The sequence below is a fragment of the Camelus ferus genome, chromosome 28, assembly GCF_009834535.1.
Source record: "Camelus ferus isolate YT-003-E chromosome 28, BCGSAC_Cfer_1.0, whole genome shotgun sequence".
Lineage (NCBI taxonomy): Eukaryota > Metazoa > Chordata > Mammalia > Artiodactyla > Camelidae > Camelus > Camelus ferus.
The window spans coordinates 260,646-331,344 of record NC_045723.1 but is presented as its reverse complement, the minus strand read 5'-3'; the positions used below and the strand labels follow the sequence as shown (position 1 = coordinate 331,344).

Sequence of the window (70,699 nt, the reverse complement as noted above, 5' to 3'; positions counted from 1 at the left end):
CTATAAACATCACAACATAAAAACTTCCCCAAATAATCCCCAAATCGAACTCTGTGTTCCCGAAACCCTTTCTGGAGAAAGAAGGGTGTGCAAGGCAGTGTCGTGAGTGAGGATGCGGTCATCCTTCCTGCCCAAGCCTGGGCCTGAGACCTGAGCCAATGTGATGGGCAGGGAGTGGGACCCGCCAGGCGGATGATGATGAAAATGATGAGTTACCAGGAACTGGGGTGGGGGTGGGGTGAGGGGCAGGCAATGAGCCACCGTTGGGGAGGAGGGCTGGAACCTTGGCTGGATGGCTCAGCTGAGACGCTGGGACCATGGCAGCTCAGGGAGGTGAAGGAATGACGTTGCTCCCGGTGCACGTGCTCCAGTGACTTTGGCTGAAAGACCGAGGACTTGGAAACACACAAAAGGCGTCTGTGGGCACCTATCAGAGAACTGGCCATTCTATCTCCTTGAAGACCTTCCAGGTGTGGGTTGAGGTTTGGGAACCTGAGATCCCTCGGTGCTGGAAGGAGGTCTTTGGTCTTGGAAATTGAGAGACTGGATATACAAATGGACAATGGCCAAACAAACAATAACCCCTGAAACAATTGGTCCCAGATGGCCAGAACTTGATTAATAACTGACGAACGCCCTAATTTCTGTCCTTGCTTCCAACTTAGGACCATCCAGAGAAAGCCAACTACACGTCCCTGACCAGTCACACAAGGTGCCCAGCTTCGAGTTAGCCAGCAACAGGCTCGTCAGGGCATCCCTGGGGCCTTCTGTTTCCCATGATACAGCATTCCCACTCCTCCACCTGCCTTTGGGTCTCTGCCAAGACCAAGTGATGGTGGCTCACTCCCTTGCCACAGCCAGCTCTGCATACATTGCCTTTGCTGGTTCTCATTTGAGTGGCCTTTGTTTATTTCCACAAAAGCATGGCTCTGACCTATGATGAAACCTAAAACAAAGAGGGCAGGGTCCGCTCAGAGGGCTCCTGGCTCAGAGATCCTCCCAATTCCTGAAACTCCTGGGGTTGGAGCCAGATTGGGGGTGGGGGGGACAAGAGGCTTGGGGGACAGTTTTAGTGGCTCCTTCCTGGGGCCTGATGCCAGGGAGACAGGAGGAGGTGTTGCAAGAGTGGGGGTCCTGACTGCTGCTTTAGGCTCCCGGGAACTTTGGAAAGCTGGGAACCCCTGAGAGCCAGCTGCTGAGTCAGGGGTCCCCTGAACCTCACAAACAGAACTTCGTGGCTGCCGGCAGTGAGGTGGCCCTGGGTATGTGCAGAAGGTCCAGGACTGGAGAAGGAGACCCAGGCCCACGAGCAGGTCAGATAACCAGCCAGGTGTTGGCGGTGTGACAGGTGTTGAGTTTTAACTTAAAAAAATTATTGGACATAATTTTCCATTCAGGGAAAGGTGGCAAGAATATTAAAAAGAATTTCCAAATCATTCACCCAGATTCCCCAAATGCTAACATTTTGTTATGTTTATTTTGTCTTTCACTGTCTCCCCTGTGTGTGTGTGTGTGTGTGTGTGTGTGTGTGTGTGTGTTTGTATTATTTAATCACTTAGGTTGAAGGCACATCTCTTTATTCCTAAATGCTTCGGGGTGTATCTCCTGGAAGCAAAGAATTCTCTTACGTAACCACAGCATGGTGATCAAAACCAAGCCCTTCACAAGGACACTGTCATCTAATTACAGACCTTACACAGATTGTCCCGTTCGTCCCCATGCTGCCCATTGGAGCTGAAGGTCATTGTGGCATTTGCTTGTTCTCAGTCCAGTCCCCAGCCATCGGGACCAAGTCACCATCTTTCCCTGTGTTTTACAATGCTGACACTTCAGGAGGGTGTGGGTGGGGGGTTCTGGTGCCGCTTTGATGAGACCCAGGTTTGTCTGTTCGGCAAGACCGCGGGGACCAGCTGACCTCCTCTCAGCCTCAGGTAAACTGACTTTGAAGCCATGTGGGCGTCTACACGGGGCTTTGTATGTGGTTCTGAGATGAAGCTGTGCCCCAGGGGCCGCAGGCCAGGGGTCAGCGGGCCGTCTAGTAAAGAGCCCGGACGCCAGAGGAGACGTCCTGCCATCTCTGTCGCAATCGATGGGCTTTTGGGGGCTGATACCAGTGACCTGCTGATGTGCGTGATGTGGCTGAGCCCTGGGTCCTCACGGCTGAGATGAGAGGCCCGTGTTGTGGAAAACATTCTCTACCCTGAGTAACTGGGACGTCAGGACTTTCCTCAGGGACAGTGCCCTGCTCATCCTGCCTCCAGCCCAGGTCACAGGTGGACTCCAGTGGCCTGATGCTGGCTTGGCTTTGGCTCGAATGGATGTTCCATGCCAGGTGTGGTCCGGAGCCCTCTGGAACTTTCTGGAACCTACGTATTGGGTGATGAACATTTTTTGTCCTCACTTGCTAATAAATCAGTTTATTCTGTATGTGTCTAAGGCAAAGGCTGGCTTTAGACTTGCTTTCACTGGAACCTGGTGGCCAGTGTGGTTGTGGAGCAGCCGGCGTCACCGTCTTCAGAGTCTCCTGTCATCCGCCAGCTCAGTCCTGCCACCGGACGGGCTTTCGCAGGCATCAGTTCTCTATCTCCTTTCATGGGAACCGGGGTGCACGATGGGGCTGAATGTGAGTCATCAGAAAAAGGGGTCCGTGGGGCCACCCTGCCTCTGCAAGGCCCCGTCCCCCAAGGCCAGGCCAGGCCCCAGGATCACTCTGGCAGGTGCGTGGGGATATCTGCGGAAAGGCAAACGGGCCCAAGTCACCAACTCTGACTTCCCGCCTGTTTCCCATCCCCCTCGCCTCCCGCTGAGGTCACGGCCTTTGGAACACCTGGACCGGTTTCCTGGCCTCTCTGCCTCTCCTCCCCAGATGCCTGTGCGCAGCCAGGAAGCAGCTCCCGCAGGTCCCAGCCTGAGCAGGGAGAGGGGCCTGGAAGGAACCGGGTCGGAGGCCTGGCAGGGCTGACTTGACCCTGAGCCAGTCGCCTGGGGCTCCATAAATCCCCTCCAACCGTGGGAGGCTGGTCCCAGCCCCTGGGGGGTGGGGTGCTGTGCACCTGGGCGAGGCCCAGGGCCCTGGCGGCCAAGGCTGGGAGCAGGCAGGCCCCTCCTCCAGCGGGGAGACGCAGCGCTGTTTGCAGGGGTCTCACCTCCCACCGGCCGTGTCTCCTGACACCTCGCGTCGCCCCACCTCAGGCTGGTTCCTCGTGTCCCGTGCGCCTGTGAGTCGCGGTTGGTTTTGGTGTCGTTGCCGACATTTACCAAGTTCTTTCATCTTGCCCAGCGCTCTTCCAGGTGCCCGTTTAATCCTAAAACAACCCTGGGAATTGTTACTGTCCCGATGGACGGGGGAGGAAGCAGGCACAGAGAGCTCGGGAGTCGTGCCCGGGGCCACTGCCTGGTGGGGACTTGTGGTCACCTCTGCCTTCAGCGCGTTGACCTCCGGGGGCGCTTCGGGAACGTCCATCAGGCTGGGTGGACCCAGTGACCGCCGCTGCGCCAGGGCTCCCCTCGGGAGCCTGCATCTGGGGGCTGCTCAGTGTCAGTGCGCAGACGCCACTCCCAGGGCCCGGCGGGCTGCGCGTCGCCTGGTGCCCGCCACCCGGGGTCGCGGTGAGCGGGGGCCGTGCTGCGCGGAGCCTGGGACCCGACACCGATGCGACACCGACCCTGGGGGGCAGCGATCAGGCCAGACGGGGGCTGTTTGGGAAGGGCCTCTCGCCTACCTGACCTCGGAAGGCGTTTTGCCTTTGGCCCCTTTCCACCTGGCAAGAGCCTCAAAGAAATTGGCTTCTTGGTGGAATGTGATCGCTGGGCTGTCAGAGTGATGCATGGGCTGGAACAACAACACGGTAAACAAACCCACCCCATGTCTGCGGGGCACACACTGTTCCGTACTGATCGGCTCTGCTGCTACATGCCGGGCGTTAGGGGACGGCTTCGGTCTTGTCGGAGATGGCTGCCATCCTTCTGGCTGGATTTTAATCTCCTGAGAAGGTGGATGCTCACCTGATCCGTGCTGTCCGTCCCCTCTCTGGGTGAACGTCTCAGCTGCCCCCTCCACCCTCAGCCCTCCAGAGTTATGCAGTGTCCTGGCGCTGAGCGGGCCTCTGTCCTCACAGCTGCCCCCAGCGGTGGGGATAAGGAGCATGGGCTCTGGACCCAGAGGGCCCAGGGGGACGCTGTGCTCCAGCCCGGGCTGCTGCTCCTGGGTGGCTGAGGGCAGCAGTAGTGAGCTGACTCACCATTCTGGGGGCTGGACATCGCAGTTCAAGTAGTCCGCAGGCCCAGGCTCCCTCCGGTGGCTCCAGGGGAGGACCCTGCTTTGCCTCTCCTGGTGTCACCAGCCATCCTCGGTGTCCTTTGACTTGTGGCTGTCTCTCCTCATACAGCTGTCTTCTCCTTTGAGTGTCTGTCTGTGTCCAAATTTCTCCTTTTCATAAAGATGCCAATCATATTGGTTTAGAGCCCACCCTAAGGACCTTGCTTTGACTTGGTTGCCTCAGTCAAGACCCGATTTCCACCAAAGGTCACGTTCTGAGGTTTCAGAGGGTTGGGACTCCAACATGTCTTTTTGGAAAAGGACAGTTCAACCCGTGTTACTTTCGACAAGTGACTTGACGTCTGCATAGCTTGGTTACTTTACCTGCAGAATGGGGCTGTGACTACACTGTAATGCTCACTGCGAAGGGCCGTTGGGACGATGAAATAAGTGGCGATGGAAACCAAGTGCTTGGAACAGAGTCAGTGTCCTGGGAGTGAGAGCAGCTCCCGCCGTGACCCCCTTTTCCCAGCTGCAGAGATGCGGGGGGTTCAATGTCTGCCGAGGGTGTGAGGTTGGATTAGGAACCCAAGTTGGGCTGGACCCAGAGGTGGCTCTGGGAGAGGCTGCTGGCTGAGACCAGCAGCGCCCTGTGTGGCTCACCGCAGCCAGAGAGGACAGAGCCTGGTCTGGAAAATGATTTTCTCCTTTTGCTTTTTCGAAGAAGTGTTCCAAAGCCGGCAAGGCTCGAAAACTCATCGGTGAGCAGGGGAGGGCTTCAGCCCTCAGTCTTTAAGCGGGTGAAGTCCCACCACCCACGGCTCCCTCCTCTACAAAGGGCCGGGGTGCCCTGGGGTGGTCCCGAGCCTCTTCCTACTCCGACACCCTGTGGGTCTGCGGTCTCCAAGCACGAAAACAAAACCCACAGTGCTCTGACCAAACAAGCCCCAGCTAACCGTTTGCTTAGTTCCACTAAAATTTGGCCCAAGATGGCCAAAAAGCTTGGACGACTCCTTGGGGCTTGTCAGAGGGGGCCTAGCTGGCTCTTTCTGTCTTTCAGGATCCGGAGGAGCCAGAGCTTGGGGCTGGGGAGCCTCACACATTCTGAGATCCCCAGAGGGTTAATAGCTGGTTGGCTGGATCCTGTGATCCTGGCTGGTTCCTCCCCACCCCTCGTCTGGGGCTGTGATGAAGTCTGGAGGTGGATTCCTCAGGACCCCTTCCTGGGGCTGACTCCTCTGGGTGCACAACTGGAGGGCATGTCTGCCCACGTGTGACCCGAACTGTGTCTTCCTGGTCACTGGGAGAGCGACCGGGATGAGCGCCAGTCATTATCCTCTTGAGCCAGTGATGTGGGGAGGGCGCTTCCTTGGAGTGTTAGGGAGGGGCTCTCGCTTCTGCATCCCGATGCTGGAAAGACAGGCAGGAGACCATTTACCGGCCTGTTTGCATCTCAGTCATTGTTTTGAGAAGCCGATCAGCTTGAAGTCGAGGGGAAATGCATCTCCTTAAAGCCTTTGGAAGTCTGTCAAGTACACTCTGGAAACGGAGCCAGGCTAACACAATGTACTGAATAGAGAAATAATTATGATTTGCTGTCGACACATCCTCATGTTATGGTATGTGACTATTTTTCCTAAGTATGGAATGTGTACCAAAAAAAATTTTGTTTGTCCATTTTTCACTTAGCAACCCTTTTTGATACAGAAGGAATCAGAAGAAATCGCACCCTAGTCCTGCTTCAAGTGTCAACACTTTTGATACCTCTGCTTTTACTGGGTTAGTGGAGCCAACCCAAGCCCGAGACGTCCCAATGTGAGGACCGCAGGCTCCCTGGGTGGGAACAGATGGGTGCCGACTGCCCGACCAAATCCAGCGAGAACTGACGTTTGAGCGTCTCCGTGGTGTGGAGGGAACTGACCTGAGCAGAGGACCCTAGCATCCATTACTGGTCAGCCAGCATCTCGCCTGTTATGTACATTGACAGTCATTTATTTGTCTTGATTTTTGTCATTTTCCTCCACCAGTGAGATCTCAGGGCCAAGAACAATGCTGGGCTTGGGGCAGGTGCTCAAAAACGTGTTAGAGAAATGAACACGAGGGAATGGGGGCGCGGACCTGACCTCGGTCTTTTCTCAGCATGCTGGCTGTGGGTTGGAGTCTGCTTTCCTGATGGACCTAATTAGATGCTGGGCATTAGATCTGGATGCTCAGCTGCCTGTGAGGCCCTTCCTGCTGAAGCCTGGCAGCCTCAGCCTGGCCTCTGTCTCCTAGGAGCCGTCCTCTGAGAGTCAGCCTAGGAACTTTCTTGCTCGTTTGCTGTTTCTCCCTGCAGGAGCCAAAGACGGGGCTGTGGAGGATGTGAGTCCTCAGGCAGCGGCTCTCAGCGCTGTCGGGCAGCTCAGAGACCACGGGGCAGCTCAGGGCACTGCCTGGTCCAGCCCCACCCACTCAGGTCTCCATGTGTAAGAGTGGGCCTGGCATCCGTGTCATGGGCAGTCGGGGGTGAGGACCACCACAAGAGCTTCTCTCAGATTTTGTCCACATCAGAGTCATCTGGGGGGGCTCGCAAAACCCCGTTGTTTGGCCCCTACTCTCGTTTCTGACTCAGTGCTCTGAGGTGGGGGCTCAGAGTCTGTGTTCCTAACAAGTTCCCAGGATGGGCTGCTCTGGTCCAGGCCACTTTGAGAACTGTGGCCCCGGGGCGGGGTCATGGCTGGCCCTAGTCCTCCCCAACCGGCATCCTCTGTTCCCTGCCCTGCTGCCCGTGGACCGTTTCTCCAGCCAGGGAATTGGTTTTCCTGTTGTACTGGTCTGCCCCTTGCCCAGCTCTGGGAGAGGCTGGTCGGGATGGGATAAAAAAAAAAAAAAGATTTTTATCTTCTTTTCTCAACCCAAAGGAGGTAAGAATGCTTCCAAAGGTGTTCTGTCTGAGGAGGGATGGACCCCCCAAGTGGGGAACTAGACACGTGGACACATTTGGGGGTGGCTGGGGCGTGGGCTCTGGGCTGCTTTGTATTTTGAGAGGCACGCTTGCAGGCGAGTCTTTTGGTGTCTCTAGGAACCGGCTAGCCCTTGGAGGGGCCCAAGGGGGCCCCAGATGGCAAAGCTAGAACACAGACCTGGTTAATGAAAGACTTGGTTAATCCAGGGTGGTTTGCAGAGAAATGGGGAGTTGTTGGCACTGAGCTGTGGATTAAGGTCTCTTTCCTAAAAGCACCATCCAGTCCACAAACTGCGTGTTGGTGTGTAACTGCCTCCGTCCTCCAAGCTCAGCTAGTGTCTCCCAGACCAGGTTAGGGGTGACCGGCCCCTTCCTCTTCCTCTCTGGGGGTCCACTGCTCACGGATCGTGGACCAGGGCTGGTGGCAGCAGCATGTGGTCAGTGACCCCCCATAAGCCCCAGGGGCAAATATACTAATGCTGACAGTGCCGGGCGAGGTGGGGTGACCGGGTGAACACACGGAGCGGCATCTCCTGTGAAAGGGCGATGAGGAACAGCGATCTTCTTTGAGACTCACTTTGCCTGAGGCCCTCCTTCCCGCTGCCAAGCCCGCTCAGCCCGCCTGTGACCGCCTGCCCTGGGGCCCTGAGTGTCTGGAAGACGACAAGTCAGAGTTGGGCCCAGCATTCAGTTTGCACACCTGTCGGGAGAGCTGGCGGGTGACCATGCCAGACGGGGTTTCTGGGCGGCTTATGTAACCTGACAGGCGGATGAGAAGGCCGCGGGTGCGTCTGGGCCCTGCAGGAAGATTCAGGCACCATCACCGCTTCCCAGAAGCGCGGCGCTCAGATGTCAGCGGCGCAGAACGTTCTGTGTGTCACTGAGCGGTTATTAGAAAGCAGAGTGAGGTCCCATGACTCAAGGGAAGAGGTGCCTGTAGGCTGGAGGGTTTGCGGAAGCCGGGTTGAGGGGTACCAGGGTGGGAGGTGGTGAGATGCTTAGTGAGGGGTGGCCAGATTTGGGAACGTCTCTTTCCATTAGGAACAGACTGGGAGGCTTTGGGAAGTGGCGTCTTCCCACCACCCTTGGTGAGCGGACACGCGGGCTGGTTCTCAGCAGCAGACCAATGGCACGGTGAATAATCATCGCATTGCTTATTACAGCAATCAAATCTCTGTGACAAGAAAACCTCCTCTTTCTGACTCTAAGGGAAAGGAATGTCTCTGCACCCCCCTCCCCACCCCAGAGTAGAGAGCTTGGCTCCACGTCAGAGAGTGGCCTGGCAGTGCCTTGGGAGGTGGCTTCTAGGACAGGCCATGTTGCTGGCGCTGGCGTGGCCCCCACCCAGAGGCGGAGGGCAGGGCAGAGGGAGGTAGGGGCAGGGGGGACAGTGGGCCTGGGATCAGAGCGGGCAGGGCCTGCTGGAGCCCCCTTAGCCCTCGGCAGAGGAGGGCCTGGTGGTCTGGGAGGACGATGTGGGGCGGGGAGCTCTGGGGCATCCAATGGCAGTGGGGCGGGGAGTCGGGGAGGTGGGGGTCCCATGCGTAAGCATGACATGGGATGAGCGTTCAGCCAGCCTTGTCCATGCTCTGGGTCCCCTGGTGGACCTTAGAGTTCTCATCCCTTCCAGTGTCTCAGTGAAACCAAGGGGAGGGGAAGGAAGCCAAGGAGGGGCTGGAAAGAACAGGCCTTTCCACAAGGAGGATTGATTTTCTCTGAATTGAATAAAGTCTCTCCTGTAGCCCCAGCGTCATTAAGGTGCGGACTCTGAGAACTGGAAGGAAACTTCGAGCTTATGGGAGGCTGAGTCATGGTCCCCTAAACATGCCAATGTCCTGATCCCTGGAAGCCGTGATCCTGGTACCTTAGATGGCGAAAGGGAGTTTGCAGGCTGTGATTAAGCTGTGGATTTTCAGGTGGGGAGATTATCATGGATTATTCAGGTGGGCCCCAGATAGAGTCACGGGAGTCCTCATCCGGGGAGGCAAGAGGGTTAAAGGGGAAAAGCCACGTGCTGATGGGAGCAGGGGAGAAAGGGGCAGTGTGCCGGGGGCCGCGGGCCAGGGATGAGGACAGCCTGTAGGAGGTGGAAAAGTTGAGAAAAGGATTTTCCCCGGGAGCCTTCACAAGGAGCGCAGTGGTGGTGTTTTAGGTCACTGCTGGTGGTAACTTGTTACAGCAGCAAAAGGCAACACAGATACAGAGCTCACCGACCTCAGCGCCCTCTTGTCACAGAGGAGGAGACCGGAGCCCACTTGCACAGCTGTTTCCCTCTCTAGAGTGTTCGTTTGTAAGTAATTTCTGGGAAGGGAATGGCTTTCTTCCTGACTCTATGCATCAGGCAGAGTTTTTCCTGTTCTGGTCCCGATGCCTGGAGCAGGCTTAGCATTTTCAGTGTCATGGGGTCTGATTGCTAAATTGATCCTCTAGGTTCTATAACCATATTTTCTTGAATCAAAATGGAAGAACTCTGATCTGATAAGAAGGGGTGAATTTCTGGGGATAACCTGGCAGGCTGTCCCGTGAAACCAGGGACAAGTAGCCTGCGTTGATGCACCCTGTCCTCACCTCCAGCACCTTCCTCACCTCCCCGTACCCTCTCCTCCACATCACAGGGAAGGAACCCATCACAGGGTTTTCAGAGGATGCTGTTCATGTCTGAATCAGACCAGAGTTTGAAAAAGGCCTCCTGGGTCTGAAAAACGAAGACTCATTGCTTCCACCCTTGCAATAAACATCCTGGGTGACTTTCACCTCAAACCTCAGAGGATTTCGAGATACCACAGAACATTCTGTGCCTTGTTTATTTCCCATCAGTTGGTGGAGAAATTGAACTGATGCTGGGGTGATAGTGGGAGCAGGTCCGTGGAGGCCCTGCAGGGGACGGAGGGACGCAGGGAACATTGCCTTGGGGCTACTGCAGGTTCGGTTCTGGACCAGCGCGATAAAGCGGATAGAGCAATGAAGTGAGTCACACTAATATTTTTGTTTCCAAAAAGTCATGCTTACACTGTTAAGTGTGCAATAATAGCATTATGTCTAAAAAAATGTACATACCTTAATTGAAAAAATACTTTATTGCTAAGAAACGCTAACCATCATCTGAGTCTTCAGTGTGTCATGAGCTTCTTGCAATGGTAACGTCAAAGATCACAGTTCATCATCACAAATATAGTAATAATAAAAAGATTTGACATACTGTGAGAATTACCGAAATGTGAAACAGACACCAAGAGAGCAAACGCTCTTGGAAAAATGGCGCCAATAGACTTGCTCCCAGCAAAACCGCCCCACGTCTTCAATTCGTAATCAATGCAGTGGCTGCGAAGCGTAATAATACAAATCGGAGTAAAACGAGGTCTGTCCATGTGGCCACAGGTCTGGGGACTTACTTTTGGAGGAGTCATTTTTGAAAAGACTATTCAAACAGTGCTTGAGGCTTTCAGATCCAGTTTTCCCATCGAAAAAAGTGAGGTTATGTAAATTCCTCTGGCTGGATCACAAGATGAGCAGTTACCCTGCAGAGTGGCCAAAGGCGGATTGCGTGGTTTCACTTCCTCTCCTTGGCTCTATTAATGTGGGCTGCCCTGTGCTATTTAGGGCCACTCAGTATTTGCATGCCCCTCATCCTGGGATGATGATAGTATTTGGTGAGATCCACCTGCTTTGGGTGAATTCACACCCTTGAAACTTACTTGGCTTGACCCCAAATGTGCAGCTCACTCTTTAATCTTACTGTGTCAAAATTATGGAACAGAAACAAATATTCCACTTCAGTTGGCCCCTGGGAAAAGAATAAACATGGATACAATGTAACATTTACGCTTTGCCCAACACGCTCTGTTTTGGAGATATTCCCAGCCTTTATAAAAACATGCCCCATCACGAAGCTATACACGCACTAAATTAATCCAGCAAACGCACCTGTGCCCCCCTCCCTGACGCGCCTGGACGTCAGTTTGCTCTCCTTTAAACTGCAGGATGGATTTGACCAGCTCTAAGTTTCCATCTAGCGCCAACATTGAATCTTTCTCAGATTTTCTTTACCCATCTGAGTTGTGGCCCCTGAGAGTTACCTTCCTTGTTAGCAGAGGGATAAAACCAGGGTCATTGGGTCCTTTTGACTATGAGTCATTTGCTCTGGGGATGAAATTCCTGATTTCTCTAAGAGCTTCTGTATCTGCCTTTTCACTGGTAAGAGCCTCAATCTCTGAATAAATCAGATGGAACATGTCATTAGGGTTAGTAACATGGATTTTTTTCAGCACATTTGGAGAAGTGTTCTCCATCCCCCAACAGAAGTCCATGCAATCTCCCACGGCACCCGCAGGCCAGGCTCACCCTGCTCCGGGCTCTGTCCTCTCTGGCTCCCCGGGCTGCTGGTGAGGGGGGAGAGGCAATTTCGATGTTGCCTTTGGGTCTGTTGCGCAGTTGGGAGACATTCGTTTTATACAGACATGGCTTAGGACTGAGTTTCCATCTCCAGGGTGCGAATGATTGAGTTAGCCACATTCCACAAACTGGAATACAGATTTGGAGAAGGAGCCCCCTCCTTCACTGACAATTAAAATTCCTGTAAGACTGGGAGTGGGGTTCTGTGGGGGAAACATCAACTCTCACCCAGTAAAGCCCCAAGACCTCCTTTTCTCTTTCACGGCGTCGGGCAAAGGCCACATCACTTTAAAACCACCTCTCAGCTGGAAGTACGTAAGTTTCAGCGAGTCACAAAAAATAGGGAAACTTACACAGAGTTTCCTTGGCCACTTCCCCATCTGAGTGATCACGTACCCAGCACGGCAGCCCGGAGGGCACTCCAGCGAGGAGGGAAAAGGTGTGTTCACAGCCAGCCAGTTGGAGGAGTGACACAGAACCGATTGGGAAATCCCTGGACAACGAAGATATAAATTCCTGCCCGTCTGCTAAGCTTCCACTGAAGGTGACAGGCCTGGCAGCCCTCCCAGGGGAGAAGCACCAGGTGAAGGATGCGGAGCTGCAGGTAAGAGGGGAGGGAGCAGGGGACTGGGAGTCAGGACACCTGGGCGCCGTCTTTTCTGGAAGGAACCTCAGGAGGCTTTCCTGATGTCTCTGGACCTTAGGTGCCTCCTCCAGGGGACTTTCCTCATCTCTGTGACCTTCTCTGCCTATGTAAAGGTGACTTTGACATTTTGGGGTTTTGGTTTCTCTGCCAAAAAAGGGGGCTGAGTCAGAGGGTGTCTAAGAATCTTCTGTGATCGGAGGTGACAGGCAGAGCAGATGTGGAATCGAGTAAGAGGAAAGGAGCGAGTCAGAGGGTCTGTCTCCACCTCCGGGATGTGCACTGAGATCAGAGGCTTCTCTTTGGAAGGACATGGGGCACTCTGAGATGGCATGCTTTCTCTTCTGAGGCACATGTAACTTTCCTAACGTCCGGGCTGTTAGTGCTGGTGAAGCTTCCACCTGCGCTGCCGTCTTGGAGGAGAGGCAGGCAGAGTGAAGTTAAGTGAGTCCTGGAGGCTGAAGGGTCCAAGTTCATGTCCTGACTGTGCCTGTTTCTGTGTGATGTCATGCACGTGTTCTCATGGTAACCATCTTTTCAAAATTCTGTACTCCAGCGGAGGAGTACCACTGGACAGAGATCGCCCACCCGGCGGCCAGCAGCTCACCCGTAATCAACAGGACGTGTTAACTTACCTTTATCCCTTGCTTCATTCCTGGGAAGTAATGCTAAAACTGGGCATGATTCTTTAAAAAAAGATCATTTTACCCTTGATTATAATGAAATAAATCACGCAGTTTCTTTCCAGCCTCCGGACACCTCCGTGTCCCCATGTGTACATTGCGAAATCGATGGCGAGGATCACAGGTGGTGGGGGGAGTCAGGGAATCAGAATGTCACATAGTGCTTTAGCACCGCCCTGGGGGCAAAGGTGGCGCAGCCTAAATGTTTGCTCTCTCTGTTAGACAGCCTCTCGCTGGAACCCCACTCCCCTCGGGTGGCTTTCCTCTTCCGGGCACCCAGCTCCCTCGGGAGCCCCGGCCCCAGCTCTGCCTCTGACTCGCTGTGATCCTGGTCAGGGCTCGTCCGCTTGCAGCTTCCTCGCCTGTAAACTGAGCCGTTGAGGGACCTGACCCCCCAGTCCCCCCGGCAGCTCAGTGTCAGTGGCGGGGGTGCCGGGTGGTCCCTCCTGGCCACCCATCCTGCTCCGCCAGCTCACCCTTCCCTGAGCTCCGCCCTCCCAAGGGGCCAGGGGTCCCTCCGCACCAGCTTGGGGTGGGGTGGGGGGGCTCCCACATGCATGATAGAAGGGGTACCTTCCGTCAAATCTCATTTCAGTCCTGTCCATTCTAACTGCATGCTCCACTTTTTAGCCTCTTGATCATCCTAACAGGCAAGAAGGGAGCTTGGTTGGCCTCACGGGGGCTGTGGGGATGGTCCCCGCCCTATTTGTTCTCAGCTGGCCTGGGTCCCCTCCTCTCCACACCTGCCAGCAGGCCTTCCTCCCAACAGTCCCACTCCCACTGCGCCCCTCAAAGCCCAGCTGTTTGACAACCAACACCTGAGTGATCAGGATACACAGACCCCGTCCCTCCTCCCTTCCCCAGGACAGCAGAGTCGGCCTCTCGTGACCACACGGCCGGAGCAGCACGATACACAGTGTAGACCCGGGTGATCCAGAGAGTTCCCTGGGTGATGCTGATGCTGAGAACCACATCCTTAGGAGATAAGAGAAGGCTTCACGGCCAGAGGCAGATCAGCGGGAACAAGTGAACACATCAGTGTCTGAAACGAGACCTCGGTTTCCTATCATTTTTGTTCTCCACCCACGAAGGTGTCTTACTTAAAGGAGAAAGGAAGAGGGCAGGGAAAAGACGAAAGGAATGTGGGCGCTTCGGTAGTCAGTTGACGGGCCAAGCCCAGGGGAGTCACGAGGAAAGCAGTGCTGGTGTCGACCCCCTGGCATCTCAGAATCCCCTCTCCAGGAGATTCTCAGCCCTGGCTGAGCTGGAGAACCACCCGGAGAGCTTAAAAAACCTCCATACCCGGGACCAATTATATCAGGAACTTCGGGGGTTGGGGTCCAGGTGTAGGTTCTTTTCTCGTCACAGAAAGAATTCAGAGATGAGACACGGAGGTCAAGAAAGTAGAGTGGGGGTTTATTAAGAGGTGGACAGGACGCTCTCAAGAGGAGAGCAGGTAGGCTCAGGTGAGCAGCTGCCCTGAGTTTCTTGCGCAAGTTGATTACACAGGGTGTAAAAGTGGATGGGCGGAATATTCATTGGGGAGGGAAGGGTTTGGGGTCATGTTCCCTGATTTTCATCCCAGCTCCACCTTCGCTAGAGGAGGAGAGATTTTTGTTCTTATTTATTCTGGATCAGAAGTGTCATGGCCTCGGTGCATGATGGGTACCTCTGATCTGCAAGGCTAATTTTATTGTAATAAGGGCATAATGAGCAAATGGTTACACAGGGATGCCAGAGATTCCTGCCTTTCCCCACCTTTCTTTATCGGCCTCCAGGATGCTTGTCACCCCCAAATGTGTGATCTCTCATCAGTCCAGAGGTTCCTGCTTTTCTCTGTCTGCCCAAGGACCTCCATTGTTCACATGATGTGTGGTTTCCTGCCCCTTGGCCCGTGCCCCCATTTCTCTGCTCATATCTAGCTGTCTGCCTGCTCCAACAGGCATCAGCAGGTTTTAAATCTTCCCAGGCAGTTCTGTTGTACAGCAAGGCTGAGTTCCACTGCACCCACTGCTTTCTGTCTCTCGTGCGCCTCACTGTCCCACCTTTATCAGCTCTCCAGGGACTTCTCCCTGCCGAGCCTGTATTCTGAACCTGTCCCTTATCTGATAATCCTCATCAGGTAAACAAGCATGTGACTCACCAGTAACACGAACAGGAGAGACATCTGAGAATCTGTATTAAATTCCACCTAAATGTTTCTGGAGCATACTTTAGTTAAGAACCTGTTTCACATTGAGGATAAATGATTTCTAAACCCAAGGAGGTCAGTGGTTGTGGCATTGGATTATGGGCCGGAAGAGCCCAATTGAAAACCTGGATATTATCTTGCTTTGTGGCTTAAACACATAACTTTGTTTCTGGACGTTAGTTTCATTCATCAGGTGAAAGGGATGGATGGGAGATCGAGGGCTCTTTGCTATTTTAAAGAATCTCTGGAAACTATTCATAACACTCAAAATTTCCAGGCACTGTAAAGAGGAAATTTAAGAATACTTGGTCTTAACTGGGGATTGCTAGCCTCAGTGTAGTCAGGGGCCAGGCAGTAAGTCAAATCTGTGAGGCTGTGCGTGACAGGGACTGGGACCCACTGGGATGAGTTTGTCCCTCAGGAAAGACATTCAGTGAAAAATGACACCACTACCTTGGCTGAAAAATGCATACCCACAAGTTGAACTGGCCTGTGACCCCCAGTTTGTGATTCCCAGACTAGCTTTGACAACTTGTGACAATCTGATCATGTCACCCCTAAGTAAAAAGGATGAGGGCCGAATCTTGGCCCCACCACTTGGCCCCACTTGTATTTCCTTAAAGGAGTTATTTAACATCTATAAGCCTCAATGTCTCCATCTCTAAAATGAAAATAATACTATCTCATTTATACAGTACTGGGAAAATTAAAAGAAATTGTGCATGTCAAGGCTTTGCCCAGTGCCTGGCACATGGTGGGTGTTCAGTGTTAGCTGTCATCACCATCCTCAGTATCAACATCATCACCATCCTCAGCATCCCCATCATCACCACCCTTAATATCCTCCTCATCACCATCCTCAATATCCCCATCCTCAGTATCAACATCATCACCATCCTCAGTATCCCCATCATCACCATCCTCAATATCCTCTTCATCACCATCTTCAGTAATCCCATCATCACAATCCTCAGTATCCCCATCATCACCATCCTCAGTATCCTTATCATCATCTTCAACATCACCATCATCACCACACCATCCTCAATATCATCATCATCATCATCATCATCATTGTCATTATCATCAGATTACGAGTTTCTGACGTCAAAATTTCAGAAACCACTCTGAGAGGGCTGGGGTGATCAGGCACAGGGATTTAATTTGTCTTTGCTCTCAATCCGAGTATCTGCCTACTTTACTTAAGGATGAGCCAGTCCTAAAGATCAATGATTCTCAAATCACTGGGGGTCCCGGTAAAATGCAGATCATTCTGATTCCCTATGTCTGGGGTGGGGCCTGAGATTTTGCATTTCTCACAAGTGATGATGTCCATGCTGCTGGTTCATGGACCACACTTTGAGTAGGAAGTCTTTACAATATTCGGGACAAGGTTATTTTATTTGGGAGCAAAGAAGAATTTGATGGATAGCTTTGGATGTGTCCAAAATTTTCTAGAGCTAATATTCATCAGAATATGTTCTTAACTGTCTGTGGTTGGCAGAATTTTCAGATGACCCCCACGGACCATGCCTTATATGACCCCCTCCCCTTGAATGAGGGTGGGCGGGATGCCTGAACGTGCTGGGTTGGCATTCCCACGATTAGGTTACCTTATATGGCAAAGGGGAGGGAAGTTTTCAGATGTATTTTAGGTCCACGGTTAACTGACCTAAAGTTAAAAGGAAGGCCATCTGGAGTGTGCCTGGCTTAAACAGGTGGGCTCTTTAAAAGAAGGTCTGGAGGCAGAGTCAAGAGGTCATATGAAGTAGCACTGAGATGTTCCATTGGCCCTGAGGAAACAAATTGTCTTATTGTGGAGCGAGTTATGGGGCCAAAACCAGTGGTGGCCTCTGATTGCTTAGAGCGGCCTTGGCTGACAGCCAGCAAGAAGGTGGAGCCCTCAGCTGTACAACCCTAGGAGTCAAATTTTACCGACAGCCACGTGCACTTGGGGCAGGACCCCAAGCTTTGCTCTCTCCCTGTGAGACCCTCAGCAGAGTCCACCCAAGCTGAGGCCAACATCCCACCCACAGTGACGTGAACTAGCCTCGGGGAGTGGTTTCAGGTCCCTGAGTTTGAGGTTGTTGGCTCCACGGCAACAGAAAACGAATACAGTGTGCTAACGCTTCCCTTTGCTGTGTGTTCCGTCCAGGCCACACTGCGTCCAGAACCTAAAACATAGCTTAAGCCAGCACCCATTTGTTTCTGGCTGGTGCCATGTCACCCTGACAGGTGATGGCCCCTCACAGCCACGTGGGGCCATTTTCAAAAGGGAAGTTTTGGAGACAACCTGTTGGCCTCAGATTGTTTTGACTCAAGTGCTGGGGTGGGAAATTGGTGTTCCTCCGATTTAACAGAAGGAGAAACAGACGTTCAGGAACAAGGGCGTGGACCCATGGATGCTGGTAGACCTCAGCCTCCCATCAGGGGGACCTGACTGTCCATGTGGCCACCATCCCTCAACAAGGGCTCAGGGTTCATGGTGGCAGGAGAAGAGAGGGCTGGGGGGTGGGGCACCAGAAACGAAATGCCTGGAGGTGACCCACATCCTTCCTGCTTCCTTCCTGCTTTCACCAGTCACGTGGCCATGTCTAATTTCCAGGATGCAGAGAAGTGAAATCCTTTGTACGCCCCAAAGTAGCCCAGCTCCAGATGCTGGCAGCTCGAGTCAGTCTGCCACACAGTGTTGTTGGTGAGGCTGTTGGAGCGGCAGGAGGGGGAGGAGGCGGGATTGCAGATCGCCCAGCTTCAGGGAGCTGTCCTCAGGCCAGGGAACCAGCTGGGAGAAGCCAGGGGGAGCCCTGTGTGCGGGGAACGCTCCCCCCAGTCCTAGAGGAGAGTGGAGGGTTTCTTGGTGGGACTTTCTGGGTCCGTGGAAAATCCAGTCAGTCTGGGCTGTCTTCAGGCTGATGACTGGGGTTTCGTGTGCCAAAGGATTTCCCCACACCGTCTAGATAAAAATCACTTGGGTTTTCTATTGTGGCTAGTATTTTGGGCTTGACTTTTATCTGTGGTCATGGCCATGCTGGACCCAGGGCTGGGGACAGCTGCCGCCCACTGTGACCCTCAGAGGACAAGCCATCCTAGGTGGGCACATTTTCCCGAGGGTGGAAGATGATCTTTCAAGGCATAAAAGGGAAGTTTCATCAATTCTGACAACTGAACAGTTTTGGAAGGAAATATCTCTAAAACATATGTGTTGTGGTGAAAACTCGCTGCAAATCAATGTCACAAAAATGTGCCTTCAATAGCTTTTCTAATAAGAATCTCATTTGGCTAATAAAAAGGAAACTCCTTTTTATTAGCAAAGACGAATTTAACCTGCTCAGACATGTCCCTGTCTAGGCTGGCCTACTCTGTCTCTCTTGGGTTTATTCAGTCTCTTTTGGGTAGATGATCAGTGTTTTAGAGTAGATTCTGACCTCACCAGCCAGCCAGGACAGGGTCTGAGAGCAGGGGAAGCTGTGTGCCCCGAGCGTGATGGGGGGGCTGGTCAGCACCTGCTGGCCTGTGGGGTCTGCACTGGCTTCCATGGAGATGTCCCTGGACCTGGCTGGTCCCGGAGGGTCCTGCTATATCTATTGCTGACAAAGTCCGGTGGCTCGGAAGCCCGGGGTCTGGTCTTTCAGGGCAGTCAGCGCCCCTCGCTGGCTCCATGGTCCTCTGCATTTTGGCCATGGCCTCATTCCTCCCCTAACTGGGACTGGCCACCTGTGCAGGTGATACTCAAAATATTTACCAAACAGCAGGTCATTAGCACCCGTCAGAACAGGCGCTGTACTGCGTTGCTGGACCGTGAGGCTCTCAGGGGATCACCAGGAAAGGCGGAGGGTGGAGAGCTCAGGGCCTGAGTAAGTGGCTGTTGACCAGCGGTTAAGGAGTTATCTACCCCCGGACCCCTCTACCGAAACACGCCACGCCATCAGCTCCATCCTTCCGGAGCACCTGCATCTTGGGAGGGGCTCCTTTCTCGACCACGGTGGGATTCCTCTGGGCCCCTCAGCTTTCAGCTTCCCCTCTCTTCTACCCTTTGTCCCTTTGCACTCAGGTTCTGAACCTGGAAGCAGGGGCAGAATCTGCTCTCCCTGCGTGGACATCCCCTACGTCATGTCCACTTCCTTCCCTCCTTTCCGAGGAGGATTTGGCTCTTCCCCTTTCTTGGGGCCATGGTGGCTGAAGAATCAGAGGGAAGGAGAAGTAAATGCTTTGGAAGGCAATTAGCATATCATTCTTATCAGGTATGTTAGGCACAGTCCCAACCTTGAGAAAGAGGGTCCTGAGCGAAACTTAAATGGTTCGTCATGATTCGGGGAAGTCATTATGGGCGCCAACTGTTCTGTGCTGTAACACATGGGTACCATTGGCAGGGCACAGCGAGGCGGAAGGGACCGCCTGTGCCTGCTCTTAAAGGCCTCTGATTGCTGTACTCTTTGGTTCCTTGCATCTTTCTTATAGTGTTTCTTTCTTTTTTAAAGTTAATTTTTATTTATTTATTTTCCAGGTTTACTTGCTTGTTTATTTTTTTGATGGAGGTACTGGAGATTAAACCCAGGACCTCGTGTGTGGTAGGCATGCGCGCTACCCATGAGTTACGCCTTCTCTTTTTACAATGTCTGCTTTCATTTATTTATTTTGTCTTAGTAGTTTTCTTGTCTCCTCTGTTATGGGCAATTGGCTGCTGCTTCTTTGTGGCCGTGTTTTCCTCCATCAGCCCTCTCCTGCCTCCCGATGTGCCAGCTCTGCTCTGCTTTTGACTGAACATGCTGGTCACATCGCGCTACACAGCAAGCCACCCCAGAACTGAATGGCTTTAGACAAACACTTCATTGTAACTCACATGTTCCATTAAGTCGTGGATTTGAGAAGGGCTCAGCTAGGTGGTTCTTCTGCTCCATGTGGTTGGACTGGGTTCAATCAGTGGTACTCAGCTGGCGAGTGGACTGGTCTGGGGTGTCTAACATGCTTTACTCACTCGGCTGGTGCCTTTGAGGGGAGTCCTGTGAAGTTGGGCACAGCTGGGACAGTCAACTGACCCCATACCTGTGGCCTCCCTCCAAGGGGATCTCGGGGCAGTGGGACAGTTAACATGATGGCTGGCTTCTCCCAGAGCAAGTGTCTCAAGGAAGCCAGATGGCAGCTGCGTAGCTGCTCTGACTTGGCCTCAGTGTTCACCCAGCATCATTCTGCTGATAAGATTCAAGCCACAGGTTGGCCTGACTCCTTGACAAGTTGGACTCTCACTTTTGATGGTAGAGTGGCATGGTCATGTAACAGAAGACCGTGTGGGATGGGACATACCATTACCCGGGGAGTAGCCCCACAGGCTGAAACTCCAGTACCCAGGGGGGGCTCAGGAGTCTTGAGTCCTGGCCCTACCCCTGGCTGGCTCTGGGACGTTCAGTTTGTGAGTTGACCTGCTGCAGTGGTTATCTGATTCAGCCCCTGACTTGGTGCTTTAGAACTCGAACCTGTGCCCAGGACTGAAGTCTCAACTCAAACCCAGACTGACTCAGACCCTGGGGTTTCACACCTGGGAGGGACCTGGGACCTCTGGGCAACCCCACCTTTTATTTTTGAGATGAAGAAACTGTGACCCAGATTGGGTAAACGGCCTGGTGGCTTACCTCAGATCACCTAGCAAGTTACTGGTGAAGTGGAGACAGGAGTCCAGCCTCAGTCTGCTGCTCTGTGTGCCGGCAGACTCTTCCTCTAAGACGTCAGTCTGAATGAAAGCTTTAGAACTCCACAACAGCCCTTGAACATGTGCGTGTGTTTGTGATTGTGTGTTTGCATGTTCAACACACTTCTACAATATAGATGTAGGCACACAGGTTTATTGATCCCTTCAGGTAAAGCTGAACACCTTTCTGGCTGTTGACCGTGATACCAGAATGTTCTCCACCTGTGTGCTGGACCTTTAGCAGGAGTTAGGCAGAATGCAGACAGTGGAAGCTCTGATTTCTCACTCAGGTTTGCTGGATGTGTGTTCTTGAGTAACTTACTTACCTCCCTGAGATGCTGACGAGAGTGACCACTTGTGGGGGGCTGTCTCTGTGCCAGCACGGCGCTGACCTCTTTACATCCCACGTGCCACCTACCCTCCTGTGATGCCTGCCAGGCTGTGGCCACTTGGCAGACAAGCAGACTGAGTCTCACAGAAGCCAAATAACCTGCCTGCTGGCACCAAACCATCCAGCTGGATTCACATTCCCTCTGTCAGGCTCCAAAGTCTGCGTGCTTCCCACAGCGCAGCCCTGTACCGACTCCCTGCCCCTCAGGACTCCTGGAAGATGCAGGAAGTCTTCTTCTGAGCTGCCCCCAGGGTGGAATCTGGCCAGTGAGCAGGGCTTAGGGAGAGGCAGACTTGCATTCTGAAATGACAGAAGTTTCTGATCACGAGTACTTTCCAAGGCTGGAAGGGTCCAATTACAAGAGGCAAGCCTGGCCATCTGTGGAGGACACTGGGTTTGGGAAGACTGTTTGAATGAGCTGCTAAGCTCAGTGGCCTCTGGCTCGCCCTCTGGCTCCCTGTTCTGATGCTTCCACAGGGCAGAGAACCAGGACCGGGACTGAGGATTGTATGGACTCAGGTTTACATCCTTCTCTATTTTCCCATTAGCTCTGTGCCCTTGGGTAACTTTCTTAATGCATCTGAGTCTATTTCCATCACTTCCTGTTTATAATGGGGGTGTCACGCTCTACCAGACTCACGAGTTCTGCCCTCTGGAGTTGTTCAGAGCCACGAATCCCTCTTACACAAGCATCGGCCTGGGAGAACTTGAAGCTTGGTGGAGTCGTACTGTGGGGGCTGAGGCTTCGTGGGCAGAGCTTCCATGTCTCACTTTGGAGGGGGTGGCAATTATTCTGAGCTCGAGGAGTGGTCTTGCTGGGGGTTAGCCCGCGGGAGGGGCTGATGCAGGAGGAAGGTGCAGAGAGTGTCTTGGCTTGGTGGTCCAGCCTGCGGTGGGTTCTGAACGACTCGGGCTCCCTGGGAACGCCACGTGTGGATGAGTGGGAAGATGAGTTGGGCTGATTTGCCGAATCTCTCGGTTGATGGTTCTTGGGGGCAGAAGTTGGCTGAGTCGAAGCAGGTGGTTTTAGAGGAAAGGAATCCTTGTTGGCAGGAAGTAAAACATAAGGAGAGTGTGTAGCCCTTGGTGGGGCTGGGCCTTGGCCTCACCAGATTCTCCCCTTTGAGATTCAGCCCAACATGGCCCGATGCCTGGTTCTGCCAAGGCTGGGTCTTCCTGTGCCATGGGTTCCAGGAAGTGAATCTGTCCCCTCAGACCCCACTGGGGTCAAGGACATGGAGGAATTGATACAGGAATTGACACATTGTAACCAACTATGCTTCAATTAAAAAAAAAAAAAGGCATGGCCACGTAGACCAGAAGAAGTCCACCCATGTTCTCTGCATTCCCTTCATTCTGGAGGGGAAAACATTAGCTTTTCCATGGAGCAAAAATAGTCTGGGGACATCCATCAAAGTTTCTGCTGTGAGTCAGTACATTTTTAACAAAAGCTGCCTCAAACCTGGCCGTCTACTTCCCTGCATCTGAAGCCAGAGTTTCTTCCCTCAAAAGCCTAAACATCTGTGCTTCCTGGAGACTTTGATCAAATTACTTTAAATTTTGCTTCAGTTTTGGATTTAAAAAAATTTCCAAGCTTCATTTTGATATCAATATCTTATTTCCCCATAGGTTTCAGAAGGTTTTCTACCACATGCCTGAAACAACACGTTTGGATTTTTAGGAATCTTATTTTGCAAACGTGACTCAGTGGTATGTGTAGGGCCGGGTAGCTATCTATCTTCATTAATAGTCAAGATCTGTCACCTTGTTTTTGTGTTTTGGATGACTGTACCGCCTGACTCAGAGGTGGACGGTTGCCTAAAACCTTCCTGGAATAATGTGAAGGTAGAAATAAAGAAAATGTTTCATCTTCTAGGTGAATGAAGAGATAAACTCAAATATACCATAGAATAAAATTTTTACTTAAGTGCCTGGAGACTGATCTCTGGAGCTCTTATGGACTTGTTTATTCTCAATCTGCTAAAAAAAATGTGTTCTGAAGTACTTAGGGGTGAAGTTTGAGGATGTGTGCAACTTTCAGGTGTTCAGGGGAAAATGTGTGTGTGTGTGTGTGTGTTGTGTGTGTTGTGTGTGTGTACACAGAGACAGAGAGAGACAGAGACACAGAGACAAAATGAGAATAAAACCAAATGTTCAAAACTGGTGACTGTAGGTGACAAGCTGTTGTTACATTATTCCTTCAACTTTGTAGCCTGTTGGAAAATTTTCAAAATTAAACTAAAAGGGGAATAAACACCTGCTTCCTCTTAGGCTACACGTGCCACCTGCGAGCAGGAGGCAGAGCCGGGGTCACGGGCTGGGATGGGCACCTGGGCCTTAGCGAGGACAGCAGGGGACACTGCTCGGGCCACCCCCTCCCGGCCCCCCAGGCTGGGCCGTCAGCTCTTTCTGCCTCATCCATTCTTTTTCTTCCCTTCAACTCTTTTCACACATCTTCTTGGTCATTTTCCTATGCCAGCCCTGCTTTGCCCCCCCCATTCCTCTGTGTTCTTACATTGAGTATAGTGAAATTTGGTTATTCGACAAAAGACAAAAATAAAAAAGCTGGAATTGTAACTCAAATGGTTGGAACGAGCTGCCTTTAAAATGTCTTTCTTCCCGTAAGAAGGTCACCTCTGATTCCAGCGGAAATGTCAAATTGCCTGTAATTTAAAGACACATTCAAAGAAAGTAGGGCAGCAAAGTAGTGTTTTGCTGCAAACCTCTGCAAAACGAATTCTTTTTTTCCTCTGGGCCTGCCAAAGACCGACCGTTTCCCACACTCCAGCCGTGCTGGCTCCAGCTGCCTTCTGAGGTTTTGATTATTGAAAATGATCACCACTGTGTGTTTGTGGTTTAATTGTCTGAAGCCACTTCCTGGAGAGGTTACAGTGAAGCAGCTCTTTTGCCAAAGTCCACAGAGAGGAACGGAGGTGACTGCCTTGGCTGGGGGTCCAGGCGGGGCAGGGGGTCCGGGCAGGGTTTGGGGGTCCAGGTGGGGGTCAGGGATGGATGGGGGGAGGTCTGGTCCTGGAGGAGAACGGTACTTTAGGGTTTTGTTCCACTGGAATAGGGTCCTTGTTGAATCAGCCCCTCTCCTCACCCCGACCAGGTGAGTGATGTTGAGGAGAGGGTTAATTACATCTCACTCTCATCACCTGGAAAGAAAGGGCTGGATGAGGCTTCTCTGAGGCTCTCCCAGCTCCGTGGCTCTGGGGCACTTCAGCCAGCAACCACACTCAGTGGATACAGCCTGACTCCTTGGTGTCAAAGTGATTTTAAATGTGGTTACAAACCTCACAATCCGAGGCTAAGCCTGGGCTGCTTTCACCCGCGGACAGTTGAGATGACGTCTTAGGGTCAATCAGCAGATACTGTTTATTTGCAAGAGTCGAGTCTCAGGAAAGGGACCAGTGAGGACACAGCACGTGACAGGACCTGGCGGGCATCTCCCCCGGGTCCTGTTCCCAAACTCCGGAACGGTGCAGTTGAGATTAGGGATTCAGGATGAGGAGACAGCAGGCCTGAACGTACAAAAGAGGGCAGTCGGGGTAGGGGGGTGGGTGGGGTGGGGGCAGCTCCACACAGCCACCGGGGGCTCAGGCTCCTTGTTGCCCCCCCACTTTGAGCACGTGGGCTGCACGTGGCCCCGTCCGGCCCCCAGGTCCACGTGGAGCCAGCAGCGAGGCAGACTTTGAAGTGGAGGCTTTTAATTCTTTTGAGGAGACTTTTAAGTAGGCTTCACGGGAGCCTCATTTCCACTTACATTTCCTTGGCTCAACTTTTGTCACGTGGCCACCCCTAGTCTCAAGGGAGGACGGGAAATGTAGTCTTTGTGCGGGATGCTGCCGTGCCCAGTTGAGCCGGGGGTTCTGTCGCTGGGGTAGCGGGGAGGACAGACATTGGAGGACGTTAGCAGTTTCCCTGATATAGAAACTGTGTTTTTGAAGAGTAAGGGCTTTGGGACCACTAATCTCGGGTTTAAACTTCATCCCCTGCGAACCAGTTGTGAGATATCAGCCAGACTACTTAACTTCTTTTATCTCTTTTTTTATATCATATGTAGATTTGGCGTGATATTCACATCCTGGGGGTAAAATGCAAGAGCAAATGCTCAGTATTTAGCACAGTGGCCGCCACGGTTACAGGAGCCCCCTGTAGCAGCATGTTTGACCTCATTCATTTATTTGGATATGTGGCATTACACGTGGTGTGTTTAACTCCTAAGTCTTTCATATCCTTACTAGGGAACTAGGGAGTTTGGCTGGGACCAGTGCAGTTAGAGACGTGAGAAGCTAATGCCTGTCCAAAGAGGACAGAGCACTGTGGTCAACGTCAGTGGGAGCTTGATGCTAACCAAGTGGTCTGGCAAACCCAAGGGTGGGGTTACATACAGGTGAAGTTACAGGAAGTGCTTGCATTTCAGAAACGCATGAAGGAGAGAGCCCTGCAGAAGTAAGAAGGGCTGGGGAGACAGCCTGGGGCAGACACTTAGCTACGGGGAAAATCTCAAGTCCTTTATGTCACCCCGTCTTCTCATCATCAATAGGGGGGTTCAGGGTGCAGCTCTGAGCCCTTGCATTCTGATGGTTCCCCGCCGATGAGAGCAGGTCACTTCCTCCATCTGCCAGCCCTGCCCTGGCCAGTTAAGAGCCATCTGGGTTTATCTGTTCAGCATGAAATCAGTTCCAGGAACAGGGAACAAGTTAAAACCCCCTTGAGGATGTGGAGGAGGGGTGCTGGTAGGATGTTTTCCTGGATTCACGCATCACTCCCAGCTCTCTGGTAGACTTTCGACTGTAGGGATTCCCTGGTACTTTCTGGGACTGGGCACGTGTTGTCCACGAGGGCCGTGAGTAAGACGGGGCCTCTGTCCTCGTGGCCGTCCCCACCCATGGGAGCCAGACCAGACTCAGGTGTGGTTGGCGGATCGCTTCCTCCCACTTCATTCCCCTCCTGCTGGATCTTTGCAGCCCCTCCCACTCCGGTGGGTGCTTCCCCGCCCCCCACGGCAGCAGGTTTGGCCACGTGTCTGCTTTGGGCAGCGGAATGTGGGCAGACAAGGGTGAGCTGGCTCTGAGTGAGGCCTCACTCAGCTGCATTTGCCCACGCCGTTCGCCTCTTGCCATCATGTGAGAAGATCCCCTCCGGGGAGTCACTGATCCAAGGAGGGTGACAGACCCAGGGAGCTGACGTGGACCCCACTGAAAGCTCAGGTCCAAGCCTAACCCAGCCCAATCTAGGGCAGCCACCCTCCGTCTCACCCGCAGACCCGTGACTGCGAACAAGCCACTGCTGTCTGACGTGCAGTTTCGGGCATGTGTGTTAGCGGTCCCGTGGTGGCAGATGCTGGCTGTTACAACAGGCAGGTGGGACAAGGCAGGAAAGGGACCGAGGGGAGGTGCTGAGGCATCTGAGAATCCAGCCGGGGGGAGGTATGGGGGGAGGAAGGCTTCAGGAACTTGTGTAAATGATTCACTTGTGGGTCCTCATTTTGCTTTTTCCTCTGGGATGCTCTGAACCAGAGATACATGGAGTCCTTCAGTGTTTATGTCAGAACTATATGTCAAGTAAGAGTTAACCCACAAGGACTACAGGAAAAGTTCTCTGACAAGTGAAATATGAGGACCTTTTGACTCCTGGTGATTCACTCTCTCACTCATCCCTTCGACAAATAGGGTAAAGCTGTGAATAAAATACAGGAGAACCCTGTGCACGTGGCGCTTCAGTTCTGGAGAAGTGAACGGTTGATGACAAAGCCCCAGAAAGGGAAAAGGTGGAGGACTGGGGCGGAAGGGTGGTGCAATGTCACAGGAAGGTCAGGGAAGACCTCAGCAAGAGTAACGTTTGAGCAAAGATGCTTGCAGTGGCTTAGCTGAGGAACGAGCATCTCAGGCCAAGGGGCAAGTCACTTCAGGAGAGAGACAGAGACACCTAGGGCAGGGAACTCCTATGCCACATGAACATTGCTGTAGAGGAACAAGTTCCAAAATTTTGAATTTTCTTTCTTTGTTTTTCAATTTTTTTTGATCGTAATTTTTTTGGAGGAATGGAGGTAATTTATTTTAATGGAGGTCCTGGGGATTGAACCCGGGACCTCGTGCATGCTAAGCACGCACTCTCCCACTGAACTTGCACCCGCCCATCCCCCAGATTTTGAGTTTTCTGGTTAAAAAAAATCTAGGCAAAAATGTTTCCATCATCAGTTGAAACCTCTGGAATCTGCCCCTGGGAGAGCCCTCCAGGGGCTCTCTGGGCGTCGGTGGCTCCTGGTGACCCCTCCGTCTCCTCCTTTAGGGTGTGGGGTGCTGGACCTGAGGGCTCCACTTCCTGTGTCCTCCAGAAGTTTTTGGGGGCGGTGTTCATCTTGTGCATGTTGGTAACCGGTGTTTCTGCCTTCATCATTCAGCCGGAGGAACGCACAGGTAAGAAGGGGATAGGCCGGAAGGGGCCGCCCGCAGCTCCTCTGGGGAAGGCGTCCTTATCTGGGAGGTTTCGTTGTTCTCCTAAAGCGTGGTGTGGACATCTGCGCTTTGGTAAGGGATGGAGTCTTCCCCTGCCTGCCTCCTCGGATTCGCGAGCCTGCTCTGGGCACTGGTTATTCCTGCCAAAGGAGCAAACCAGTGAGGTCGTAGCTTTTACCCCTGATCAGAGGTGGCTTTGGATTTTAACCACACATCCTGTCGGAACTAAGCTCTTTTTCTATCTGAACTCAGTCAAGATAGACTTTTAATGATAAGGCATCAAAAAGTCAAAAATAAAGACCAAACTATTTTTTGTTTTGTTTTTTGGCCACCGTGTGAACCTGATTTAACTTTTCCCACAAAATGTAGATCAGAATTGATAGCAGCCCTACATAACGTTGTAATCTGGGAGTTTTCAGATCATCATGAAAGGAGGGGTTAACGGGGCCCCCCGGTGGCAGGCCGCTTTATCAGGGCCACGTGGCTTCCTCAGAGGGACCCAAAGCCTGACGGTGGGTTCTCTGTCCTGCAGTGGCTGCGGGAAACTGCCAATTTCGTGGCAAGCATGTCAAAACCAGAGTCATGTTGGAAGGGGAGCCTGTGGCCATAAGGTGTCCCCAGTTGCTGTACTGGGACGATGCCAGCGCCCACATCAACATGACGTGGAGGAAAAACGAGTCCGCTGTGACAGTCCCGGGGGAAGAAGAGGCACGAGTGTGGGTCCAGGACGGTGTCCTCTGGATCGTGCCGGCCTCGCGGGGGGACTCCGGCACCTACACCTGCACTCTCAGGTCAGCCCCCTGGGACCAGCGTGGGGAAGGGGGGCCCTTGCAGAACGGATGCTTGCATGGCGTTTCCATGACGACCTGGGATTACAAAATCCAGTGCAGAGGTGGGAATCCACCTTACGTCCTCTTCCCTGGTCCCGAACTACCTCCTGCCCGAGAGCTTGTCCCCGGATGTCTTCAGGGCACCCTCTCTCCTCTCACTGAAGTCTTTGTTCAGGTGTCACCTCTTTAGAGAAGACGTCCCTGGCCACTGTCTAAAGCAGGACTCCCATCACTCTCTCTCCCTACCCTGTTCGTTTTCTGCATCCGACACACATAATGCCTTTATGTACTGAAGGTTTGTCTACCTGGTTAGAACAGCAACTCCGGGGCACAGGGACTTGGTCTGTTTTGTTCACTGCTGAATCCACCAGGACCCAAGAAATAGATGTGCAGCATGGAGTGGAATCAGCCCTGGGGGAGGCTTTAGGAAGAAGTTAATCCCATCTATTGCACATGTGGGGGACCCAAGCTCATGTACAAAGTTCTCCCAGGTGGTGGGTGTGGCGCTGAGGCTGGAACCCACAGCTCCTGATCTGGGGTCTAGTCCCCCTCCTCTTTGTCCTATTACTTTTTTCCCCTTTAATTGCAGTAACAAAAGCATAACATAAAATGTAATTTTAACCCCTTTTAAGCGTACAATTCAGTTGTGTTAACTACCTTCACAGTGTTGTATTACCGGCACCGCCATCCAGCCCCAGAACCCTTTCCATCTTCCCAGACTGAAACTCTGTCCCGGTTAAACAATAACCCCCTGCTCCCCTGCCCCCAGCTCCTGGCAGCCCCTATTCTACCTCTGTCTCTGCAATACCTCGTATGAGTGGAGTTATATGTATTTCTTCTTCTGTGACTGGCTGATTCCACTCAGCATAATGTCTTCAAGTTTCGTCCATGTTGTAGCAGGTGTCACAATTTCCTTCCTTTTTTTAAAAGTAAAAAAAAATTTTTTTAAATTATTTATTATTATTTTTTATGTTTAGAATTTCCTTCCTTTTTAAGGCTGAATATTATTTCATTATACGTACTTTTTTTTTTTCCTGGTTGTCTCTCATTTTTTATTGAAGTATAGTCAGTTACAATGTGTCCATTTCTGGTGTGCAGCACAATGTCCCAGTCACGCATATCCATACATATATTCATTTTCATATTATTTTTCATTAAAGGTGATTACAAGATATTGAACAAAGTTCCCTGTGCTATACAAAAGAAACTTTAAAAAAAACTATATATATAGTGCTTAACATTTGTAAATCTCAAACTCCCAAATTTATCCCTTCCCACCCCCTTTCCCTAGTAACTATAAGATTATTTACTATGTCTGTGAGTCTGTTTCTGCTTTGTAGATGAGTTCATAGTGTCTTAATAAAATTATGATATTGAGATTATAGTTAGACCAACCAAAAACAAAAAAAAAAACCACCAAAAAAAATTTTACTGAGTTCATGTCTAGTGCAAAAATCTTCTCTAGATCTTATATGAAGTTCTCAGGAGTTTTCTGGAATCTGACTTCAGCTGATAAATGATTTCCAAGAGAAGTAAAGAGGGTTTTCTTTATATGGAAACAGCGGCTCTTAGGAAACCAGCTCTCCACCTGGATAAGGTTCCCCGGACCAGGAAGTCGGCCCATGTTGGGTCTGTGCTCGAGGACCCACCAGAAGCTGGAAGGGTTTGGGCCCCTTTGAAGGGGCCTGGGGAGTTTCTCACTGGTTCTCACTGGCGTTGAAATCAGGCTTGTGGAGGGTCCTTTGGGAAAAACGCAGACTATGTCACCATTTCTATATGACCATTATGATGCAGTACACTTATTTTTTTGTGCCCCAAGGATTCAAAAGCACCAGGGATGGAAGTATTACACTAGGAAAACGCAGAATTCAGTGGGATGGGGGAAATTACTCTTAACTGCATTTAGTTTTAGTTTCCTATTACCTTGACATTTATTATCTTTTCCCCCCCTTTTAAATCAGAAATGCCTCTTACTGTGATGAAATGTCTGTGGAGCTCAGGGTTCTTGAGAAGACGGAGGTTTCCCGGCCCCTCATCTCCTACCCGCAGATCCTGCCCCTGTCATCCTCTGGGATGCTGGTTTGCCCTGATCTGAGTGAATTCATCCGAAACAAAACTGACGTGAAGATTCAATGGTACAAGGTACATCTTTACAAACTACCGTTTAATGAAATTGCGTTAGACTAGTCATAGGAAAGATGGAAGAGAACCATCCTGGAGACAATCCGATTGGTTTAATATTGCTATTTTTTTAACCACTAATTTTAAAAAGGGCCATGATTAATACATCCTGTTAGTCTTTATGTGGCTTGGGTAAGGGTCTTTAGATCATGGTTTGAGAAGATAGTGTGAAATGAATGCAGGATAACAGCTGAAGAAAATAACTTTTTATTCTGTCATTTGTCTATAGACATTTAGAGACAAATGCTAAACAACTTTATACACATATTCATAGACTTTTTTTTTAAAAGTGCATGATAATTAACCCTTGGGTTAAGAGAGTAAATATAAACACATTTTCCCCTCTTGCCTGGCTGAATAAGGACCATCCTCAGCTCCAGCTCCCTGGCGTAGACCAGGTGTGGGAAACAACAGGGGCAGGGCGCAGAGCCCAAACGGAGCTGCCACCTGTTTTTGGATGCATGCCAGCTAAGGATGGCTTTCACTTTTTTAAATGGTAAAAAAAAAAAATTAAAAGACTAATATTCATGACACGTAAAAATGATATAAAACTCAAATCTTGGTGTCCATAAGTCACGTTTTACTCACTGGTTTCTGTGTTTTCATGCTGCAATGGCAGAGTTGAGCAGTTGGACAGAGGCCACGTGGACCGCAGGCCTCAAATATTCACAATCTGGACTTTCCCAGAAAAAGTTTGCTGACCCCTGATACAGACCATAGAACGAGAACTGAAAAGTACAGTTATTTGTTTAAAAATGGGTAGAAGTTTACCCTGTCATCAAAAAATAGGTTAACCAGTTGACTGGCATTGTAACTACAAGATATATATATATTGACTATCATATATAGGATATATCAATGTAATATTGGAAACTTCTAAATGATTTTCCGAGCAACGTAAGTAGCCAGCTCCTACCCGATTACGGAACAGGTGCTCTTCGGTTCTAGAGCAAGAAAAGGGCAAGCGAGGGGTTTCACCTTAGAGGAAGGACAGGTTCTGGAACTGACCAGGCTGGGTTTGAAACCCTGTTTCCTCACTGACCTGTGGTGAAGCCTCGGTCAATTATTTTACCTCTTACACCTGTTCCCTCTGCAAGATGGCAGTTAGTCAGTCACTCCCGCTCCTGGGATGGTCTGGAGATGAAACGGAGCACAGGGCGTGAGTGAAGCCCCCTGTGCAGGACCTGAAGTGTAAGTGGTCCTCAGTACAACAGGTGCACAAGGAAATCATGGCGGTGTGTGAGAATATTTGTTCCCTCCCTGATAAGGCTGAATTATTACTGAGGACGTGCTGTGCCCAAGTCTGCTCTAAACTCCCTGGTTTGGAACCCAGTGCACCAGGGGCTGCTCACATCTCCGTCTTTCAGATTAGGAAACAGACATAGAAACACAAGGAACTTGCCCAAGGTTACGCAGCTGGGAGACGGTGAAGCCAAACCTCTAACCCAGGAGGCCAGACCCACATACCTGTGCCAGGCCGCGTGCCGGAAGGGCTGCGGGGCTGGGCCCTCATTGGTTTTTTCATGTTTGACCACTCACGTTAGGAACAACGAATTCTCTCCTTTTAATTAAATACACTGTACGATTGTACTGCTTCCGAGCCACGTGGCTGACAAATTATTTCAGTTATGCCTGTTCCCATTCAGAGGGAGGACTCTGACATGACTCAGGGTTCTATTTGACTCTTGCAATCATCACTGTTTTGAAAGAGATGTTCCTGAGAACACTTTGTGCTCGGCGGGGATGTCTTCTCAGATCCGCTCAGCTTCTCCTGTTCTTGGAGGTCGGGCTCCAGAGGGTTCTATTCTGTAGAACCCGCAGTACCTTTGGTCCAGATGAGAAGTGTGGCCTCATTTCTCACACTTGGTTTTGTCTTACAATTTTTTTTTCTCCGTCTCTCCTGACTGAGAGAACTGAAATGCTTTTAGAGTGATCTCTGCATCACAATGGCTTCTGAACCCTGCTCTCCAGGTCACTGTGACTGCGTGGTTGCACCCTTTCCTGGGTATCTCCCAAGGTCTATAGGCAGCTGCTAAGGCTATACATATATTTGCTAATTTTATCTTAAATTTTTTTTAAATTTTTAACATCCTTTATTGTAGTATGATTCCTGTACAGTGAACTACACATACTTCAGAGGTCCAATTTGATGAATTTTGATGAGATGTATAATATATCTGTATTTTAAACAGGCTACTTTGTCAAAGAAGATAGCTTTTTTTTTTTCCCATCGTGCCCAAGCAAATGTATCTTAAACATCGTGGTTAACCAAACTGGGCCATTTTGTCTTACATGCTAACAAATTCCCACTCCTAAAAATGCAGTTAAAAGTATATGCAAAAGGACAGTATTTGCAAAGTAAATACCAGGGCAGTTCTTGGGCTGCAAATTCAAGAGTGACTGATAATACTGATGCTGCAGGCAGCTTTGGAGTTGTAAATTAGGACACAGTGTAATTTTGGAAACTGTTTTCCCTTAAGGATTCCGTCCCGTTGGAACAAGACAACAAGAAGTTTCTAAGTGTGAAGGTAACTTCGTTACTCATGAACAGTGTGTCTGAGGAGGATGCGGGCTATTACAGCTGCGTCATGACGTTCGCCCATGGAGGCAAGCAATACAGCATCACCAGGAACATCAAAGTCCGCGTCAACAGTGAGTACTCTTCCTCAGGGTACCTGTCCAGCCTGGATCAGTGACAAGCATGCGAGGGAGGAGCTGGGGTTCACGCGGAGTTCCTTGGTGTGAGAGGAAAACAGATACAGCTTCTCTCAGAGCATCAGGCTTGTGAGACGTGTGTGGCACATGGACAGGTGGGCAGCAGGGGGTTATCATGAGGACAGGTGAGTCCCTGGGTAGCTGGCAGGGTTCTGAGTCTGAGGCTAAGACACACACCCCTAGAGGGGGCCAGACAGTGGTTCACTGGTCAGGTCCCTTTGGAAGGTCCCTTTGGAAGGCAGGACCAGGCATCAGAACACGGCTGCCATGATGGTGTGTTATTCTAGGATTTTTATTGGATTCTTTAGTTAGAAGGCTATGCCTTGGCATATCTGGTGAAAACTGCCCCTTTTTTGGGTCTTCCCCAAGCATGTCAAGTTGCCCTTGAAAGCAGGATTTTCGCTAGTGAGGGCTCTCGTTGGTTTAAGTGAGTTCTACCTGAGAACAATGCTGTGAGCAGCCCTGCTGAGCCGTCAAAGGTGCTCTCGATTCTTCCATGCTGCCTGCATGCTAGACGTCAGGTTTGGGGAAAGGGCCCCACAGGGGCCGAAGTCCCGGCCCCCGCCCTGGAGAGGACACCGCTTTTATTTTTCTTTCTTTTTGAAAAATATTTACTTGTTATTGTCTTATTTAATTATTTTATTTTGGTGGGGTTTGGGGGAGGTAATTAGGTTTATTTATTTTGGGGGGAGGTGCTGGGGATTGAACCCAGGACCTTGTGCATGCTAAACATGTGCTCTACCCCTGAGCTACACCCTCCCCCCCCTTTATTTTATACACTGAATAACTACACAACTGGAGTCTTTTAAGGGCATTTCAGAGCCCTTGGGAACCCTCTCAAAGTTAAATAATTGGTCTATGAGGGGAAAAGACTTTTTTTTTCTCCCAGAGAGTCAGTCTGATCACAGGGAAAATCTTGTCTCCCATGAATGGAAACCTTTAGATTATTTTCTGGGACTGTCTTGTCAGGATTCATTCGTATCAACTCCTTGTTCCCCATTAGTGGGGATCGCGGACACTTGCATGACTTGGAAGGGGCCTCGAATTATCCTGTTCCTCTGATACCGCCTGGGAACACGAGGGGGCGCCAACCTCCGCGTTATCTTGTGTGATGCCCGTGCTCTGTCTCAGCGAGTCCCAAGGGTGGTCCCCCGCCCCCGCCGCAGAGGCGTCACCTGGGTGTCATTAAGCGCGCAAGATCTCAGACCCTCATCCCAGACCTTCATCCCAGACCTACTGAATCAAAAACAATCAGTGATCTGGGTTTGGCAGCGCCCCCTTCCCCCCCACCCCAGGTGATGCCGCTGGATCCTAGAGTCTGCGACCCAGGGGCTTATCTCGCCCTTGAGGGCTCCTCCCCTCTTGGTTCTCCAGCCTCCGGGGTGGCAGCCTGGTGGCTATGAGGGGACGGAAAGGCTCCCGGTCACGGTGGAGAAGCCAGCTACTCCTTGGGCTCTCTTGTGATGCAGCCTCATGCCCACTCCTGTTAGGGCTTCAAATGCTCTTTAGGGGAAGAGGTGAGGATGGAGCAGGGGTGGAGACAGAGGCCCTTCATCCACCCCCAAGCTGTCCTTTTCGGTCCAGTTCAGGTGCCCAGTTTCTTCAAGCTGCTGGGAGACCCGCCTCTCTGGGAAGCTGGGTTCTGATTCCTCCGGAAGAAGTCCATCTCTTCAGGGAACCAGACCTAGCCGCCCGGGGGGGGGGGGGCACTCCGTTTACCACTCAGTGTGGGGTTAGCATTGCCAGCAGGAGCTTCCCGAGCCCCTTGTTTTTTTCATTTTTTACGTTTTGGGAAGTGACCCCAGTGTTCTGTGGCAGGCACGCGGGGCAGTGGGATGGTGTGGAGAGCAAGGTTTCGGGGCAAGGAGACAGGGGGCTAAACCCTCTCCTGTGGACGTTGTGAATGTTCCTATGAAGAATGCACTCAGGAAGCCAGGGAGGGGAATGGTTAATTGTTATCACAGAGCAAAGAGCATCTGTTAGTGGGATGTGTGTTTAACTCTGGCGTCTTCCAGTAATCTCTCTTCTGGGAAAAGCACTGGCCAAAGGGGCTCAGTTTTGTGGAGAGCCGGTTTCCTCTGCCAGGCAAAGGCCGAGGCTCACAAAGGCTGGCCCTCCTGTAAGGGGTACTTTCGTTAATTAGCTCAACAATAGAACTTGACCCTCAACTGGACATGAAGGCGTTTCCTAATTGAATCTCTTTCCCTCATATCTTTCTCAGAAAGAGAAGAGGCAATTCCTGTGATCATCTCCCCCCAAGAGACCATATCAGCTTCGCTGGGTAAGGACTGTGTCACCCGAGGGGGGGCCCGGGACCCCTGTGTCACTGTGCCTGCCCCGTGGCGTGCGGATCCTGGGTGAAGACCCCACCCCAGGGTGAGAGGCTGAAATGACAAACGTGAGGGAACGTTTCCCTTTACCAGATACTGTTAGACATGGCACTGATTGAAAACAAGTACAATTTGCTCCATGGATGCCCTACCTTCAAAAGTCTCAGTGTAAAATCAGAACGTTCTGGTAGCAGTGATTAGCGGTATGAAAGGACTAAACAGTGTGGAGTCCCCTACGAAGTCAGCTCCTGCAGTGTGTTTAAAATAATCTACCAACACTCAGCACCTCTCTAAGACCCCGATCGTAAAGTGAGCCAAACAGCCCCCGCTGGCCCCCACCCCGGAAGACAGTTCTTGTCACAGCAGCTGGTCAGTGGGTCAAGGGACAGCATGAAATGGTCGATAGGGTTTTCCATTTTTCACCGTTTTCTTCCGCCGGCCCGGCCAGCACGCACTTTCTTATTGAACATTGCTAAGTTGAATAAGATGCCATTCAACCCTGACATGCACCCTGTCGGGAGGTCTTCTCCCGTTTTCCAGAAGGAAAAGCTGCCCAGGGCATCACCATGGCTCTGTGTCTGTGTAAAAGTCACCGGCGGGTCGGGCTGGGGTTCAGACTCAGGCCTGTGTGTCTGTGAGGCTGGACGTGTTTGCGTGTGTATTTCTGTCAAATGGCTCTGCAGGAGTCGTGCTGGGTGAGGACACTCTGGCTGCAGACTTCACTCTCTCTCCGGGCCTGGGTTCTGACGTTTGATGCACTGCGTCTTGCCGCCACAGGGTCGAGACTGACAATCCCGTGCGTGGTGTTTCTGGGGGCTGGCATGCCTGTGACCACCATGCTGTGGTGGATGGCCAACAGCACCCAAGTCAAGGATGCCTACCAGGGGGGCCGTGTGACCGAGGGGCCACGCAAGTAAGTGGGCGGAGATCTCCCTTCTTCTGGACAGAGCTGCTGTGAGACACCTGTCGGCTTCACCCTTCCTCGTAGAGACAGTGTCCTAACCCACCTATCCACGATGCACATACCACATTGCAAATAGTATTTCTGATTCCAAACTGTTGAATTTTTTTGAATCTTAAACAACGAATTTTGCCAAGAAGTGCCAACTGTACTTGAGAACCAGACTTCCTACGTAACTGTACGTGTTGCATCCAATGCTTCGCATTGGGGTTGCTTTTTCTAGCTGTTTGAGCATTTCTTTCTTGAATTTTTGCAGTATTAAAAAAAAAAAAAACCTTAAGATATTTTCATTCCCAGCTCTGCAACCTGAGTGTCAAACATTTTCGCAGCCCTTAGAAGGACTCTGAAACAGCCACAGCTGCTGAGAGCCCCCCCCCCCCCCCCCCGTTTCTCGGGTAGCTGTGGGCTGTCCGGTCTTTAAGGAAGTTTCCTGTGAAACAGAGAATTCTGTCCTCAGAAGCATTCATCTCTGGAAAATGTTTTCTCACCGTGAAAGCAGAACATGCAGACTTTGTAAATGGGAACCACTTGTGTGCGAGGAAGGCCGACCATCCAATGTTCCCAATTATAAAGTATTTTTAAAATGATAGCTTCAGTATTCTGAATTTGCCTGAACTTTTTGCTTGCCAAATTTTGGTCTTTTTTTTTTGAAAGACCTATCACAAAAGGTCTTTCTGGATGCAAGTGAGTGGATAGAAATGATGTGTGGTGCGCATGAATGTGTGCTCGCAAATCCTCGTTGTGAGAAGCCTGGGCAGAACGCGCATGCCCCGTGTCGGCTCGCTTGTACCTTCTGTTGGCGTCAAGGAGCCTATTTCTCCCCCATAAATTTAAAAAAAGAAATAGTCCCGGTGGCTTCACATCAATGATATTTTTAGTCATACTAATAGATAGCCATGAAGCAACCTCAGATTCCTGTGACATTACACACGGCAGTCGTGCTGTAAGACATCCCCCCGCCCCCCCCCCCCCCGGCCCGTCTGCAGCCGCCCGCCCTGAACTTGGGAGTGAGGACTGGCAGCGAGCGGGGAGGCGAGGAGACACGGTGAAGTACAGGATTCCTGGAAACTCCCTACCCTCCAACATGCAAATGATTTCTTGGTGATACTGTCCAGTTTCCCAAAACTAGACATTTTGATTCCCACTACTGGTTCTTTGTTCATCAAAGGCCTTAGCAAGTGATTTTTTTTTTCCCCATAATCCAATGTCAGCTGGCATCCTCTTTGTAACAAGTGTCCGGTCACAGTGACTGACACCGTCAGTGTCACTCCAGGCTTCAGGAACTGGTTAGACATTCTCCCAGATGAGTAACAGCTGTAATGGCAGGAGCTGCTAACCTGGTGAATCTCAAAATCAGTGCAAGAAACAGAGGCGCTGCCTTATTGAGAACGTGCGGGTGTCTGCGCTGCAAACACAAGCTGGCCTTTGACGCTTTAAATGTTTTCTCACTCAGGGAGTACTCACAGAATAATGAGAACTACATTGAAGTGCCACTGATTTTTGACCCAGTCATCAGAGAGGATTTGCACACCAATTATAAATGTGTTGTCTCTAATACGGCGCATTTCCAGACGCTACGCACCACAGTCAAAGAAGGTACGTGTTTTGGGGACACTGAAGGGGAAAAGAAGATGTAAGGTGTTCTAGGATGCTGAACAGAGCCACTGGTTCTCCAGATGATGACTTAGGAGGGCCCTGCGTTTCCTGTTAGAGAGCAACCCCCCCTCCTTTTTTAAATGATTTCTTTGGTAGGGCGGAGGCTGGCTTTGGGAGATTATACTCAAGAATTTTATGGAGGAAGCTGATTTTTTTTTTTGGAAAAAAGAAAGCGGTTCAGTGACAGACTTGAAAAAAAAAATGTGGTTTTGCCTGGACCAGCAGGACCAGCTGTGCTTCCCTGATGCCTCGAGGACGGTGGGGTATTTCCCATCCCGAGGTTGAAAACCCTCATCCTTCAAGAGCTGGGGACTGGGAGGTGCCTGGGGCCCAGGCAGCTTTAGGGGTAAAGCCATTGTCATCAGGGAGTGAGGAGCAACGCTGGAGCCACATCAATCCAGTGCTCGTTGAAGGACATTTGAAAAAGAGGAGAAAAACCTGATTTATCATTTTGACACATTGATTTTTAAAAATGAATGCTATTTAGCTTTGTCTTTTTTTGCGGGGTCAGAGGGCAGGTAATTAAGTCTACTTATTTACATTGTTGGAGGTAGTGGGGCTTGAACTCAGGACCTCGTGCATGCTAAGCAGGCACCCTACCACTAAGCTACACCCCCTCCCTGGCAAAGTCGTTTCTTCTCAGTGTTGAAACACCGACTCAGGGGAATGCAGTCTGCTGAGCCCAAAGGAAGGATAAGAAGGGAAGAGCCAAAGCCATGCCCGGTGGGAAGCTCACCCTGCCTTCTGGGCAGTCTGCACCCCCTGTAAACACAAATTGCCCGGCAGGACTTCTGGGCAGTCTGCACCTCCTGTAAACACAAATTGCTCCGCATTCTCCGTATTTGCAGGGAAGGCAGCTGCAGACAAGCTTTTAACTGGGAAGCTGAGGGTTTGGGTAAGCCTCGGGGCAGGGAGGACAGCACAGCACCACCTCTCTCCGCCTGTGGTCTGTGCGTCACCAGCATCCCCCAGCTGAGCAGATCCCTGGGCTCAGCCCAGATCTACCTAGATTCTCTGGGGTGAGGCCAAAGACTGCAATTTAGCAAGCTCCTTTCATATTAAAGTTGGAGAGCTGTTGTCCTAGGACACTCGGGCAAAGGCTGATGTCCCAGGTCAGTTCCCTGAGTGAGTCGGTGGTGGCACAGGCTTGGAAGTGGAGGATTCCACGGAAAGCTGAGTGCACCGCTGGGCTTCAGATGAGTGACCCAAAGGAAGCTGTGGCTGGTCTGGTCCTGATGCTGGGAACCTTCAAGCATTTCTAGGACCAGGGCTCTGTCCCTGCGTGTCCTTCCCCGGCTTGGCTGTGACTTATGAGCGGGCACAGCTGGAAAGTCTTTTGCCAGGACTGAGAGGGGCCTCCAAAGGGCTGCTCAGAAAATATTAAAGCTTCACTCGCTTTGAAGCCGTGTGGGATTTTAAGGTGTAAAAATCATCTGGAGAAACGGTCTGAGGTTGTGTTGATTCCTGGATGCCTGCACAGACTAGGGTAAATAGTAGCTTAAAAAGGTAGAATTCTGGCCTCCTTGTCGTCCGTGTTCTGGTAACACCCGTGTTCTTGTGTTTACTTGTTAGCTTTTTATCCACAGTCGCTTCTTATATTTTCAGAACACAGACGTGACAAAGAGTAGAAACAATCTTGAAAACGAAAGCTCCTTTAGTCAATGTTTTTCTTCTCCTTTGTTACTTGATTGGATCCTGATGACACCCACGCTTACCGGGAAAGGGCACGTGGTCACGCCACAGCTGCTGGCGGGGGCCCCGACAGACGTGACCCAGTGGGTGGAGCAAAGCTGGACCCTCGATCCCTGCTCTCTGCTCTGTGTGGCTTCTGTCAGATGGACTTCTGTTCTACGTTGCTTTTTCCCTAACGCCACAGATACCATTCTCAAGCATCCTTGATCTTGGTGTGTGGGCCATACTTTCTGAAAAATCAATACATATTAGGTAAAAAAAAAATAAAACCCAAAACCTCTCCAATTCTTTCTTCTCTGTAAATTGAGCTGCAGTGACTTGGTGGTGGGAGAGTGTTCACCCATCATGTGTCTCTGTTCTTCCAGCAGCTGCCACGTTCTCCTGGGGAATTGCGCTGGCCCCCCTGTCCCTCATAATCTTGGTTTTGGGGGGAATATGGATGCACAGACGGTGTAAGCACAGAACAAGAAAAGCCTGTGGTTTGTTGGAGTTAAAGACTGGCCATCAAGAATCCGCTCCATGTAAATTAAAGGAAATAAAATAGTTCAAATCAAACAGTAACAATAAACAATATCATTTCGTACAGAAGTGGTTCTGCTTTTTGAGGGACTCTGTTCTTTTCTTCAGTTGTTTAACAGAACTGCTGTGTTTATAGTGGGTTTGTAGTAAAAGATTGAAGGGTTCGTGCAAAGTTTATTCTGAAACCAAGTTACTGGAGCCAGTGTGCATGTGCGTGGGCATGAGGCGCCCTTCAGCCTGGATGAGAGCTGAAAGCACCTGAATGAGTTTTAAATTTCATTCACTCATTCATTCATTTCACAAAAATGTGTTAAAAGTCTATTTGGGTTATGCTCTATGGCAGGTCTTAGAGTTACAAAGATAGTTAAGTCATAATTTGCCTTTTGGGAAGATTGAATTTCATTTTGGAACTGGAAAGGATGATTTAGAAATACGGAAGAAGAATCAGCAAGCATTTTTAAGTTTTTTTTTTCCCAAAAGGATGATCCAAAAAATAACAATTCAATAGACAAGTCAGAAAAATACATGTTAAGTTAGTCAGAAAAATACATGTTAGAACATATTAGTGAACTGAGAAATAGATTTGACTTCATAACAAAACTTCTGAGAATGAAGAGAAAGGGAGAGTGTCAAGATAATTGCATCCATGTTGGGGAAAAATAATCAGAGCCTCTTATGTAATATGCTAAAAATAAATTCTAGCTGAATTAATGAGTTGAATTAAAAAATCAAAGAACAAAGGAACCAGCCATAAGGCTACCTGGTGACTTCTCTACAGAAACACTGCTTGAAAGAGAAAAAGCTGCAACCCAGAATGCCCTACCCAGCAAGATTATCATCTAGGATAGAAAGAAAAAGAATTTCTCAAGCAAAAACTAAAAGAACACAGCAATACTAAACCTATCCCAAGAGAAATATTGCAAAGTCATCTCTAAATAGAAAAGCAAAAATCTATACAAAAGAGAAACTCAGAAGCAGAAACGTGATTACAATCAACAGCAAGAGAATAAACGGGAAGATGTAAAAGAGGACAACAAAATCAAAATGGGGACAGGAGGGCGGGAAAATGTATATTTTTTTCTTTCTTTTTAGAATGTCTTTGAGTTTTTTAGAATATATTTGAGCTTATATTGCCAGTCTAAAGCAAGTAGATATATAGTAATGGGTTAATATACTTGAAAAACAGGATAACCACAAATCAAAAACATACAGTCACAGAAACCAAAAAGAAAAGAAATCAGCATAATATAAGAGAAAATCATTAAATCACAAAAGGAAAAAGAAAAAAGAACAAAGAAGAAATACAAAATCAACTGGAAAACAAGGTTTAAAATGGCAATAAATACACATCAATAATTACTATAAATATCAATGGACTAAATGCTCATTCAAAAGACAGAGTGGCAAGTTGGGTAATGAAACAAGAGCCTTCAATATGCTGCCTACAAGAGACATCCTGAAATCATTTGGAATCACAAAAGATCCAGAATTGCCAAAGCAATACTGAAGAAAAAGAATGAAGCTGGAGGCATAGCCCTCCCAGACTTCAGACAATACTACAGAGCTACAGTAATCAAAACAGCATGGTATTGGCAAGAAACCAGACATATGGATCAATGGAACAGAATAGAGAGCCCAGAAATAAAGCCACACACCTACAGTCAATTAATCTTCAACCAAGGAGGCAAAATATACAATGGAGAAAACAGTCTCTTCGACAAGTGGTCTGGACAAATCTGGATGGATTTCTGGTTGGGAAATCTGGACAGCCACATGTAAATCAATGAAATTAGGACACTCTCTCAAGCCATACACAAAAATAAACTCAGAATGGCTAAAAGACTTAAACATAAGACAAGAAACCATAAACCTTCTAGAAGAGAACAAAGGCAAAACATTCTCTGACATAAATCGTAGCAATGTTCTCCTAAGGCAGTCTACCAAGGCAAAAGAAATATAAGCAAAAATCAACAACTGGGAACTAGTAACTTAGATGCTTTTGCACAGCAAAGGAAACCATAAACAAAATGAAAAGACAACCTATGGACTGGGAGAAAATATTTGCAAATGATGCAACTAACAAGGGACTAACTTCCAAAATATACAAACAGCTCATACACCTTAATATCAAAAAAGCAAGCAACCAATCAAAAAATAGGCAGAAGACCTAAATATGACATTTCTCTGAAGAAGACATCCAGATGGCCAACAAGGACATGAAAAGATGCTCAACATCACTAACTGTTAGAGAAATGCAAATCCACACCAGTCAGAATGGCCATCATTAAGAAGTCCACAAGTAATAAATACGGGAGAGGGTGTGGAGAAAAAGGAACCCTCCTACACCGTTGGTGGGAATGTAAATTGGTGCAGCCACTATGGAGGACAGAATGGAAATTCCTCAAAAAACTAAAAGTAGACTTACCATATGACCTAGCAATCCCACTCCTGGGCATATAACCAGAGGAAAATACAATTCAAAAAGACACCTGCGCCCCAATGTTCACAGCAGCACTATTTACAATAGTCAAGGCATGGAAACAACCCAAATGTCCATTGACAGATGACTGGATAAAGAAGTTATGGTATATTTATACAATGGAATACTACTCAGCCATAAAAAAGAATAAAATAATCCCATTTGCAGCAACATGGATGGACTTGGAGATTGTTATGCTAGGTGAAGTAAGCCAGAAAGAGAAATAAATATACCATATGATATCACTTATATGTGGAATCTAAAAAAACAAAAGACACCATGAACTTATTTACAAAACAGAAACAGACTTGCAGATATAGAAAACAAACTTATGGCTATCAGGCAGGAAAGGGGATGGGAAGGGATAAATTGGGAATCTGAAACTGGCACCTCTTGGGGAGTGACAGAAATGTTAGCTATCTTGATAGTGGTGGTGGTTTCATTGGAGTCTACATCTATCAAAACTCATCAGTTTGCTTATCTCAAATATGTGCAGTTTACTGTACAAGAATCATACCATAATAAAAGTGTTAGGAAAAAAAGAATTTCATCATACCAATTAATTTTATTTCTTTCTGTTGACAAACTCTGCAACAGAGATAACATAAACTTATTGACTTTCAGTAAACCTAGGTCCAATAAAAGACAGGTCTTATTGATTATACCAACAACCTTAAGTTAGCTTAATATCAGATATTAATTTCATGTTGATTATTTCCTAGATCACATGAACCTGAAACTTGTTCTGTCTAGCTTCTTTTACACTTACAGAAGTATTTAATTTGTAAGTGCTTACTTTTAAGTCAATTAAATGGAGCCCTTTTACAAGTAAATTTTTACATTAAGACATAACCAGAGATCTGTTTTTCCTAGTGAGCTAAAGTAATTTTTATTTATTTTTTTACCTTGATAGCCCAGGTAGATTATTTACATCTCAAAGGCACAGGAAGAGAAATGTAAATTTCTCTTCTAACTGCTTATACAAAACCCAAGCATCTTGGCTATTTTCAGGGATTTTTTTTTTCCAGGTCCCAAATATTCACTTCAGTCTAAAGAAATAACAGTAATAGACAAAATACTATATCTGTCATTCGCTTACATTCACTTGCCTCGCTTTCAGCAAAACAGGGAGAGAGAGCAAGATTTGGACAAAGGTCGCGGGACATTCACACTCACACGCCCGAGGTAAAAGCCAGAGCAACTGTAAAAGGCCCGCTGGGATGCAACAGCAGAGCCATTAGGGGGACACTGTTCTCTGGATCTCAGAGAGCACTGAGGTCACACACCGTTACAATAAAAGTATCACTTTCTTCCATTTATTGAAGCATAACTGAAAATTTCCCTGTCTTTCCCGGGCCTTCAGGCTTGGGTGCCATGCAGTGCTCCCTGTCCCCTTCCTGGGGACACCCCCCCCTTCAGATTTGGGCAGCTTCAGCTATGACCCAGAAAAGAAGCTGACCTCAGCCAGAAGAGGCTTCAGACTCCACCTTGACTTTTCCGTTACGCACTTCCTCCCCGGCTATTCGCTATTTGGAGTGTGGGTCACGCTGTCAGAAAAAGTAGGGGACGATAGGGGAATTGAGGGCACTGATTGATGATAATATCAGGGAAGAAGTGTGCTATTGGCATGGTTACATTTTGAAAGTAGAGTCGTTATCTTTTTAGGAGACATACTGAAATATTTATGGATGTAGTTAGATCTGCATCACAGTAATCCAGTGCCGGGTGGGAGGATGGCTGACGTATGTTTGGCCGCCTGCTGATAACTGTTAACGCTTGGTCATGGCACGTGGGTCGTTCCTTACACCTTTCTCTCTGTTTTTATGTGTGTTTAAAAATTTCCATAATACAGAGGGAAAAAACCAACACAGAAACAACCCCAAAATACCCGCCAGATAAAACAAGGAGTACACACATTGAGATGTCACAGCACAGTGGAATCTTCTACAGCGGTGGAAATGAATAAACTACTGTGACATGCAATAATGTGGATGAGTCTTAGAAATACATTATTGAGTAAATCGTAAGTCCCAGAAACATATATTTATAGCCTGATATCCTTTTAAATAAAGTGAAAAATGACTAACACTTAACTCTCTAAACATGTACACATACTTACATATATTAACATATATTTATACTTAAGAACACGTATAAAACTATATTTTAAATGTACACGGAGGTATGTACCCATTAGATAGGCAGACAGCTAGATAGGAGCAGAGAAAGCGGGGCACAGGCCAAATGTCAGGAAACCACACATTATGTGAACGACGGAGGTCCTTGGGCAGAGAAAAGCAGGAACCTCTAGGTTGGTAAGAAATCACACACTTGGGGGTGACAAGTGCCCTGGAGGCTGACAAAGAAAGGTAAGGATAGGCAGGAATCTCCAGTGTCTGAATGTAATCGTTTGCTCGTTGTGCCCTCATTTCAATAAAATTAGCCTTGCAGATGAGAAGTACCCATCATGCACCAAGGCCAGGACACTTCAGATCCAGACTAAATAAGGACAGAAATCCCTCCTCTCCTCGGAAAGGTGGAGCTGGGATGGAACTCAGGGAATAGGACCCCAAACCCTTGAATGAATCCCCAATGAATATTCCACCCGTTTACTTTTACACCCTGTGTAACCGAATTGCCAAAGAAACTCAGGGCAGCTGCCCACCTGAGCCTGCCCGCTCTCCCCTTGAGAGCGTCCTGTCCACCTCTTAATAAACCCCCACTCTACTTTCTTGACCTCCGCGTCTTGTCTCTGAATTCTTTCTGCGACGAGCCAAGAACCTAATGACTGGCAACATATCTCTATTTAAAGAGCACCTAGGTGATTTTATGGGTTTAAAATGGTCTATATTTTAAGAAAGCAAGACAATGAAAAAGCCAGGTTTCAGGATAGTGACAGGTGGGACCAAGGTTGAGACCAGGGAGGAAGATGTAAGTTGCCTCAAGTTCTAGACCTCAGTTTGAGGGGTGAATTATTACTATTTTTATCAAACAGATTAAGGAACAGGCCACTCATGAACCAGTGAAGCGTGTGTGTCTTGAACCGAGGATTCTGACCCATCTTATTCTGTGCACCTGAGTCCAAATTGAACAACAAAAAAGAAACTAGATGGTTTCTTTGCTTAAGGTGACTGATCTCATCCATTTTATGTTGATTCTGTTGGCTTAACTTCCGGGAGGGGCACGTTTTCACCTCCCCCTACAAAACTGGGGGCGACAGGCAGTCAGTAGCATGGGACAGCTGCACCTGTCTATGCGGATATAGGAAAAGCAAGCCAGATGCCATCACCTGCCGCCTCCCCTGGAACTGGTGAGGACGACAGTGCACACCAGCGACAGCCACCAGCAACCACTTTTGCATGAAAAACTAAATTTGATGTCTCGAGTCCTCTATGCGCTATGGGAACAGACGGGGCTTTTTGGAGAAAGCGGGGTCGTAAACCTACTGTGAGGCCCTTCAGGGCAGGAGCATTCTTGTTCATTGATGCATCCAGGTGCCCTGCCACCTCGTAGGCACTGAGGAAGTATCTGCCGAGGGGATGGATACATTTTTGACCTGGGTTTTCCGGTGACTCTCCGGCCTCTGTGAACAAATGGATGCCCTCCGCGGGACTGAACTTCCCCGCTCCTGCCCGTCCCCAAACTCACACTGGTCATTTCCATGACTCCTGCCCGTGGCTCAGTCAGCCATGTAAACGGGCCTTGTGCTTCTGTCACTGTTTTTCTGTTGTCGTCCCCACCCATTGGCACCTCGTCCCCACCTGTCTGCCACCTCATTACAGCCACTGGCCTCTGAGGGAGCCCTGTCACCCCATACAGTGTTCTGGGGTGTCTGGAGGACAAGGAATCCAGCTGCCCCCCTAGGCTGTGGCCTCGGTCAGCTAGGGTGCCAGGAGCCTCCTTGTCCCTCGCAGAAATCCCCCCCTGTGTGGCTCACATGGGCAGCTGGCCCGCACAGTGCTGGTGGTGGACCTGCGGGCCCTCTCCTCCAGGCTGGCCACCGACCTGCCCTCCACCTCCTCCCTGTGTCCGTGGAAACCACTTACTCATTCCTCTGCAGACAAAGCAAAGCCAAACAAACCCTCCTGCAAAGAAACTCCCAGAAGCAGCTGGTTCTTCAGAAACCAGCACAGTTTACAAATTCCAGGACCCGGGAGGGGGGGCCTGGGAGTTGGGGTAGGGACCAGAGGAGAGAAACTTTAGATGTGGGGGAGAGAGAGAAAAAAAAGCAAGAATGAAGAAGAGGAAATTAGCATTTAGTCTCTACAATGTGCAAGATTTTCTGTGTCTTACCCAATTTAATCCTCCAAAAAAAAAAAAAAAAAAAAAAGAAATCCACAAGGTGAGTGTTGTAAGTCACATTTGAGAGCTGACAAGACCGGGGCTCTCTGAGTTTAAATATTACTTCACAGAGACGGTGGCTTAGACGTTCAGCCACAGAGGGTTTCCTAATACTGGATCCCAGAACTCAACACAGCTGGGGAACAGCTGGCCCCAAGGACACAGGAAGGAGGAACAGAGCAAATATTTGCTTTCTGGGGGGCAGCCTGGCTACCAAGAAGAGGTGAGCTGCCCTGTCGAGTTCCTCTCCAGACTGACCAAAGATGCATCTGGAATCCGTGAGGGGACCAGAGTGACTAATGGGGGTCCCACCCCATGGAAGGAAGTACCAGAGAGGGAACCCAAGTGACCCCGATCCCTGCAGTACTTCCCACGGTTTGTTCTCTCGGCCGCTGGGACCCCGGCCAGGGCACTGCTGTGTCCCACAGGGATGGGGCTGAGTGGCCCATCAGCACAGTCCCATTCAACCTTTCTGAGGCTGCTTGCCTAGGAAATACAGGTGCACTTTCCAGATCTTTCTGAGCCTGGTGTTGGGCAACAGAGATTTAGCTTCCTGAAGGCTCAGAAATGATTAAGAACAATACGTGAATTAAATTAGCTGCAAAACCATGCTCTACTCAAGGCTGGAAATTCACTCTATTGTATTTCCTGCCCCAAATTACCATTTTAAAATGTAGGTTTTATTATGATTCAGGTATGGTGAGGCCAACCGATCAGGAGATGACTGTCATTGGAAAGATGGTTTGTTACTCAGAGCTCCCAAGAGAAGGGACAGGCCATGCTATGCAGGGTCGCATGGGGAAGTACCAGGGTGGGGTAGGGGCAGAGGGAGGGGGCAAACACGGGCCTTTACTGCGGTTTCTTTGGAAGGAATGGGAGGGCAGCGGAAGTAGGTTTACCACTGGCTAATTTGAATAATTTCACTGGGCTACAGGGCATGGGGCTGTCCCTGGTAGATGGGTGCCTGGATTTGGGTAGGTTCATAGTGGCCTGGAATGTGAAAAGGAGGTGGTCTGGGTGTGGACTTCAGATTGGTTCGTTTGCATTTGAAAAGTGGGCTCCCTGAACTGGCTAGCCTGGGAGAGGAAGCCCCTTCAAGGCCAGCAAGGCCTGAATGTCAAAGCATCAGAACTGCATCAAACCCCCCCCCCCCCCAAACAAAACAAAAGAACCCTTAGGAATAAACCTGACCAAAGAGGTGGAAGACTTAGACACGGAGAACTATAAAGCATGGATTAAGGAAATTAAAGCTGACACAAAGAAATGGAAAGACATCCCGTGCTCTCGGACTGGAAGAATCAATATTGTTACAACGGCTGTACCGCCCAGAGCAATCCACAGACTTGATGTGATCCCTACCAAATCACCCAGGGCATTTTTCACAGAAGTAGAACAAATAATCCTAAAATTCATATGGAATCACAGAAGACCCAGAACTGGCCAAAGCGATACTGAAGGAAAAGGAATGAAGCTGGAGGCATAACCCTCTCTGACTTCAGACAATACTACAGAGTTACAGTAATCAGTGTGGCACTGACAAAAACAGACATATGGCTGGATGGAACAGAACAGAGAGCCCAGAAATAAACCCATACACCTACGGTCAATTAATCTTCAACAAAGGAGGCAAGAATAGACAATGGAGAAAAGACAATCTCTTCAGCATGTGATGTTGGGAAAGCTGGACAGCCACCTGTAAATCAATGAAGTTAGAACACTCCCTCACACCATATACAAAAAGACTCAAAATGGCTTAAAGACTTAACCATAAGACATGACACCATATATCTCCTAGAAGAGAACACAGGCAAAACGTTCTCTGACATAAATTGTAGCAATGTTCTCCTAGGGCAGTCCACCAAGACAATAGAAATATAAGCAAAAATGAACAAATGGGACCTAATTAAACTCAAAAGCTTTTGCACAGTAAAGGAAACCATAAACAAAATGGAAAGACAACCTATGGACTGGGAGAAAGTATTGGCAAATGATGTCACTGACAAGGGCTTAACTTCCAGAATATATAAACAGCTCATACAACTCAATTACAAAGAAACAACCCTAATCAAAAAATGGGCAGAAGACCTAAACACATTTCTCCAATGAAGATACACAGATGGCCAACAGGCACATGAAAAGATGCTCAGTATTGCTAATTATCAGAGAAATGCCAGTCGAAACCACAATGAGGTGTCACCTCACACCAGTCAGAATGGCCATCATTAAAAAGTCCACAAATGATAAATGCTGGAGAAGTACCAGGGTGGGGCAGAGGCAGAGGGAGGGGGCAAACACGGGCCTTTACTGCAGTTTCTTTGGAAGGAACAGGGGGGCAGCAGAAGTAGGGTGTGGAGAAAAGGGAACCCTCCTACACTGCTGGTGGGAATGTAGTTTCGTGCAGCCACTATGGAAAACAGTATGGAAATTCCTTAAAAAATTGAAAATAGACTTACCATATGATCCAGGAACCCCACTTCTGGGTATATATCCGGAGGAAACTATAATTTGAAAAGACTCCCCAATGTTCATAGCAGCACTATGTACAATAGCCAAGACATGGAAGCAACCTAAATGTCCAACAGCAGAGGACTGGATAAAGAAGTTGTGTTACACACACACACACACACACACACACACACACACACACACACACACACACACAATGGAATACTACTCAGCCATAAAAAGAATAAAGTAATGCCACTTGCTGCAACACATATGGACCTGGAGATCATCATACTAAATGAAGTAAGTCAGACAGAGAAAGACAAATACCATATGATATCACTTATATGTGGAATCTGAAAAAAGAAAAGACACAAATGAATTTATTTACAAAATAGAAAGAGACTCACAGACATAGAAAACAAACATATGGTTACCAGGGAGGAAGAGGGGTGGGAAGGGATAAAATGAGAGTTTGGGATTTGCAGATACTAACTACTACATATAAAATAGATAAACAAGTTCATACTGTACAGCACAGGGAACTATATTCAGTATCTTATAGTAACCTATAATGAAAAAGAATATGAAAAGGAATATATGTATGTATATGGGTGACTGAAACATTGTGATGTACACCAGAAACTTAACTGGCTGTTGGCCTCTCACACGTCCCCTTTTAAAAGCCCCAGGTGTTAGCATAAAATCATCATAGCCCTGATCCTTCTTGCTCCGAATTAAAAAAAAACAGATTCCCAGGCCAATGTGGCTCCCAGAACCAGCACTGAGTGTCAGCAGGGACCACAGCAGAGCCTCAGGGGTACCTGGGGGAGGGAGGGAAGGTGGATGCCGGCACAGGCATCTGGGTCTCCGAGCGTGGACCCCAGACCAGTAGCATCAGCGTCCCGGCAGACTAACCGGAAATAACAGCTGCTGACGGAGGCAGGGTGGGCCCAGGGCCCCTGGCTTAACAAGCCGTCCAGGTGGTCCCGAGGCTTGCTCCAAGTTTGAGCCCCACGGAGGTTTGTCTAGCATCCGCGGCCTGGGAAGGTAAACTCTGTTGGGCCGATGACTCCCACAGGGGTGAGTGACGGCACCGCGGTGACCGTGTCCGGGAAGCCGTGCGCCCCCTCCCCGCCATCTTAGCTCAGCGCTTGAGCCCTATTTTCCTATTTTCCTGAGCAATGTCGTCATCTCTAGTGGGAACAAGGTCTCCCAGGCCCCGGGCCATTTTTTGGTGCTTTTCTTCCCCACCTAGAACGTTGGGAACTTCTTACAGAGTCTTTTCTCCCGAGTTGTGTGTTTTGGGCCCTCTGTCTGGTGACAGAGGGCCCCAATGTGCTGTCAGCAGGCGCGGGGGCTCCTGGGCCAGAGCTCGGAGGACCACGGCCACCTGGGCGGAGCTTTCTAGGCCTCGACACCTCGCCCAATGGAAGGTCTCTCTCCCGGCCCCACCTCGGCGGCTGAATCACCCTCAGCCAATCCCGGGCCCTGCCTGTGCCTCCGGGGCCGTGAGGACCGCCCCTGACCACGCCCTCCCCAGTGCTCTGCTTCCCCTCAGCGTTTGCGCCGCCGTCAGGACCCGGGCGGCATTTCTCGCACGTGACTGTGATTCTGAAGCCCTTGGAGCAGGTGTGTGCCAGGTAAGCGGGCGGCTCCAGCCTTGGCTGCGCACGGGTCGCCTGGAGGATGGGGGCAGACGGTGCCCTCGGGCCGCATCCTCAAGCTTCTGCAGCCGGTGGTCTGGGCGCAGGGAGCTGCCAAGGCCCCGCAGGTGATTTGAAGGAGGGTCTGGCTGGGCGCTGGTTTAAGCTCTTTGTTTCTAGTGCCTTTTTTTTCCCTAGATGAAGTTTTTGTTTTTGTTTTTGTTTTTTTTTTTTCTAGAACAAGAAACAGAAAATAAAAAGGCCCTGAACGCCTTCCTTCATTTAACTTTCCTTTGCTTTCCAGACCTGGCATGCATTCATTCATTCATTCATTCACTCACTCACTCATCATCTTAGCAAACTCCTTTAGATTTTGGCCCATTTGGGTGGTTCACAGTGAGAGCTATTAAATCAGTAAGCAAGGTCTTGCCAGAAGCCCCCTGCTCACCTTCTCTGTCAAACTAAACAATCCCACGTGTGCTCTCAGTCTGGGCCCCCCTCAATACATTGTCCCCATGGTCCCCTATGCGATGTCACACCTGTGCGGTACCCTCCTCTACCACTGTCACACGTGCCGCAGCCTCACGGCTTCCTTAGGCCGTGGTTTCACCCAAGTTTGTATTTCGCCAGCTTGACCGTTTCCTAGCGAGGACGTGATCCCCTGACCCCGGGCTGCCCTCCCCACCAGCTCACCTCCCACTGGGCAGCCTGACCGGGTCACCCTCTGCTTCATGCTTTTGCAGGATGGCCATTTGCCCACATGCTAGGGTCCAAGAGGAGTGACCTTTTCCAACCTGCTCTCGTATCACGTTCGTTTTGTTTCCTTCTGTCTCCTTTCCCTGGAATGTAAGCTCCCTGAGGGCAGCGGTTTGTGTCTACTTTTTAAATTTAATATAATTTTATTATTATTTTTAATATATTTTTATTTAAGTACAGTCAGTTTACAGTGTTGTGTCAGTTTTGTTTGCTGCTGTGTATGCAGCTTCGAGGAGAGAGCCAGACACACCACACAGCAGATTCCTAGCAAGTATTTATTGAGTGGACGGATGGATGTTTAGCCCTCTGGCCTCGTCACCATCATCCATCTCCCCCACCCTCTGCCTCGTGCCAGCTAGGCTGAACCACCCACCTTTCTGCTCAGGTCCCTGTTCTCTCTTGGGTCAGGGCCTTGGACTGTGCTGCTTCCTGGGTCTGGAAACCCCATCCCATCCTGTTCAGATCTCCCCGGGAAGCCTTTTCTGACCCCTGAACCTGGCCACATGCCTCCCCATGTGCCCCAAGCACCAGGCTGCTGTCATGTGCAACAGTTGTTATTAATTGAGACAACAGGCCCGGCCCTTTCTCAGGAATTTTTCTTTCACTGTCCCCAAAACTGCTACGAATCCCCCTCCTTTACATCTGGGGAAACTGAGGCTTGGCCAGCTTATGGAACTTGCCTCCGTTCCAAAGGTCATAGGGGCAGAGGCAGGATTTGAGCCACGGTCCAGCTCCAGATACCACATCCTGGGCCCCGCGGCTCGTTCTGAGGGCACCGGAGTTGCCTGTGTCCTTGTCTGTGTTCTCCAATGGAGTCTAAGCTCCTCTGGGGTAGGGAATTTACCTCGTTCACCTTGGCTTTGTCCTGCTGACTCATGCTTAGCAGGCATTAACTGAGAGCATACGTTAAGCACCTACCAGATACCTGGTGAGTGAATGAGTGGACAGCGCCGGAGTTCCGGGCACGTGAAGTCCTCATCCTCCACCTCCACGTCCATCCAGGAAGCTCACTGCCTCCTCCTGGAGTGTCCAGGAATCCGCTCTCCCCCCGGGGCCCGTCTGTCTATCCCTGTGTGTAGCTGGATGCCTCAAACAGATCCATTCTCATAAATACTCCTTGGAAAGCAGAGGTCTACAGATTTCCTAACGTCCAGGACATCAAATATTGACTGAACAAACTATGCTGGATGCTTGGTATTGGTATGGGGCAGGGGGTGGCACGTTCTGAGGGCTAACAAGGAGGTTTGTCTCTGATCACAAGAGAAAACCCTATTCCAGGAGTCATGCCCTCCTGCACTCAGGTCAGAGCTGCTCTTTCGGGAAAAGCTAAAGCTTCCAGCCTCGGTCAGCTGCACCTTCAGCCCGAGCTCCTTTGTTTCACTGTGGAAAGAATCCTCAGATCCCTACTTTAGTTGTAGATGTCACGTATCTTCCAGTGACACAGCGGGGACGCCGGGAGCTCTGTGTGAGCGGGGAAGGTGACTTTCCGAGCCCCTGGCACGGTTCTGGGTGTTTTCTGTTCTGTGGACTCAGAGCTTCCTGTTTTAAGGTCTGAGAGGCCATTGCTGTCGGGCCTGGGGGTACTTGCTGGCCTCTGACTAATAGAATCCTGTGAGTAAATGATTTCAGACGCTAATAAAAATATTTTTAGTAGGATGTCCTTTGGGAGTTCTGTGAAGTGCTGAGTGCACAGTTCTTGGTAAACAGCTGAATGGGCCGTGTCTTTCTGAGTCAGCCTGGGCTCCGCAGTGCCCATCCTGAGGAAATTCAGGAGACTTATCTTCAGAGTCAAAGCCTGGGTTGATTTCAGACACCTCCTGAAGATAAGGGAGCCTGGTGAGGTATCTCATGGGCAGTGCTTTTTGTTTTTGTTCATTCTTTCTCCTCTCTTTAAATAACAATTTCCTCTAATGCACTTGGAATTACAACCCTTCAGGGGAGAACATTTATCAGGAGGTTGCCCTCAGCCTCCCTGTCTCTGTCCCCCCATCCCCTGCACACAGAGCCTCTGGTGGCAGAGAGGGGGTGAATGGGGGTGTATCGGGGGACCATGAGCCCCTTGACCTCCCCATACTCACTGTCAACATTGACTCCAATATTTCTTAACTTACAAATTTTCTCCAGTAGCCCAGAGCAGATTCTCTATTTCTCCCTGCTTAGAAGCAATTTATTGAAAGAAAGATCTATTAAACACCCACCATGTGTGAGATTCTGTGTCCAGTGAGGGTTTGGGGGGAGACACACCCATGGGTGAGACAGCATTTCCTTGCCCTCTAGGAGCTTCTGGAACAAGAGAGAGGACGACATTTTCATAGTTTGTGCCTGTTCCTGCCAGTCACGCCAGCCCTGCGTGCCACTGGTGCATGGGGCCATGTGAACAGCAACTAAAAGTCTTCTTTAGCTCTACATTGTCTCAGGTAGGGATGCATTTGGCTGCAAGTAACAGAAAAACCAATAGCTAGTGGTTTAAACAAAAATTGGTGTTTACTTTCTTCCACATTATGAGAAGTATAGAGATTTGGCAGCTCAATGTCAGGATCAGTGACTCTTGAGTTTTTGATCTTTCCTCATGGTCACAAGATGACTGCTGGAGTGCCAGACATAATGCCTACATTCAAGGAAGGAAGAAGGGAAGGGAGATCTCAGTCCTGTCTTTTTACCTTTTACCTTTATCTGGAAGCCCTCTCCGGAGCTCCCTGCAGACTTGTGCTGTGTCTCATTGATCAAACGGCCCCATGGGTTTCTCTGGCCCCGAGGGAGGCTGGGAACGCTGAGCCCTGGCCTTATGCACTCAGTTTACTACTGTGTGGTAGTTCAGCCCTGCCAGCAGGCTTTCTTCTTTCACTGACTGCAGCCCAGGGTCCTAAGAAGCTGACACAGTGTCTCTGGGGGCTGGACTGGAAGGAGGCTGGAGTGGCAAAGCAGCGTGTGCCTTCTCGTCCCTCTGCTCCCAGCCCTCTGCAGGTGTCCCCAGACCTGGATCCTGTGCCCAGCCTCCCTTGCACTGGGGCAATTCCTTTCCCCAGTGGGACTGTTATTTTGGAGGGGCAGCTAGTTGTCCCTGATTTGGGAAGGTGTGGATCTGGGGTAGATGTTAGCATCTACATGCAGTGCCAGAATCCAGGGAGCCCATCCAGGCAAGTCCCAGGCTGGACCGACGAGACAGGCCTGAGGTTCCAGTGAGTGTGAACATGAGGTCTAGGCATTTATGCTGGGGCTCTCATGGAAGGAAGGAGGGAAGAAGGAAGGAAAGTAGGAAAGAAAGAAAGAGAGAGAGGAAGAAAAGAAAGAAAGAAAAAGGAAGGAAGGAAAGAAGGAAAGAAAGAAGGAATCAAGCAAAACTACCCTGTACTGCAGAGGAGCATGGTGGATGCTCTTCAGGACCGCAGGCTGTGGGAACAGAAGGGGCGAAATGACCTCCGGGTGCTGTGTGTGTTGGTTGGTGAAAGCCTTCAAGGTCAGTGAGGATGGTTCCTGCATCATAGAAGAAAGAACATTTAGTTCATTCGTCCATTTATTCATTCATTCAACAGAGGTGAACTTTTCCTTCCGTAATACATTCCTTGCCCTGCAGGAGCTTAAGCCTCCCTCCTGAAGAAGATGAAGGTCACACAGTGAGTCAGATAAAATGTGACGCTGTGGGGCGTGTAAGGAAGAGGGAGCTGAGGGGATATAATCGGGGGGGTCGGAGAAGGATGTTCAAAGTGAGTGAGATTTCAACAAGGGCAGAGGGGCAGGCATCCCGTTAGAGAAACCGGTGGGCAATTGGAAAGGACGGGCTGGGGGAGGGTGAGTGGTCTGGACCACGATCTAGAGGATGAGCTGGGATTGGGACACTTTATTCCAGGCTCTTTGCCAGACATTCTTCGTGTTCTGAACTTCAGTTTATGCTTTGAATCACCCCATAAGGTGAGAAGCCCCTTAGTCTTGGTTCCCCTGAAAGTAGATTCTGAGACAAAGCCTTGGATGCAGGTAGTTTTGGGGGGAGGTGATTCCAGGAAGCAGGAGTGAGGGAGCCCAGAGAGCGAGGCAGGAATGAAGACAGAACCAGGGAATTTACGGACATCACCTCCTGGGGCCAGAGGGGCTCCTGTCCACCAGGACCTCCAGAGAGGGGTATAGAGGGTCTACCACAATTTTTTGCTTGAAGGAACGGACACAGATCAGGAGGGAGGAACCCTGAGACTCCTGCTCCAGGTGTTCTATGCATTTTAAAGATGCAGATCAGAAAGTGTTAGCCTCTGGCCCGAATTTTCACTGCTGGTAAATGACAGAGCAGGCTTTGAACCGAGGTGGGTTGTGCCTGCAAAGCTCGCTGTCTTACCGTCACCACCAGCTGTCCTTTTCACTATACACTAAAGCACGTAATTATCAAGAATGTGGTGGATTGAAGTAGGTGTTCAGGTCAGGGCTGCTGCGGTGTTTTCCTGACAGTCACCCATCCCTCCAGGCCCGGAAGTGACGCTGACTCTCTGGTGCTGCTTTTGCACCTGCAGAAGGGGCACCCCCTTCCTGGTGGTAGTGGGGGTGACGGTGCGGAATCCGCAGAGCAAGCTAACTGGCCCGTGAAGATTTAACCCCAGCAAAAAATCATGAAAGGGGTTTCAATAGGGTCTGTGGTCAAATAAAGATGGTCGAAAATTCTTTGCTATTCTCCCATCAAGAGGAGGCATTTAAATCATCTCTCCTAAACCTGGTATGACCTCAGTGACTGGCTTGACCAATAGAATGAGGCAGAAGTGACTTTCTAGGAGCCCCAAGGTTTGCTTGTGGGGATCCCTGCCACATGCAGCTGGGCTGTTTGAATGGGGCACTTGGGCTTGGAGCCCTGGGCTGCCTATGAGCCGTCTAACTACCCTGAGGCTGCCATGCTGGGAGGCCCCAGGTGAGTGGTCCTGGTGAGATAGAGGGGCCCCAGGTGAGCAGTCCCGGTAAGATGGAGAGGCTCAGTCCAGCCTTCCAATGTCTCTGCCAAGGTGCCCAACGTGGTAGAGACCCACCAGACCAGCCCATCTTCCAGCTGGTACCACCAGGTCACCTCTGCTGACACCACATGGAACAGAAGAGTCACCCAGGGGCTCATTCTCCTAACCTGCAAAACTAAGATAAAGCAACATACTCGGTATTTTAAGTTTTCGTTACTCAGCAGGAGATAACTGGAACATGACCTCTATTTCTATTTCCTGTACTCACTGCAGTCTTCATCTTCTTAGAAGGACATGTACCGTCTTTAAATTTATGCCCAGAGGGTTAAAATTCAGCTTTTTGGACTTAGTTCTAATCTACACACATGCAGAAGTCGATGGGGAATTTGTACATCTCTTTCCTTCTGTGATCCAGGTGTGGAATTTTTTGTTTGTTTGGTTTTTGGGGGTGGAGGTAATTAGGTTTATTTATTTATTTTAATGGAGGTACTGGGGACTGAACCCAGGACCTTGTGCATGCTAAGCACGGGCTCTACCACTGAGCTACACCCTCCCCACCAATGTGTGGACTTTTGACACCTGGAGAACTTGCCCCAAGGAGGTGAAACACGTTCACGTTCTGTTCTCAGCACTGAGCGGTAGACGCGGATGTAAGCCTTGAGAGTCAGTCTGTAAACATGAGCAGGCAGGCGGCAGAAACTGCACGTTGTGAGGAGGCTTCCCTGGGCAATGGGTATGGGTGCATTTTCTGGGAGAAAGCATGCAGAAAGTAGAACAAAAACTCGGGTGGGGGGGATGCCCACAGGGAGAGGCCAGGAGTCAGAGGAGCCCCAGCTGGGAGATGACTCGCAGAGTTCATGTCACAGCCAGAGGGGGATGCCAGCAGGAAGCACTGGGTCCCATGCCACAGAGAGGTCCAGGAGGCTGGGGTGCAGATAAGGCTGCCAGCCTCCTGGCCCTCAGATACCCTCCTCACAGCTCGCGGATGACCTCAGTCATGTATGTATTGTTGCAAAAAAGACAACTTCTTTCACTAATTGTGTAACTAGTTTAGCGAGGCTCTCACCTCTGGGGGCCAAGGCATAACATGGTCTCATTTGTTTTTTCAGTGCCACCACCAGCAGCACCCTGACTGCTCCTTCCCCACCGGGTGGGGGTCCCCCGATGGCTTTGCCGTCCATTCCTACGACTTCCCAGTGACGCTGGGTTATTGGACCAGTCTGGTTCTGACATCTAAGACCTCGTCTTGTTCTTAAAACTTTTAATCTCACGACCTATTTCTTCTTTCTACCCACTGTTGTGAGTATGAGTGTGTGTATGTGTTGTGAGTGTGTTGTTTGTATGTATGTGTGTGTGTTGTGTGTGCATGTTTGTGTGTATGTGTGTTGTGTGTATGCATGTTTGTATGTGTTGTATATGCGTTGTGTGTTGTATGTGTTATTTGTATGTTGTGTATGTGTTGTGTGTATGTGTGTATGTATATGTGTTCTGTGTTTGTGTGTTGTGTGTGCATGTATGTGTGTATGCATGTTTGTATGTGTGTGTGTATATGTGTGTGTTGTGTGTGTATATTGTGTGCTTGTGTAGATGGCCGAATCTGTCATCTCACACCCTGTTCCTTTCCCCAGGACTCGGTCCTCTGGGCTGCCTGGGGCTGACAGGAGGGAAGGGAGGCCCTGCAGGGCTCTGGGTGGGCTGCCTCTGGCCAGGGGGCTGTCCCTTTCTTCTGGTCTTCGCCACTGTTCCATCTTGCCCTGCACTGGCCTAGGGTCCTTTGGGTGATCTCCACCAAGTGCCGGCTCCGGAGGTGGGGGAGGAGGGATGCTGGCTGATTTCTCACGGGCCCTGGGGTGGCGGCCTCAGTCTGCACACTGCCCTGATTTAATATCCCAATGCCTTGACCTTTCCTGGTTGAAGACGCTCTGTGACGGCTGCGACTACCTTCCCAGGGCATGCCTCCCACTGAAAGGAAAGCACGGCTCCCCCTGAGCCCTTGCTAAGTTCCAGCCATCTTGAGTGTTGAGTGCTTGCAGGTCCTGCCCCTTCATGAACTTACCTAATCAGATCCTCTTGACTCTGGACGGAACAGAGGCTGAGAAGGGAAAAATCTGCCCTGACCACACCCACAGTCTGCGTCTTCACTGGGACTGCACCCTGGTCCTCCGTCTGGGGTGTTTATTTGCCACACCATGCACACGTCTCCACAATCAATCATTTGTGCTTCTGAGAATGCCCTTGAGTCTCATTCTGGGACTCTTTTTAAAGGTGTGGTAACCCAAACTGACAAATACGGCTGAAACTCAGTTCTGTGTAAACACAGGGTGACAGTGCCTCTTGACAGAGTGGCTCTGTTGTCCTTTGACTCAGCGGGATGATGGCTGGATGTTGCCAAGACATGGTGACACTGAATGATCGCTTTTCTTCTCGTGGTTATAATGGATCGGTTGGGCATGTGTATCTTATAAAAATAGCATAGGTGACTTTTCCGGAAGTCATTTTAGGGAGAAGTATAATCATGAAATGCTCCCAGAGGAGGACAGCTATCATTTCCTGCCTACTCCTCATTACTCTGCTGGCTCTTCTTGAAGTTTATCTGCTTGCCATTTGATGATCGGGAAGAATTCAGAGTCATCTGCGAAGCTGGAGATTTCTCTGTGCACTCCCTTCCTTTGAGACCAGGTAGAAGGGACCATTTATCTTGAAAGCTGGTGTTGGCCCCCAGGTTTCCTGTCTAGACTTGCTAACAGCCTACTCTTTTACTGACTGTATTTTGAAGTCACCTGGTGAGATCTGGGGCAGGTCTCAAGTAGGACCAGAAGCCGAGGGTGGGGGAGATGACTTCCAGACCAGGTAGTTTATCAAACCTGGGATTTCCACTCAGGCAAGTCAAGAATGGGCAGAAGAAGCATATGCAATCACGAGGTAATTTAAGTCAGATTTACTCAACATATCAGAACATACCAGAACATACCGGAACATACCAGAACATACCAGAACAGAGTGCCACTTGATGTTTGACGAGGGACAAAGACAAAGAAATGGGTATTTAAATACATGAAGGAAATGTCTGGGAGTCATCCATGAAGAGGTGGCACCTACTGAAATACCGACGTTTCAGGCAGGATCTGAAATAATCTTTCCATGTCAGTAAATACATACCTACAAGATAACTTTCAATGGTGTGAATGATATTCCTCCATGTCACTATACTAAAAATTATTTAACCAGTCTGTAGCATAAGGCATTAAGTTGCTTCTAGCTTTTTATTATTATAAACACCACCACAACAAGTATTCTTGTGTCTTCTGACACCTATCTAATTATTTCCTTACGGCAAATGCCCAGGAATGAACATGCTGAGTCCAAGAGATGTGCCTTTTAAATAAAATCCCTCAAGGGTCCTCCATATTTACATTTCCACCAGCCATGATGCAGGTTGCCCAGCTCTCCATATTCATCACGTTGCTAAGGAGACAGTTTTCTTCTAGAGAAATTCAAGGTCAATGAGCCACTAAGCCCGGGAAGTGGAATTCACTCAGTAAGTGCTTTTCAGAATGCACATCCTGGCCAAGAAGGGGATAACATCCTAATTTCTTCCCAGTTTCTGGTGTTTGCTTTCTCACATTGAATATATGAATGGAATGTATCCAGCGTTTGGGACCAGCTGTTTAATGCCTGTGGCTGTGATGCCTCTGGGTGCTGCCAAGCCCCGGGGAATCCTCAGTCTGCAAGTTTAGGACTGGGTTCCACTTGGCTGAGGGGGGCCTGGGAGCAGGCTCTGAGTGGATGCTGCCTGGGGGTCTGTGAGCCTTGCCTGCCCAGGGCAGTCCGGGTTGGGCAGGCAGGTCATTTCCGGGCCAACTTTTTAGGTTCTTAGCAACAAAGAGGCAGCTAAACAGCACATTCGTACCTGACCAGGGGCCCCCCAGACCCTGGAAGAACCTGAGTGCAGATTATTGATCTCAATTCAAACATTAACTCAAAAATTATTCTTGGTAGCAGTTTCTATACCAAACATTTACCGAGAGCGGTTGACCAGAGTGTTTGTGAGAAGGCATGTTAGAGAAACCGAGGTGAGATTTTCTTCACTTCTCCACAACGCCCTTTGCTCTGAGATCTGTTTTCTCTGCTCTTCCTTCTGCCTCAATTCATTTTATATTTAAAAAAATTGGGCAGTGATTTTTAGCCTCAAAATTGTCCTTCACCACCAGCTGTCCCATGTCTTTCCTGGACTTTCCCTGCATGCACCAGACCAGGGAGACAGATGATGCAGGATGGTGGGGACTATTTAAGTACCACGCTAGCCTGGGTTCAAATCCCAGCTCAGCCTCCTGCTGCCTGTGTGACAGTGTAAATCTTCCTTACAGTCTCCATACTAGGAGAATAGTGCCTGTTTCGTAAGGTTGCTTTGGGGATTAAATCAGGTGATGCGCTACATGGTGCATGTCTATCAGGGAACGATGCTTCTTAAATCATTGTTTTTATTAGGTGACATCGTTGGTTTCCAACTCCAGGCCTCTATGAGCCTAAGGTTCTGGGAATGTTTGGGATCCAATGATGTCTCGATTTGCTGGTTGATTTCCCAGACTTCTGGGGAGTTTTCATTCCCCTTGAGTCCCCCACAGCCTGCTTGGCCTGAAGCCCCCTGCCAGGCACAGTGCCCCTCCCAGCAGACGCGATGTGTGGTACCCAGACCCGAGCCTTGCTGGCAGTAACCTCAGTTACTTTGCAGACCAGTAGTGTTTTTTTTTGTGCTGCAAGATCAGAGAGGGTGCCTGAGGGCAGATACAGCCTGGCGAATACAGATCTGTAAAACTATTAAAAAAGATGTTTTTGGAGTGCCAATGGACTTTGCCTACCTGTTTCTGGAGCAAGAGGAGCAGGCCACACCCCATGATGCATGGAAGATTTTAAAAGGATACAGGAACCCGCAGAGCAGGGAGTAAACTCATGGAACACGTTGTCCCCAGAGGTGACCCAAACCCAAGAGGGGGGTTTTGTCAAGGATCTGGAAGCTGGGGCAATGTGTGCTCAGCGATCATTGGGAACACCCTGAAGCTGTGGGTTGCCCTCCACGAAAACAGTCAGCACAGTGTCTCACAGCTATGTGCAGGGACCTGCTCCTGGCTCTCTCACCTGGTCTCTGAGCATCCCCTTCCTCTTGGAACCCTGGTCCAGCTGGTGAGCCCCCCTTATTCTTGGTCCTTCCTTCTCTTCTCTCCTGTAGTCTGGCTGTGGGCATGAGAGCAGTGAGCTCATATTTTTACATAGTTTATACTGAACTCAGTCCATCCTTGTAACAACCGGCAGGAACGGCATACAGTTCTTACTGTTCCTGTTAAATTGATGTTTAAATAGTCTGGGGGAGCCGAGATCTCCAGCTCTTGCTGTTTCTTCTCATTTTACTGTGAGTTCCCTCTTGAGGTGTGCTGAGGCTCTACCAGCTGCCACAGCAGAGAGCATTTACCTCTAAACAGGTGTCTCCAGTGATGGGTTGGTAGCATTTTAGACAACATGGCCCGGTCAGGAGAGAGAGAATTCCCCCGGGTCCTCAGATCACAAGACTGTTGACTCAGCCCTGTAGGTGATTTAGGGGATGAATTTCAAGGGCAGATCAAGCAACTTAATCACTTCCAGTAGATCCAATAGATGCAACAAATCTTCCTGTCTGTGTGGGTGGTGGGACCATTTAAATCCTTTCAAGTCAAGCAAAACACTGGGATTCAGGCCAACAGCTGAAGGAAGCCAGCAGCTTCTTTGATCAAGAGGCATGAAGTCTTCTGGGATCTCCCATCAAATGGCCTTATTTTCAGAAGCTCTCCTCTTGCTGGCCTTTGGTAACAACCAGTGTTTTGAGAGCTACTGTTGGCTTTCATTCTTCAAAACCTACTTGCAAAATGGAAATATCCATGCTCTTCCAAAGTCAGGTAGCTTAACTAAGTAGTCATTTCTTCCCTGGGTGGAAGTTAACAGGCTGGAGGTTCTTGTTAACACCTATTTGAGCCAAGCTGATAACATGGGGTTGATTATGGGAAGGGCTGTGCCCACTGAGGTACAGCTTGGTTTCCCCAGGATTGTGGTTTCAAGAGCCCCAGGATGAGCTGCTCAGCACACCCTGCAGGGCCCGGCTGGCGGCTGGCGCACCCTGGAGGCCCTGGCTGGCGGCTCAGGGAGGACTTCACTTGGGGCTGTTGCCTGTGTGTGCATGAAGCTACTGGAGTCTTTGGGGAGGCTCCTGTGGAGGCTGCAAACTCCCTTTTGTTGGTGTCCAGAGTCGTTCAGGCTCCCAGGGGCAGGCTCATTCTCACCAACGTCAGGAAGTGGATGAATTCCAGAACATCGATTTGTTAATTACAGTAGGTGTGTCCCTTCTCAGTGACTTATAGAGGTAACTGGGGGGCTGAACTTGGGATCTGAGGGCAGCTTGGGGAGCAAGAAGCTGATTGCCATGGGGAGGGTGGCCAATGAAGAGTGTGGTCCCTGACCCCAGGCTGAGACCCAACCCTTGTTACATCGGTGACTTCGGAGAAGTTTCCTAAACCTTTCTTTCTCTGTCTCTCTTCCTTATCTATGGCACTGATACAATTTCATCAGATGATGTCCAGGTTAGGGGTGAGGATTGAAGGGGCTGCTCCGCGTTCGGCAGGCAGAACAGGACTTGGTACACAGGATGCGCTGGGGGTGTTCCTTACCTTCCTCCTCCTCTTTCAGAGCAGAGGGCGGCGAGCCTTTTCTGTAGAGGACCAGATAGTGAATTATTCCAGGCTACACCATCTGTATCACGATTACGTGATTCCACTGTTACAGCCCCAAAGCAGCCATAGACAATATGTAGACAAGTGGACAGAGTCGTGTTCCAGTAAAATTTGGCAAAGGATGGGAGGGTCATCTTAGAAGCTGGCTGCTGCGGCTGTTACAATGTCCCCCAGCACCTGCACACCCGAACTGGCCCTATTCAAGCCCCATCTTTGAGGACACTGCTTTCTTGGGCTGCCCTTTGCCTGCCCTGGGCTGACAGATGTCACACGACCTGGTTCAGCCACACCTCCTCACGCACACCCAGGGATGGCTTTGGACTCAGGACTTTCTACTAACCACAAACAGATTATTTGAGAACAAAATCCAAGTGGTCAAAAGTCCACACAGTTGGAGCAGCTGTTATGGAAAACAGTGTGGAGATTCCTCAAGAAACTAAAAATAGACTGACTTACTCTATGACCCACTCCTGGGCATGTATCTGGAGGGAACTCTAACTCAAAAAAAGTACATGCACCCTAGTGTTCACAGCAGCGCTATGAACGGAGAGAGAGCTTAAGAACCAAAGTCCAGAGAAGTGAAGTGACTTGTCCAACACCCTGTGCCTGAGCTGTGATAAATAACAGTGGGGGACAAACAGTGACACCGCTCAATGAATGCTTGAAACTATGTGTGCCTTCTGGCTTTCCCTTGAGTTTGAGCTCAGTGTGATAACGTTGTCTGGTTGGACTGTGGCATGGCCACTGGGAGTCACTCCCAGAGCAGGCTGGGACCCTCCGGGGCTGCATCCCAGTGGGACAAAAGGACCTCTGAATGGGGTGGGGGCAGAGGTCTGAGGGACGGTCTTTCTTCTCTGTTGTTACCTTTTCCTGGTTCCTTCAGGTTTTCCCAGGTACAACATGAGTTGGACAAAATCAGTTTCATGCCTTTTTGTTGCTTGATGTCTTAGAATTGGAGCCCTTTGGTCGTCTCAACATATAGAAAAGAAGATGGAAAGCTATTCTGATTTCCTCAGGGAGGGGAGGCGAGAACCTCTCCACCCCCAGCCCCCTACCCCAGGCACATTAAGGAACCCTAGGGTTCCTCGGGGCCCAGTCTGAGAACCACCGGAATGGAGGCCCTGTAAGATGTCCTGGCTGAGTGGGTGTGTGACACACTGGAGGAAGGGATGTGGTTGCAAAGACCCACCCTCCCCAGGGTCTTCCTGGGAACACACATTGGCTGCAGGCCAGCAGACTCCCTTCTCCCTTCATCTCCCACCTAAGGTGACAGGTTTTGGGATAAACAGAAGGTGATGACCTGACCGTTTTCCTCCAAGAATTTATCCCTAAACCTTCATAGAAAGTGCTCCAGGAGTACTTGAATAGATGAAAAAAAAATCTCTTCTGAGATTTGCAGAAGCCAAAAAGCGTGCCTGGAGCCCGGTGCACAGTGAGAGAGACATCTGACGTGGTACCCAGAGCATAGGTTCATGTATCTGTGGACACAGTTGCAAACCTGGATTGATTCCATTCTGTTTCATTTTTTAAAAAATTCTGGTAGTGACCCACTGAGTGTTTTCATAGCCCATTGGTAGGTTATGCACCAGAGAAGGCTGGTGGAGGTGCCCACTGGGCACCCCGCCCCAGCCCACCGTACCCCCTTCCCACCCCCGTCCCCAGCCCTGGACTCTCACTGGGTTTCTCCTGCTACATCCAAAATCAGCCAGCTGCGGTCCACAGGCCGAGTACCACCTCTCCCCTGTTTCTGTGTGGCCAGGGGGCACCAGGCAAACACGGTGAGCCCAAGCTGGGGTGTCCCCTCCACGCCTGCACCCTACTCTGCTCCAGCACCTGCTGAGCTCTGTGTTTCTAGCTCCCAGTCTGGAGCGGGAAACTCACTTCCAATCAGTTGCCAAGGGGAGTCAGCTGCCCTCTCCAGGAGGAGCAGGTCTGGGTGTCACTGGCAAAGAGAAATTGACTGTGGGGGCCGAGTCCCTGTCAGTTCCCCGACCCTGCGGGTCTGGCCCGCCAGGCCCCTCCCTCCAGGAGGCTGCTCTTCCCCTTGAGTCTGTCTTCAGCTGATGTATCTGGGCCAAAAGTGTGCCCACCACCCAGGCCAAATATATGTTTGCTTCTTGGCCCATGATGCCTAAAATATTTACTATCTGATATTTTACAGGAAAAGTTTGCCTACCCTGGTGCTATATGATAAATGGACTGTGAATTACATAATCCTATAAAGACTCACCACTTTTAATAACAATAAACAATATTATTAACTAACACTTATTGAGGCTCAGAGAGGTTAAGTAACTTGCCTAAGGTCACACAGCTAGTAAGTGGCAGAGTGGAATTTTGCAGTAACAGTTTGGCAGGAGAAGAGAGTGAAGAATAGATGTGGTTTCCTGCCATGCTGACCACATGTGGCCCCCCACTTCAGCTTCTCCAGGGCATCTCCTCATCCCAGAACTGCTGGCTGCTCTATGCCCCATTGCTTCTCATGAGCTCGCTCTGGGGCAGGCTGCCAAGGTTCAGTTTAAATTATCATGGTCCCACATCAGGACACCGTGGCCAGAAATTTCTATCTTTCCGGCATTTTCTTTCCTGTGTGGCCTCCCTGATTTGGTGGTTCCTTTGTGACTTGGCTAATTTCCCTCCGGAAACTTAGGTTTCCTCTTAAACTTCACCTTGTGGTTCAGGGAGACAACCACTGTTTTTAAGGCTGCCGAGTTTAATTTCTGGTGCGTCAGAGTCAGAGTTAGCAAGCCCCCTGCTTCTTGCTCGTCCCTGACTCATTCTTAGGGTGCAGACTCATCTCACTTACTGGGCATCACTCAGGAATGTGCTGTGAAGTGGATTTTCCAGGAATCAAAGCTCACTGCTCTGAACACCCAGCTTTGGAAATTTGTAACTATTCTGCACTTTAATCTTCATAAAATAAATTACACCATGCCTTGTGTTCTTAAGCAGACCCCAGTGCCCACATCTAACCCTGATAACTTAGTAAATCCATTAAAAACATTAGTTATTGCCTGGGCTGTGGAAGAAAGGCAGCATAAGGTGGTGGTGAACTGCAAGACTTTGAGAAATTTACATAAAATCTTGAAGTTTCCTAGACTTGCAGACATAGTAAACAATCTTATGGTTACGGCAGAGGGGAGCGGGTGGGAAGGGACAAATTTGGGAGTTTGAGATTTGCAATGTTAGCCACTATATATAAAAATAGATATAAAAATTTCTTCTGTATAGCACAGGGAACTATATTCAATATCTTATAATAACCTTTAATGAAAGACAATATGAAAACCAGTGTATGTATGCATATGCATAACTGGGACATTATGCTGTACACCAGAAATAGACACATTGTAACTGACTGTACTTCAATTAAAAAAATAAAAATTAAAAAAAAAGGAAAAAAAATCTTGAAGTTTCCCTTTCCTCATCTGTGAAATGAGGATGATAGTATTTATGGACTCAGGTTCGGCAGGGAAATGAGAGAATTCTCCTAAAGGCTTTGGCACAGTGATCGGCACATGCTGTGCTCTCCCTAGGTGATGGATGTTGTGAGTCAAGCCTCCTCCCATCTTCCAGGAGCAGTTCTCAACCCTGACTGTGCCTCAGAGGCCCCTGGAAGAGCTTTGAAATTCTGATGCCGGGACCCCACGCAAGATCGATGGCATCAAAATCTCTGGGATGGCATCAAAATCTCTGGGCTGCTCCTGCTCTAGCATTGAAATTTTATTTTTAATTATTAATTTTTTAAAAAAAATTTGAAGTACAGTTAGTTACAAAGTGTCCATTTCTGGTGCACAGCACAATGCCCTAGTCATGCATATACATACATATATTCATTTTCATATTCTTTTTCATTAAAGGTTGTTACAAGTTATTGAATATAGTTCCCTGTGCTGTACAGAAGAAATCTGTTTTTCAAAAATCTATTTCTATATATAGTGGCTGACATTTACAAATCTAAAACTCCCAAATTGATCCCTTCCCACCCCTTTTCCCCAGTAACCATAAGATTGTTTACTATGTCTGAGTCTGTTCCTGTTTTGTAGATGAGTTCATTAGTGTCCTCTTTTTTTCTTTTCTTTTTTTTTTTTTTTTGATTCAGTGTATGAGTGATATCACATGGTATTTTTCTTTCTCTCTCTGGCTTTTGTTTTGATTTGTTTTGATCTACATCTGCCCCTCTCCTGCTGATCTTTCCCAGATGCAGCTGGAGCCGAGAACCAACGCTTCTAGGTGTGTCCTGCTATTTGCTCCAAGACTAGGGGCCCCTTTCTGCTGAAACTTTTGGGAACTTATATTTTCATTTTAGGGTTTTTTGCTTCTTCTTCCTGTTGCTCCTAAGAGCAAGCAGTATTTATTAAGAGCTTTCCTGGCATGACACCTGCCTGGACCCACCCTTCCACCTGCTCCCCACCTGGCCCTGGGCCTCCCGGGGAGCACCCTTGGGGAGGCACTGGCTCTCAGGGCCCTGCAGGTGCCCGAGGTGTGCCTACCACCTTCAGTTTTGGACCCCGGGCACCTGTTGGTCCCACCCCACTGACCACCCTTCTCTCTATTTTTTCCTTCATCTTCCTTCACAAGGTCTGGAATCTGCATCTGTTTTGTTCACTGCTGTGGCACCATCACCTTGAACTGGGACCGCATACAGCAGGTACTCACAGATGCATGAGCCAACAGCCCCCACAGGAGCCCCGAGCCTCAGAATCCATCATTATGCATCTTCCTCTTTTATAGACGAGGAAACTGAGGCACAGAAAGGCTACATAACTGGCCTAAGGTCCCCAGGAAGCGGCAGCTCCGGCCTGGGTCCCAGGTCAAGGCACTTGCAGCCTCCTGGCTTCATCACTCCCGCTGCCCAGAGACTTTCTGGCTCCACATGGGCGGTTCTGTCCAGGAAGCCACTAATCACTTTTGAATAAGAATTTTGTGATAAGTAAATCAGCCTTGAATTCCTAAGAAGTGCTATTTCCTCTCCTCTTCCTGACAGTGGAAGCCCAGTGATTATTTTTCAACAGATGAAATTGCTAGCTCAGTAAGCTGGAAGTTTCCTCTTTTCTTGTTTCCCAGCCCCATCCGCAGCCCTGCTGCTGTCCAGACATCCACAGCAGAGACATCTGCCCTTGGGAGTCTGGTTGCCCCTGGCTCCATCTTATTTGGCCCCAGGGAAAGATGGAAGGACATAGAAACACCCCAGGGGCAGAGTTAGGCCCCCAGAGAGGGGCGGCTGCCCTCGCTCCTGGCAGGAATCTGTCCAGGGCGGGGCCCTGACAAGCTGCAGACAGGCTCTCAGGGAGTGGGGGCCTCCCCGCCGGCCGTGGAGGAGGGCGTCTGAGGACAGCGAGGCCAGGAGCGTGCAGGGAGGAAGATGTTGAGTCAAGGGGGAAAGAAACATGTCTTTCTGAGAAGCCTGGGTGGACTGAGTCACCGCACATCCCACCCCAGCTGACACGCTCCACCAGCCCTGGGCTCTGGGGCTCAGGATGCCAGCCGCACTCAGGGGCTCCTGCTCCCAATCCCACCCCTTCTTCAGGAATCACTTACCACAGGCACAGGTTGCACGTTCGTTCCCCAAACGAAAGCAACGTGCTAACCCCAGAACTCTCGGGACTGTGACTGGGAACCGTGTGCATCTGCCACTGCTGACCTCTTGGAGAAAAGAACTCAGTTCCATTGTAAATACACCACTAAAATCCTCCATGTCCCAGAGTTCTGTATCAGTTCTTAACATCCCTGAGAGGAAGGCTGGCTTATCATGACGGAGAAACAGCCTTGCAACTGTCGGGACTCTGAACTCACTTCCAGGAATCTCAGCGCTGGGAGAATCTGGTTACATACACCCCAGTCTGCCAGGTTTTATCTAAACACACTCCGGAGCAAAGAGCCATATGGTTCAGTGCCCTGCAGAGCTGTTTGCTTCTTGCCCATCACTGAGAGGGTACTTTTAGTTGGATTTCTTTTTTATTTTAAAATTCTTGTTTTTTTTTATTGAAGTGTAGTCAATTTACAATGTTAATTTCAGGTGTACAGCAAAGCAATTCAGTTATACATATATCTACATATAAAAATTTTCAGATTCTTTTCCATTACAGCTCAGTACAAGATATTGAATATAGTTCCCTGTGCTGTACAGTAAGACCTTGTTGTTTATCTATTTTAAATACAGTAGTGTGTATCTGTGAATCCCAAACTCCTAATTTGTCCCTCCCCAACCATTCCCCTTTGGTAACCGTAAGTTTGTCATCTATGTCTGTGAGTCTGTTCTGATTTTTAAAAATCAACTTCTTTAGGTATAATTTACAAATGAGAAAATGCACTCATTATAAGGGTGCAGTTTGATAGGATCTGACAAATTTATCAACCCACGTAACCACCCCTGCAGTCAAGATACAGGATATTTCCTGCATCTCAAAAAGTCCCCCTGTGCCCCTGCCTGGCCAAACCCCCTCACCCCGGTCTAGGAAACCTTCACTGTGATTGCAATTGTAATAGATCAGCTCTGTCTTTCCTGGAGTTTCATATAAACGGCGCTCAGAGTCTGTGCTCTTGTGTCTCGTTCTTCTCACTCCGCTTGAGGTTTTGGGGATTTATCCAAGTGTGTGCACAAGCCATTCCTTTTTCCAATGTACAAATGTGCCATGATTGGTTTACCAGTTTTCTTGCATCTGAGCTTTTCCCAATTTTTGGCTGTGATGACTAAGGCTGCTATGAAGTACAGGTCTTATGTGGAGGTATGTCTTTATGTCTCTTGAGAAAATATTTAGGATTGGAATTGCTGGGTCAAAGGGTAGGTGTGTATTTAGTTTTATAGGAAAGGAACAG

At 49.5% G+C, this 70,699-nt stretch overlaps 1 protein-coding gene across 2 annotated transcripts; it reads left to right on the top strand.

Moving 5' to 3' along the window:
* Positions 1–11,996: 11,996 nt before the first annotated feature.
* IL1R2 (interleukin 1 receptor type 2) lies at positions 11,997–40,602 on the top strand. Of its 2 annotated transcripts, none has more exons than XM_032469619.1 (9): positions 11,997–12,198; positions 27,483–27,610; positions 28,182–28,440; positions 30,441–30,621; positions 33,141–33,312; positions 35,597–35,656; positions 36,483–36,618; positions 38,120–38,262; positions 40,383–40,602. In XM_032469619.1, the coding sequence occupies exons 1-9, from the start codon at positions 12,185–12,187 to the stop codon at positions 40,556–40,558; spliced, it is 1,269 nt and encodes a 422-aa protein (XP_032325510.1). In that variant the 5' UTR covers positions 11,997–12,184; the 3' UTR covers positions 40,559–40,602. The 2 variants fall into 2 exon arrangements, with proteins under 2 accessions (XP_032325510.1, XP_032325509.1); XM_032469618.1 differs by having other exon boundaries at positions 12,009–12,198; positions 40,380–40,602.
* Positions 40,603–70,699: the final 30,097 nt, after the last annotated feature.

Bases quoted from the DNA above. Each gene is read 5' to 3' on its own strand.
- IL1R2 (XM_032469618.1), top strand. The intron at 28,441-30,440 runs GTCAGCCCCCTG...CTTTTAAATCAG, and splicing joins ACCTACACCTGCACTCTCAG to AAATGCCTCTTACTGTGATG. The intron at 38,263-40,379 runs GTACGTGTTTTG...CTGTTCTTCCAG, and splicing joins ACGCACCACAGTCAAAGAAG to CAGCTGCCACGTTCTCCTGG.